General features: G+C 39.1%; 6 protein-coding genes across 7 annotated transcripts in view; 1 reads left to right on the top strand and 5 right to left on the bottom strand.

The window, feature by feature from the left end:
- Window positions 1–19448: 19448 nt before the first annotated feature.
- Window positions 19449–26493, bottom strand: LOC310952008 (acidic mammalian chitinase-like; the record flags this gene model as incomplete). The annotated part of the gene is made up of 8 exons (XM_083920495.1): window positions 19449–19546; window positions 23718–23850; window positions 24145–24327; window positions 24420–24543; window positions 24634–24758; window positions 24884–25049; window positions 25831–26029; window positions 26469–26493. 8 exons carry the CDS (start codon window positions 26491–26493, stop codon window positions 19449–19451), a joined length of 1053 nt encoding a protein of 350 aa, XP_083776621.1.
- A 7340-nt stretch (window positions 26494–33833) lies between these two features.
- On the bottom strand, window positions 33834–37946 carry LOC310952009 (acidic mammalian chitinase-like; the record flags this gene model as incomplete). Its single annotated transcript, XM_083920496.1, has 11 exons — window positions 33834–34108; window positions 35078–35210; window positions 35308–35424; window positions 35536–35718; window positions 36690–36813; window positions 36898–37022; window positions 37097–37262; window positions 37343–37399; window positions 37485–37689; window positions 37812–37838; window positions 37922–37946. 11 exons carry the CDS (start codon window positions 37944–37946, stop codon window positions 33834–33836), a joined length of 1437 nt encoding a protein of 478 aa, XP_083776622.1.
- A 2355-nt stretch (window positions 37947–40301) lies between these two features.
- On the bottom strand, window positions 40302–43783 carry LOC310951545 (acidic mammalian chitinase-like; the record flags this gene model as incomplete). The annotated part of the gene is made up of 11 exons (XM_083919825.1): window positions 40302–40591; window positions 40687–40819; window positions 41702–41818; window positions 41968–42150; window positions 42243–42366; window positions 42451–42575; window positions 42747–42912; window positions 43008–43064; window positions 43328–43532; window positions 43639–43668; window positions 43759–43783. 11 exons carry the CDS (start codon window positions 43781–43783, stop codon window positions 40302–40304), a joined length of 1455 nt encoding a protein of 484 aa, XP_083775951.1.
- Window positions 43784–47363: 3580 nt separating this feature from the next.
- Window positions 47364–57962, bottom strand: LOC310951366 (neurofascin-like). Its single transcript, XM_083919561.1, has 24 exons — window positions 57907–57962; window positions 56782–56903; window positions 56593–56698; window positions 56286–56476; window positions 54294–54416; window positions 53925–54143; window positions 53225–53336; window positions 52863–53050; window positions 52658–52789; window positions 52317–52460; window positions 52000–52111; window positions 51671–51834; window positions 51438–51585; window positions 51158–51282; window positions 50966–51067; window positions 50633–50830; window positions 50230–50300; window positions 49912–50134; window positions 49627–49742; window positions 48511–48721; window positions 48255–48377; window positions 47807–47980; window positions 47548–47679; window positions 47364–47462 (listed from the first exon to the last, which is right to left on the bottom strand). The coding sequence occupies exons 2-24, from the start codon at window positions 56855–56857 to the stop codon at window positions 47389–47391; spliced, it is 3264 nt and encodes a 1087-aa protein (XP_083775687.1). The 5' UTR covers window positions 56858–56903; window positions 57907–57962; the 3' UTR covers window positions 47364–47388.
- Window positions 57963–61358: 3396 nt separating this feature from the next.
- LOC310951461 (calcium-independent phospholipase A2-gamma-like) lies at window positions 61359–67994 on the bottom strand. Of its 2 annotated transcripts, none has more exons than XM_083919684.1 (9): window positions 67861–67994; window positions 65219–66713; window positions 64804–64956; window positions 64555–64712; window positions 64367–64461; window positions 64069–64240; window positions 63899–63956; window positions 63519–63713; window positions 61359–62826 (listed from the first exon to the last, which is right to left on the bottom strand). In XM_083919684.1, the coding sequence occupies exons 2-9, from the start codon at window positions 66653–66655 to the stop codon at window positions 62368–62370; spliced, it is 2727 nt and encodes a 908-aa protein (XP_083775810.1). In that variant the 5' UTR covers window positions 66656–66713; window positions 67861–67994; the 3' UTR covers window positions 61359–62367. The 2 variants fall into 2 exon arrangements, with proteins under 2 accessions (XP_083775810.1, XP_083775811.1); XM_083919685.1 differs by having other exon boundaries at window positions 65219–66662; window positions 67861–67891.
- Window positions 67995–70703: 2709 nt separating this feature from the next.
- Window positions 70704–71844, top strand: part of LOC310952223 (monocarboxylate transporter 2-like) — a 7017-nt gene continuing 5876 nt past the window's right edge. The window contains exon 1 of the mRNA XM_083920765.1: window positions 70704–70771. The gene's annotated coding sequence lies outside the window, so the exon portion shown is untranslated. The remainder of the gene's footprint in view (window positions 70772–71844) is intronic.

Genomic DNA, 71844 nt, shown 5'->3' on the forward strand with positions numbered 1-71844 from the left:
TGTGTTTCGAGGCATTTTAAATCACATAATATAATGATTATATGATTAATGATTCTGATAATTTTGATAGCCATCTGAAGGCTTTGACCACCAACATAATTCGGTACATCCTGGTGTTTTAGGTGTAAAAATGGAAAACTGAAAAGTTTTACTAGCCATGAGAGTTAGACATGTCACCCATACAATGATTTGAATTAGAATTAGATAGACTTTAAGGGGCATATGATTAATTATTTTAAAGTGAGTCTCCAAGTAAGCTTTGAATTACCCTCTGAAATAAGTTACATTTCTTTGAGATATAACTCATATCTACAAAATTAGCAGCAGGGCAACTCATGGACACAAAGCAGTGTTTAGAAACAGGTGTTTGCTAGTCTTAGGTATTTTACAGTCACAGATTACATTCAATAAGTATCAACAAAAAGTGACAAAAGCAGTATCAGTATCAAAACACTGTACACTGTCGTATGATAAATGGTAAATTTCAACTCTACAGGATTCATGATATTTTTTACTTACCTCTATCAGGTCAATGGGTAATGATTCAGTCTGTGATCAAACAGCATCTTTAATCATAGAAGAACACATTAGATTATTTTATCACACCACACAATCAAAACTTTGAATACAATACAAATATGTCATTTAAAGACAGAAAGGGGATCAGAATTTAGTAAAAAAAAGTAACAATACAGCTATCACATGTCGAAAGTATGGAGTAAAGAGTTGGAAGGACATGGTGCTCAGTCACTCACACATTCAAAATCACTTTTATCACAGATATATCACTGAAGGCATGAAGTGAATACAGAATATGAAGTTTACCTAGCAACTCAGTCAGTCAGATGAGCAGGTATAACAATACACATAGCAACAACTAAGAAATTAATGTAACTCTCTTTTACTAAAATAGGAGTAAAAATATACTTACAAAGATAATGGAGAAAGAAGCATATACTCTGTCTCTAGTGTGACTGATTCATGTGTGGCTATGTCGTTTTATATTGGATAAAAAGTTGACAGATCAGTTATATAGGGTGGAGTAAATAACTGCAGCGTTCCGAACAATTGGATAATGATAGACACAGGGACAATAGAACAAAGACACCTAGGCCAGGCCCTTTTTATTTTGAATTCATATTTTATTCACTGAAATAGCATGATACCACCATGTTCAAATGTCTATGTGTTAAGGAGGTTCTATCACTTACTGTATAAAGTTACTATGCTGAACAGATTCACATATAGAGAAGATATGATTAGGCAACATGTCTTCTTCCAGACTTCTCAAACTTTGTACATTGCAATTTCTTGGTCAATGAGACACCGCACACTGGTACATTTTGAGCCATTAATCCAGCAAGTTTAGGTTAATGTTAGCTGCATTGAAGTAAACAGGGGAAAACAGAAACCTGCTTCAGTTTCTGGCTAGTTACTCATATGTATGTGTAATCAACAAATATGCTCAAAATAACGTCATGCATAAGGTACGGTATGTGAAATTACAGAAAGTTTTAAAGACAATGTAACAATACATGCACTTAATAGAAATAAGGAACATCAGCATTGTCATGTAAGGCATGTCTAATTACGCACTGCCTAAAAATAAATCAAGGACAAACCCACGTGAAAGGTTTGCTTCAATGACAAAGTAGAATCATCAAAAGAGGCATGACCCAAAACAACCAAACAAGTAGCACACACCCAATTTGGTTAGAATTAAGCAATAGCTCACAACAGGCTGTGGTATGTTGTAATTATACCACATGTAAGGTGTGTTCGGCCCCAACGTGACAACCTTCTTAGCTGTGATATATTCACATCATAACATGGCCTGACTGAGTTAAAGTTTTTCATAAACACTCAGCAAATATGACAATATGAATGTTATAGACACATTCCAATTTCATTAGATTTGTAAATAATACAATTCACAATAAAACATGCCTTACTGGGCTGGCTTCCTTCACATACTGTGGTGGTTGCTATGGAAAGTGACCTACACTAGCAGCAAGCATTCACCAAAGTCACATAATAACACAAACAATCTGAAAGCCAGGATACAACAGTTCAAACAACAAACTGCTTGGTTATTGGTATACATTTTGAAATCAGAGCCTCTTTTCCAACTTTCTTTTTAGCTTAAGTAATGTTAGCAACTCATGCTTTATCTTTGAAACACACTCCAGTGAAAATGCAGTTGTAACATTACAATTACTAAAAAATTAGATATCTTTTTTTATTATTGCTAAAGCAGAGTGGGTCTGTCCACCAAAGGTCAAGGTCACTGTGACCTCACAAAACAGCTTTTTCACATTACTCATCCCTCACTTTTTAAGAGCCTGTTTGGCGATAAGCTGTTATTGCAAGCCACAGACACTTGGAATACTAAGAGGAGGTCATATGATCAATTACCACTGTTATAACTCACTCTTTGATAGATAGTAACTTAAAAGATGAAATCTAGATGAAAATCCTATGGATTATATATTTAAACAAGCTTTTCACATTTCAATCTTTTTATAATTAGTGTTGGTTTTTTAAAACTTCCTTATATATATGACTTGCATATTCTTAGATGTAGGCTATTGTAATAAACTACTATCATGCTATAAAGCTGTGAAAAGCTAAACAAATAATGAAAAACCCCCAAAAGAAAACAACTTTAAAATTCTTACATTTTACATTGTAAACAGTCACACTGGCATTGTAGTCAGTACAAGATGGCATTCAGGGATACATGATATGGAGGTGCATAGAGAAGAATTCATAAATGCTGACTGCCATTTGAAACAGTGTTTAATAGTATTTCTCAATTGCTTTATAGCCTCAGTCTACTCTGAAATTACTTTTTAAAAACAGTTAGCTCTTAGGTCTACACTGAGAAAAACTTGTTAAAATGGAACATTTTGTTGCCAAAGGCTCTTACTCCATCAAGACATTTAAAACATGCAAGAAAAAACAACCTTCAAACAACACAGCCTGTGGCCAAATCAATACATTTTCCCAATCAATCATTACACAATTTACTACAATGCACAAAATACAGGTAGAGATCTGAACTGGTTCATCCTTGCTTGTATTCTGTTACATGCCTGTGTATTTAAAAAAATACTGTAAAACCAAAATGATGGAGACTTTGAAATACAGTCAGAAAAAAACAAATTCATTGATACCATTATTTTCAAATACATTGGCAGTAAACAGATATACACTTAATATACTCAATACAGAAAAGAAAACAACTGAAACAGATTACAAAGGAATACTATATACTGCAGTGCAGTACTGTTAATACTGTATACTGTTGTTCATTACCAACAGGGCAATATGTGTTGGTTCACAATACTGCAACATTGACTTACGTACCTGTTGTCTCTGAGAAGTTGTGATCATGGAGGCAACAATGCTCCTACTCAAAACATGGTCAACTGTGTAGTTGTCTGCATTTCATCTGAAAAGTGTACTCTGTACTCGACACAAAGATGGTACCTTTATGGTTGGATACAGACTGATTGCAGATTGAGGGATTCTGGCTAGGAGTGTCATGTAGGTACACTAGTGATTTGTATGTATGCACTTGCAAGGGATCACTTCAGTTGTGCATTGGAGGGAATGATGAGGACAACCTGCATCCCAGATTCATAAAGCAGGAAAAAGCAATCGAGAAAAACTGTAAAGTCCCTGAAAATTATATTGTTGATCAAAAAGTATGCTCTGGCCCTTTGTGTGTCAGTCAATCAACAGATCTACTTCATACAAAAACGTGTGGGAATGTGTGTTACGGCTGTGAGGGTTATGTGTTTTATTTTTTCTGGTTGCTGTTTTCTTCTGTGCTCTTATTCGGGACGTAACAATGTGCAATTGTCTTAGTAACATAACACAAATAATTTCAGGTCTCTAGAGTAACTCCGTATGACATATCTTACAGGTTCAGTTGGGAAAAAATGCAGCAAGACAGACAACAGCAGATGATGTGAACTGAGGTGAACAGTTTGCACTCAATGCATGATGTTTGTGTGTATGTGTATGTGTGTGTGTGTGTGTATGTGCATGTGTGTGAGAGAGAGAATAAGTTAGTGTGTGAGAGAGTGAGAGTGAGAGAGAGAATAAAGAAAGAAAGGGAGCGCCGTAATCAAGAACAAAGCACTGAATCAAGGAAATATAGATCAGTGTTAATAGTAATCTAGGAAAAACCTCCTGATATCCTGAATTAGAGGATTCTCAGTTTTATTACAGAACACCATCTCATCTCATCTCATCTTCATCCGCTTATCCGGGGTCGGGTCGCGGGGGCAGCAGCTTTAGCAGGGGACCCCAAACTTCCCTTTCCCGGGCCACATTAACCAGCTCTAACTGGGGGATCCCGAGGCGTTCCCAGGCCAGTGTGGAGATATAATCTCTCCACCTAGTCCTGGGTCTTCCCCGAGGCCTCCTCCCAGCTGGACGTGCCTGGAACACCTCCCTAGGGAGGCGCCCAGGGTTCATCCTTACTAGATGCCCGAACCACCTCAACCGGCTCCTTTCAACGCTAAGGAGCAGCGGCTCTACTCCGAGTTCCTCACGGATGGCTGAGCTTCTCCCCCTATCTCTAAGGGAGACTCCAGCCACCCTCCTGAGAAAACTCATTTCGGCTGTTTAAATAAATGTCTAATTGGATTTCTACAAATTTTTCATACAACAGATCAGATATTCACCCAACACAGGGTGTTACAGAGTAAGAGTTAGGTAAAAAGAATGGAAAGTATGCGTCACTGACTTTAAGAAAGCCTTTGATTCTGTGACATGAGGGAATTTTCTACAGAGTCCTTCAGAGTGCCATCAGAGGAAAAACATATGATGTGATTTAGCTTATTTCTTTGTTGTTGGCAGTTTGAATTTACAGCTTTTGACAGTTTATCTTGTGTTGCATTATGCACAATGACGTAGTTTGTCAAAAATGTTATTTTCTCAAAATAAAATGATCATAGCCTAAATGAAAAAAAAAAAATTTTTTTTAGAGGAAACGTATTGTTTAGATTAATCAATGAATCGATAACATAGTGAAGTGATATAACAATAGTACTTAGTGGAAACCCTAAAGAGAAAATACATTTTCTAGATTTAATGAACCGATCTTTTCACACATGATTTGTCCTCAATGTCATTTTGTTATATAAAAAAAAATGTAATCAAAAATTGTATTGTGAACTCAGTATCCTGAATTTTATCAACTCGTGAGCTCAGTGCATGGTTACATCCCTAGCAGTTAAACAACCAGTAAATTGATCATAGCTTATGGTGAAAACAAGAGTTAAGTGCTGTTGCTTTAAAGTGAAATTCCAGTGTAAAATCATCCCAGGGTCTTTTTCTGCAATCCAGTCATCAAATGAGCCATTGAGACAATTTTTTTTGTGTAACAACTATTAACATAGATATCCCGGACAGCCGCTTGCAGCCAAATGCTCGGGGCATCAGGGTGAACGCATTAAAACAGCTTCTTCAACCACTAATACTACTCAAAATAACACCAAACCTCTACAGCAGCATGATAAGAGTGCTTACACATTAACCGAAGCACCAACAACGTAGTTAGTGAACCCGGCAGTTTTTAAAAGAGTGTTTTGGATTTACCTAGTTGCCCCGGTCGCATCTCCTCTCATCGTTAAGTCCATTTAAAGTCGATTACCAAATGCAATCTAAAAGGAAGGAGCCCATTGGTGCTTCAGTTAAAGTGTCAGAACTCTTATCATGCTGCTGCAGAGGTTTGGGGTTATTTTGAGCAGTATAAGTGGTTAAAAAAGCCGCTTTAATGCCTCTGAGCTAATCAATGTTAGCCGCATTCAACTGTTAGCGGATTTGCCCTGGGATGATTTTACACAGAAACATGTGGTAGTGTTTAGTTTAGTATTAGATTCAGTCCTTTTCAACTTATATAACTCCAATAAGCTACTAAATCAACACATAGTTGTTTGTGAAACAACTTACATGTACATAAGTAGTTTATATGTACATATATTTCCAAAAGGTCTCAAACAGGAACTCCTGCACAAAAATGTTCATGCCTCGGTTTTATAATTGGTTATCCTCTATCTTAAGGCGCACTCACACTGTTCATCCGTGCCCAAGCATGCTTCATGGCGAGTGCAACTGTACTGCGCCCAGGCACGGCACTTTCCTGCCGCGGCTCAGTTGAGAGAGGTGGACTTTAGTAAAGCACGGATGCACGTGTACGGACCCGAGCGTGCGCACATGTACAAGCACGAGCGTCCCTGCGATGGACATTTAAAAAAATGCGTTGAATGGTTTGCGGTGGTTTGATGCGGAGGTGGAGTGTTTGCTGCAGATTTGGTCAGATAAAACGTTCAAAAACAGTCAGACAAAACAAAATCCCAGAGGGGTGATGACTATAAGCAGTGGCGAACGTAGCCATTTGGGGGCTCCAGGCAAACAGAGATATGGGGGCCCCTGCTTCTGCTGGTCTAATGCACCTTATCGCATAATGAGATACTCAAACAAAAGTCACTATCCCTCTTTCATGCAACTGTTAATTATTTCATTACATTTTATTTCGTGGGTGATATGCACTACACAAAGAAATGACCATTATTTAAAGTAATGTAATATTTGACTGAATGTGTATGAACATATTTTTAAACCACTGAAAACAGGTTTCCAGCAAGTCACAGCAGGAATTGGACAGGACATGGTTGTCTGTCTTGTGTCACCTGCAGAGTGAGAATAGCATACTTTTTTTTCTTTAACAAACTTTATTTGAATTTAATTTAAAAAAAAAAATCAGTCATCACAGGTCATGAATATCATGAGGACATCATATAATATGATAGCAACAAATAAATAAGTACAAAACAAGTAAATAGAAAAAACAAAAAACAATCAAAAACAACAAAATAAACATGAAATTAAAAAAGCGGCAGCCATTTAATTCTGTGATAACAGGTGTGTAGGTAAATAGCTCAGAGTAGATATTAGCTATTGGGATGCCTTTCTTATTTATTAAAAATGTAAAAGACTCAAAGTACATAGTAATACAAAAAATAACAATAGTACATTAGTTCCTATCTTTACATTCAAAGTAGGTGATGCCGTTTTCTCCCTATGATTCTATGTGTTGTGCCAAAAAGAATCTAGTCCAGAATGTAATACAGAATAAACAAAACAATAGAAAAGATCAATTAAAGATTCTTGTGCTGTCTTACAAAAAGTACATTTGTCATCAACAGGCATGAAAGTATGTCTGTAGGATATATTTTATGCAATATTTTCAAGTCTAATTCTCTAACTTTGTTGGTGATACGGGTAAGGTCAAGACAGATGTCCGTCCTCCACAGAGCTGGGTCTGTCCAGGTTCCTGTCTGTTATAGGGAAGGTTTTCGTTGCCACCGTACTCTACAGAGGAATTGTTGGGTCTATGTTTATCATAAATAAGTCATAGAGTGTGGTCTTTACCTAGTTTGTAAAGTGTCCTGAGATAACTTTTGTTATGATTTGGCACTATAAATAAAATTGAATTGAATTGATACAAAAATGAAAAGGAACTAGCCACACCCTCTTCCAAATAATGCAGTATAATGAGAATGCCAGAAAATCTGCCACAAGGTGTTATTGTCTTTAAATTCAGAACGCATTTTCTAATGTGTTTATTTGTACATTTGCTGCTCATAACATCAGTGTCATTTATATAAAGAGAACATGTAAATCCAGGTGCCTCGTTTTGTTTTTTTCAAAACTTTTTATTAAGTCCAACATAACAAGAGAATAGCACACAACACAATAAGATTGGTTATGGTGACACGTATTACACTGACTGTTAACCTAATATGTCATCATTTACCTCTTCAGTCTCACTGTTTCTTCGCCTGTCTCGTCTTTCTAGGTTGTTCTCTTGCTTTCTTGTTTATGAATGCTTTTGTGTTCCCCTGTCCTATCTCTGAGCTTGTTTTTCTCCTCTCTCCGTTTGTCCTCATCTCTGAGCTGTCATCGGTGAGAGCGTCCGCTGTATCGTTACCCGTAGAGCACAAACAGTGTAGACCATAGACATATAAAGAGTAGACGCCGCATCGAACGTTGGGCCGCGAGAAATGCGGCCGCCATCTTGGACATGTCATTCTACCAGATAAGTTCTATGATTGACTAGTTGAGCCTATGAGTTGAGCAGCAGAAGGAACAAGATGCCAGAGCACTGTGCAGCGTATTCCTGCTCTAATCTAATATTACAATATTACAATTCATAATCAGTACGGTACAGTACAATTTTAAACAATTATACATAAATCCATGCATTTTTGAATGTTATAGTGAGTCCCTCAGGCTGTGGCAGGTAGATACATATTTAGCTGCCAGAGGAGCTGCTGTCCCTTACTTTATTATTATTATCTCGTCACAGTAGAGGCGTGGAGATTAGCCTCTGTGGGAATGTTAGTTAATTTACCCCCGGCCAGATGTGTGTGTGTGTGTGCGCGCGCGCGTGTGTGTGTGTGTGTGTGCATGCCTGTGTAGATATGAAAGGAGAAGCAGGGAGGAGAGGGGTTGTCGTACACGTGGCCTAGTGTAAATGGATTGCATATCCAGCAGTAGGTCAGCGGAGGATGTGCTGTGGTTTCATGAGAGGAAGACACTTCAGAGACAGTTAATCTCAGGTCACCTCAGATATTCTCAGTTTTGTTTTTTTAAATATTGAACATGACATTGAGATGAATTATGAGATAATTTTTCATGTCATGTCACTTTTTTTTTAAGTTTAGACTATCAAAGGAGAAGTGGCAGAATCTGATCAATATCCTTTGCTGTTAAACTGTTTCATCAAACAGGAGCAACATGATGTGGGCTTTATTATAAAGAATGAATCAGAGATTTAACATGTATTTCCACTCTGTGCCCGATATTCTCACAGCTGAACAAAATGTTCCACACATTTTTACTTGGTTCTCCACATCTCCACTTGAAAGCAGGACGAACGTCACATGTGTGTAAACCAGAACTGATGAGTCCAGGCTTTTTTAGTTCAGTTGTACCACAGAAGTTGAAACAGTCTGAAAAGAAAAAATCATACATTTATTTTACTAAGGAAAAATCTTAAATCGTTTGTATTATTAAAATGGATATTACTGAACTATGCCCCGCGTTTTTGTTTGCACATTAAATACAATTACTACATAATTAAAATATGTAATAAAGAAGACATTCACATAATTAGACCTTGCCTAAAAACAAAGGACACTACACAGTCATTTTAGACACTATACAAAGTACTCCTACAACATCACACTTACCAATGAGAGCTACACTCTCATTGGTAATTGTGCAAGAACAAAACAGTGTGAAAATGATCGATTTAACAAAATGTTGTATATATTTTTATAGCGCACACACTCGCTCAAATGTGGACCCTCCCTCTCCTCTCCACTACCACGACTATACGACTGGCAGAGCATGGGTCATTTCTGAATATTTATAAACATATAGGGTTCGGCTCTTGTTTTTGTTTTTTAGTGCTTTAAATGGAAGTGTGTCTATTTGACTTGTATTTAGATGTGTCCAAAATGTCATCTCTCTCTCTGACCTAATTGTATTGATACTCTTGATTTATATGTATTTTAATTTTCTGTGTGTGTGTGAGTGTGTGTGTGAGAGAGAGAGAAAGAGAGAGAGAGATTTATGTATTCATGTATGAAATACAGCCTATTAATACTCTATAAATGATTTCTATTGTTGTGTTTATATTTATAGTGTTTGTAAAACACCTATCATAGATCACATGTATCATATATCAGAATATTCTATTACTGTTAATCCCACTATGAATATTAAAATACGCCGAACCGTGTCCTGTCCTTACACTGAGTGGAGCGGGCGACCGGTCCAAGATGGCGGCCCCACCGCTCGTCAGCGCCAATAGGCCCAACGTTCGATGAGGCGTCTACTCTTTATATGTCTATGGTGTAGACGGCTGCTCTTGATCCGCAGACGGTCCCGCTGCCACCGCGGTTCCTGTAGAAAAGCTTGATAGCTTTGGCAGCTTTGATAAAAACTTCTGCCCCTCTTCTTATTTTTCTGTGAACAGCTTTCGTATATTCCCTCCATATCTGTCTCGTGTTATCTCCCCTCTCTCTCTTACCGCTATTTACTGTTTTGAATTTTACGCCGTGATCATTTCCGCAGACGTGCAGTGCGATGCGTAACATGGAATAGTCCATCTAGTGCAGACTGAAGTGGGGTGCACGGTTAGCGGAAAGACCGTCAAAACATGAGTAATTGATCAAATTAGACATCTCGACAATATTATTGTGAAGAGATTTTTTTTAATAAAAAACAATAAATATGGGAACAAATAATATAAAGTGGACATTTTGGGGGCCCCAAAAGGCGCCTTGTATGGGACCTGGAGCTCCAGGCACATGCCTGGTTTGCCTAATAGTACGGCCCGCCTCTGCGTACAGTACCTTGCTAAAGTATTCACCCCCCTTGGCTTTTTAACTGTTTTTTTTTTTTTTTACATTACAGCCTTTAGTTTGATGTTTTTCAAATTTGAATTGTATGTGATAGATCAGAACACAATAGTCTAAGTTGGTGAAGTGAAATGAGAAAAATATATACATAAAACAATTTTTTAGAAATAAAAAAACTGAAAATTGGCATATGCTTATTTATTCACCCCCTTTGCCATGAAGCCCATAAAAAGCTCTGGTGCAACCAAATACCTTCAGAAGTCACACAATTAGTGAAATGATGGCCACCTGTGTGCAATCTAAGTGTCATGATGTGTGCATATACATACACACCTTTTTTGAAATCTCCCAGAGGCTGCAACACCTATGCAAAAGGCACCACTAACCAAACACGCCATGAAGACCAAGGAACTCTTCAAAAAAGTAAGGGACAATGTTGTTGAGTAGTACAAGTCAGGGTTAGATTATAAGAAAATATTAAAATCTTTGATTATCCCCAGGAGCACCATCAAATCTATCATAACCAAATGGAAAGAACATGGCACAACAGCAAACCTGCGGCCGCCCACTGCAAACCGAGCAAGGAGGGCATTGATCATAGAGGCAGCACAGAGACCTAAGGTAACCCTGGAACCCCAAAATGGCACGTTTTGAGTTTTGAGAGACTCCCAAAATGTATGCAGGAAGGTGCTCTGGTCTGATAAAAAATTAAAAAAATTAATAAAATTGAACTTTTTGGCCATCAAAGAAAACGCTATGTCTGTCACAAACCCAACATATCGCATCACCCAAAGAACACCATCCAGCAGCTGGGACTGGGAAACTTGTCAGAGTTGAGGGAAAGTTGGATGGTGCTAAATGCAGGGATATTCACAAACACACTGCTAAGGCAACACTTGAGTGGTTTAAGGGGAAACATGTAAATGTGTTGGAATGGCCTAGTCAAAGTCCAGACCTCAAACTGATTGAAAATCTATGGTTAGACTGAAAGATTGCTGTTCACAAGCGCAAACCGTGCAACTTGAAGGAGCTGGAGCAGTTTTGCAAGGAAGAATAGGCAAAATTCCCAGTGGTAAGATGTATAAAGGTCATAGAGAAGTATCCAAAGCGACTTGGAGCTGTGATTGCCGGAAAAAGGTGGCTCTACAAAGTATTGATTTTAAGGAGTGAATGGTTATGCACATTTACTTTTTTCTGTCATTTTGTCCTATTTGTTGTTTGCTTTACAATAAATAAATCTTCAAAGTTGTCGGCATGTTCAGTAAATTAAATGATGCAAATCCTCAATCTATTTTAATTCTAGGATTGTATGGCAACAAAACATAAACGCCAAGGGCGGTGAATAGTTTTGCAAGGTACTGTATATAAACTTTATTTAACCAGGTTTGTCCCATTGAGATACAAGATCTCTTTTGCAAGGGAGACCTGGGGCCTGTTTCACAAAGCAGGTTTAGTGAAAACTCTGAGTATGTTAACCCTGAAATGAGGGAAACTCTGAGTTTTCCGTTTCAAAAAGGGAGGTAACTCAAACCAGAGACAGAGGGGTAACTCTAGCCTGTTTCACAAAGAGAGGTAACTTAACCTCTCGGTCAGTTACCATGGTAACATGCTCTCTGAAACTAACCTGGTCGGGACCAGGTTTTTCTCAGAAAACCGTGAGTTTCTCTCTGTCTCCGCCCTCTTTCAGCCACACACGGCGTTTGATTTCCTCATTCATACAGTCAGCGGGCGAGTTTTGGCGTAGAAAGATTAAAAATGTAACACAATGGAACAGCTACAATTTCAGATGCCAGCGTTAAAAACAAAGGCTCCAAAATATCTGGTCCTGGTGTTTTTTAAGGATCAGAGTCTTTAAGAGCTTTAGCAACCTCTGCTGTAGAAAAAGGTGTGAAATTAAAAGCCTGAACGTTACCAGGGGTCCTATCAACCAGTGGAGGGTCAGAGACCTTTTCACAAGGTGTGGGTTGTTTCGAAAGGTTTTTAGAGTTAAACAAGAACCCAGAGGAAATAAAATGTTTGTTAAAACAGTTTAGTATGTCTGTTCTCTCAGTTACTCTGCTGCCATCAATCAGCATACTGGAAGGAAGATGAACTGATTTAGAGGTAAACAACAGGGACTTAATTGCTTTCCAAAATTTCTTTGGATTTTTCAGACTTTCAGTAGTCGTGGACAAGTAAAATTCAGCCTTTGTATTTCGAAGAAGAGAGGTAAATTTATTTCTTAGTTGTCTAAAATAAAGCCAGTCAGTTTCTAAGCCTGATTTACGTGCCCTGGCCCATGTAGAATTTCGCTCATGCAGAACTTCTGCTAGTCTGGATGTAAACCATGGGTTATCATGACCTTTAATTCTGAATTTGCGCAGGGGGGCATGTTTGTTAATAATGTGACTGAACTTCCATGAAAGTAACTCCAAGCCAATTCAACATCATCAAAAAAAGCAATCCTTTCCCAGTCAAAATGATAAAGGTCATGCAGGAAAGCTTGTTCAACAAACATTCTTGCTGTATAATATATATATATATTAATATGGTTGAATACAAACCATATTGTATAAAAAATGGACGCAGCCCCTCCGCCAGGGCCCGTTCTCTCAACTTGATCCAATCATATTCGCCTCTGGGAGCCGCCATCTTGTCGGACTTTGACTCCTCCTCATTTCCTCTTACCAAAAAAAGGGCATTGATGTGACATTGGGGGGGAGGGAGATACGACGGTCCGCTAGAGGTTTACAGAATTAGCCACATTAGCTCCACCGCCCGGGAGCTAGGCTAACAGAACCAGTTACTAGATAAATGGGAGTGGGAGCCTCCTGTCTCTGGAAAACCAGCTCAGCGAGTCAAGTGCAGGCACTCCCGTATCTCTAGCAGAGATTACACCGGCTCCGGGAGAGAAGTGCAGGCAGCATTTATGATCTATGATCTAATCTGATATTCAACACAGTACCACGATCATAGACCATTAACCATCGACCCTCACAGCCCGACTCCTCGCGGTGCTCCAGATTAGCATCTAGTGTGTTTGTCATAGATAGCAGGCTGTATTGCAAGTCATGGTGCAAGTGCGACTATTTAATTAGCATAACAGAGCTAACATTAACACAGTGTGGACAGAGTTAGCATGCTAATCCTGACAACTAGCCTCTGGGGCAAAGTGATAGCCAGAGGCTAACTGTCACTCGTGCCCCTGATTATTCATATACTTTAACCTCCAATGAAATAAAAACTAGCCTGTTACAAAAATATTCAAATTCCTAAGTTTTTCATGGAGATATGACCTTAAAATACAGACTAGAATGTTTTTTTGGAAACAAGTCCTAAGTAGGTTTAATTATGCTGTAAAAAACGGCCTGTGGGGTCAATAAGAAACTACTCTATTGTGCAAACTACTCCTCCCACTCAGAGAACTGCAGTTTTTGGCACTTCGGTATTGGATCAGCCAGGAAGTCGCTGTGGTGGAGGCTTGGTATAAATGGGCCTGGGCTCGGGTGAAAAGGGAGGGGGGACAATTACTCTAAAGCACGGGGCATGGTACGAATGGACAGTGTGAGTGCGATCCAAATCTATTTAGTGTATAAAGCCCAGTTCAGACCTAAGATTCGTAACAAGATGAGTTGAAACTCTCAACTACTTGCAATATTCAGGTTTGCAATGTTCTGAAAGCTGCCAGTTCAGACCAGTGAGATGAGGCAAGACAGCATATCATCTCCATAGAAACAACTCTCTGTACTTCTGTTCTAACCTCCGAGTTTCGTAGCTGGATATAATTTGTAGCATTATAAAATATAAATGAGGAAAGAGATAGTGAGATACTTGCTTCAGCTGCCTTTCTAGTAGTGATGAGACGGCGAAAACATGGTTTTATTTCCCTGATTCACTGCTTTGTTCTCGATTCTCCCTCTCTCTCTCTCTCTCTCTCTCTCTCTCTCTCTCTCTCTCTCTCTCTCTCTCTCTCTCTCTCTCTCTCTCTCTCTCTTCTCTCTCTCTCTCTATCTCTCTCTCTCTCTCATTTTCAATACATTTCATAGGTATAATAAATAACGAAAACTAAATAATGAAATGAAAAAAATAATAATAATAAATAATGTGTGTGTGTGTGTGTGTGTGCTTGCTCTTGCTTGTGAAAAACAATATTGCTAAAGCAAAGCATCAAAATACAATACAAAGTCCAAATACTCAGACATGTTATATAATTATTATTATCACTCAGCCTCCTTTAACGTCATTAAAGCTAACCTTTAGTGTGGCTTTGCTCTTGATTTAATTAAATTAAATAAACAATTGCCTAATTAGATGTGCCCTAGTTAGTTTCTATTAACCATTTTCACTAAGTCTAGCCTTGTGTGTGTGTGTGTGTGTGTGTGTGTGTGTGTGCGTGTGCTTGTGCGTGTGCGTGTGCGTGTGCGTGTGCGTGTGCGTGTGCGTGAGAGAGTTTCGATCATACACTGTCATGGCATGTTAATATATACTGGGCAGCTAAATATGGTCCGTCTCTATTTTTAGTTTTAAGAGATCATTCAGCTCTTTGAACTCAGGATAACGGTGCTGAGCTTGTTAAAATAAAAATTTCTTATGTCATAACATTTTGTACATTGTAGGAGAAAGTGCATCTCTGTCTCAACCCCCCAACAATGACCACATATTCTGTTGTCTTTTGGCTGCCATGGTTTTTTTGCCTTCCTGTTTCTTTGCCAGTCTATGGTCACTGAGCCTGTACTTGGTCAGGATCTGTCTCTGCTTTCTATCTCTGATAGTACAGAGATATTCTACTAATTCATAAGATCTTTGGCCTTTAGTTGTTTATTCCCAATGGTCCAGATTCTTTACACCGTGATATACACTCAACAAATATATAAACGCAACACTTTTGTTTTTGCTCCCATTTTTCATGAGATGAAATTAAAGATCTAAAACTCATTCCAGATACACAATATTACCATTTCTCTCAAAAATTGTTCACAAATCTGTCTAAATGTGTGATAGTGAGCACTTCTGCTTTGCTGAGATTTTGAGTTTGCATAACCAAACAATTTCTGCACAAACTGTACAGAAACCATCTCAGGGAAGCTCAACTGCATGCTCGTCGTCCTCATCGGGGTCTTGACCTGACTCCAGCTCGTCGCCATAACAGACTTGATTGGGCAAATGCTCACATTCGATGGCGTCTGGCACGTTGGAGAGGTGTTCTCTTCACGGATGAATCTCGGTTTACATTGTTCAGGGCAGATGGCAGACAGCGTGTGTGGTGTCGTGTGGGTGAGCGCTTTGGTGATGTCAATGTTGTGGATTGAGTGGCCCATGGTGGTGGTGGGGTTATGTTATAGGCAGGCATCTGTTATGGACGAAGAACACAGGTGCATTTTATTGATGGCATTCTGAATGCACAGAGATATGGTGATGAGATCCTGAGGCCCATTGTTGTGCCATACATCCATGAACATCACCTCATGTTTCAGCAAGATAATGCACGGCCCCATGTTGCAAGGATCTGTACACAATTCTTGGAAGCTGAAAATGTCCCAGTTCTTGCATGGCCAGCATACTCACCGGACATGTCACCCATTGAGCATGTTTGGGATGCTCTCGACCGTCGTATAGGACAGCGTGTACCAGTTCCCACTAATATCCAGCAACTTCGCACAGCCATTGAAGAGGAGTGGACCAATATTCCACAGGTCACAATTGACAATCTGATAAACTCTATGCGAAGGAGATGTGTTGCACTGCATGAGGCGAACGGTGGTCACACCAGATACTGACTGGTTCTGAGTCCCCAGACCCCCAATAAAGTAAAAAAATGTACTGTACATTTCAGGGTGGCCTTTTATTGTGGACAGTCTAAGGCACACCTGTGCACTAATCATGATGTCAGATCAGCATCTGGATGTGGCACACCTGTGAGGTGGGATGGATTATCTCAGCAAAGCAGAAGTGCTCACTATCACACATTTAGACAGATTTGTGAACAATGAGAGAGAAATGGTAATATTGTGTATCTGGTATGAATTTTAGATCTTTAAGTCCATCTCATGAAAAATGGGAGCAAAAACAAAAGTGTTGCGTTTATATTTTTGTTGAGTGTAATTTGCTTTACTCTGACTGGTGTTTGGGGAGCAGTGTTGATGTGATACTGGTCAGACTGTGTCTGAGAGGGGGCAGTTAGCCTATGAATTAACTGACTCTTTTCTGGGCTCAGCTCTTGGGTTTGGAGGGCTTTGGAGTGGAGGGTGTCTCGGGGGCTGGTTTTCAGGTGGTTAAACAAGTTGAGTGTTCCCTTCTGAATCTTAATTATCAGTGGGTATCTGCCTAATTCTGCTCTGCATGCATTTGTTGGTGTTTTTCTGTGTATGAGTAAAATGTATCTGCAGAATTCTGCGTGTAAAGATTCTGTTCTGTTCGTCCCAACAAGTAAAGCTCTGATGACTGAATGGATCCCATACTTCACAAGCGTGAACGCAATGGGCTGGGTGACACTATTGAATATTGGAAGTGCTGCTCCATAGCTCTGCTGATGATGCTGTAACGGGTTGTTGGGCAGCAACTAAGGAGGGGGAACGTGGTCTCATCTGGTTTTGTTTCACAATGGTGAGGTGGTGGGCGTGTGGGGTCCAAGTTGAGCTGTTGTGTCTCCTCACAGCAGGGGGGTGATCAGGGGCTTGTGATGGACCAGAGGAGGTCTGTGATGGTCTCTGTAGAAGGTGGAAGGACTTTGTCCTAGCACCGTGTCTTTGAGGGTCTTTGCAAAGGGCAGGGGTTAAGCGTCCTCCTTCACTTTGGCTAACTGAACCAGGAGCACACAGTTTTCTTTTTTTAGTGTCTCTTCACTTCCTCTTAGTTCAGATATCAAGGCCTGGTGGTCTCTGCTGAGCTGTTGGAGCTCCTCTTGAAGCTGCTTTACAATCTTGTCTGGGGGGGGCAGAAATCCTGGCTCAGCTCTTTGAATTCAGCAAAGTCCAGCTCCAGTAGGGCCACACTCTCCTTCAGCTGGTTGGTGGAGCTGGCAGGTGAGGGAGGGGCAGAGATGGACAAGGTGGTGTGGTTTTTTGTTGGGCTGTCTTTGTCTTCACTGTCAGACGCGACATTTAGCTGTTGAATCAGGTGTTGTGTCTTACGCTCTAAAGCCCAGCTGCTGGCGATTTGACAAGCGGAGTCGCAATGACAATATCAGCCGGTTTGAGCCCAGGAGAGACTGTTTGTATGCTACTGAGAAATCCTATGATATGAATGTTACTGCCTTACCTTGTACGTCACCCAGCTGAATGCTGACTTATGGCTATATGTTCTGTATTAAAGCAAACTGCCCTTAGCTCTGGGTCTGTCTCTCTACGAACCTATGTTGGCGCGCATACCTTAGACCTTTTCTGCAGAAAATACTTTGAAAATAAAACAAGGAGAAAAGCCATCCTTGTCTGCTCTCATCTCTTTTTGTCTGACTTCTTCTATAACACCTTACAAGTCTCATATTGTAAATAAACATTAATTTACAAGTATTTTGTTAACCATTTAATAACTGATTAGCATTTACTCACATTGTTTCAACCATATTTCATCATAGAAGGCCAGCAGTCTCATAATGGGAGCAAATCTCTTCACGTGATTTTTTTTGTTACATTGCAGAGTAGTTTATTTAACAATGGAGTAGTTGGATTTAAGGTCAAGGAATATTTTTTAAACAAATTTCCCTCCTGTGTCTTCAAATTCATACCATTATTTCAATGGCTTTCTTTGGTAGCTTGTTTTCACACTATTTTTTTGTCATTTTTCTTAACACTTGATAGATGAAGAACAACCAACAAGGGACAGTCACACATTGAACAAAACCAGAACAAATGTACCAAAATGTATCAGGGAAACTTTTTTAATTGATTGTTGATTATTAGATTATAAAAGTAATAATTTGTAGTATATATTCAGATTAAGATAAATTGCACAAGGTGTGTATATATATATATATATATATATGCAACATCTATGTATTCATTTAAGGGCTGAATGCAATGATGAGTTAGATACACAACAATTACTCAATCACAACAATTACACATAATTAGCAGAGACAGAAAAATAATTGTCACACCCAGCTGGTTTGCATACACTTACATTTTTTTATTTAGTGTCATAAAGTTTGTGCAATGTATTTCACTGAGGAGAGGAGGAAGTATCTCATGGTTTTGGCATTTCAGTGGTGAAAGGGTGCCATCTGAAAGTATTAATGCTTTGATATACTATTGTATTTTTTAGATTTTTTTCTATTGTACATGTGTCAATAAGAAAACATATCACCATCTTATGGACAGTGACATTATTCATGCCCACATTCATTCACAGCACTGACATTGTTTCTTAAAGATCATATTTGATGGGCACCTTTCAAATGTGGGTATCTGACCGGTACAGTTGTAAAAAGTATGTCGGTCAGCAGGGTTGGGAAATAGCCCCTTGCTCTTTCCATTACAGAAGTTTCCAATATATCTATTAGATGTGGTAGTGGGTGTTGGGTTGTTTTTGTTGGGAGAGTCACAGCACTGACATTGTTTTGTGAAGACCATATTTGATGGGCACCTTTCAAATGTGGGTATCTGACCAGTACAGTTGTAAAAAGTATGTCGGTCAGCAGGGTTGGGAAATAGTCCCCTGCTCTTTCCATTGCAGAAGTTTCCATTATATCTAATAGATGTGGCAGTGGGTGTAGGAAGGGTTATTATTGTGGAAGTGGAGGCTGGAGTGGTTGTTGTTGTTTTGGTAATTAGGGCTGTGGAATGGGGCATTGTTCTGGTAGTAGTAGGGGGCAGTGTTGTGTTTGTGGTATGGGATAATTCTGTAGTTGTGGTAGGATGAGTTGTTGTGGTAGTGACTTTTGAAGTGGTTTTGGGAGTTGTTGAAGTGGGTTTTAGAGTGGTTGTTATAGAAGGTGGTGTTGTTGAGGTATGGGATAATTCTGTAATAGATGTGGTAATGCATGTTGGATTGTTTTTGTTGGGAGTGGTTATGAGAGTTGTTGAGCTATGGGATAATTCTGTGGTAGGCCGGGGTGTTGTGGTAGGGAATTTTGAAGTAGTAGTGGGGGTTGTTGTGGGAGTGTGTTTCAGAACGGTTGTAGTCTTAGGGGGTGTTGTTGAGGTATGGGACAATTTTATGGCTGTGCTATGTTGAGTTGTTGTGGTTGTAGTAGGAGTAGTTGTGGATGTGGTAGTAAGGGTTGTTGTGGGATGGTTACAGCAATTCAAGATTTGACTAAAGACCATATTTTCTGAGCAATGTTCAAGGAATGTAATCTGACCAGCACATTGGTAAAAGCTTTTTGGGTTATATGGGTTGGCATAGTTTCCATCCACCTTTCCTACACAAGGGTTTGTAGTATCTGTCAGAGTAGTTGTTGTAGGAAAGTCACAGCAATCGCAGTTTGGGTTAAAGACCAAATTTTCTTGGCAGGTTTGGATGAAGGTCATCTGACCAGCACATTGGTAAAAGCTTTTTGGGTCATCAGGGATGGGGTAGTTTCCATCCGTCTTTCCTACACAAGGGTTTGTAGTATCTGTCAGAGTGGTTGTTGTAGGAAAGTCACAGCAATCGCAGTTTGGGTTAAAGACCAAATTTTCTTGGCAGTTTTGGATGATGGTCATCTGACCAGTACATTGGTAAAAACGTTTTGAGTCATCAGGGTCGGGGTAGTTTCCATCCATCTTTCCTACGCAAGGGTTTGTAGTATCTGTTACAGTGGTTGATATCGCAAAGTCACAGCAATCACAGTTTGGGTTAAAGACCAAATTTCCTTGGCAATTTTGGATGATTGTCATCTGTCCAGTACATTGGTAAAAACCTTTTGGGTTATCAGGTATGGGGTAGTTTCCATCCATCTTTCCTACACAAGTGTTTGTAGTATCTGTCAGAGTAGTTGTTGTGGGAAAGTCACAGCAATCGCAGTTTGGGTTAAAGACCAAATTTTCTTGGCAGGTTTGGATGAAGGTCATCTGACCAGCACATTGGTAAAAGCTTTCTGGGTCATCAGGGTTGGGATAGTTTCCATCCATCTTTCCTACACAAGGGTTTGTAGTATCTATCACAGTGATTGTTGTAGGAAAGTCACAGCAATCGCAGTTTGGGTTAAAGACTAAATTTTGTTGGCAGGTTTGGATGAAGGTCATCTGACGAACACATTGGTAAAAGCTTTTTGGGTCATCAGGGATGGGGTAGTTTCCATCCGTCTTTCCTACACAAGGGTTTGTAGTATCTGTCAGAGTGGTTGTTGTAGGAAAGTCACAGCAATCGCAGTTTGGGTTAAAGACCAAATTTTCTTGGCAGTTTTGGATGATGGTCATCTGACCAGTACATTGGTAAAAATGTTTTGAGTCATCAGGGTCGGGGTAGTTTCCATCCATCTTTCCTACGCAAGGGTTTGTAGTATCTGTTACAGTGGTTGATATCGCAAAGTCACAGCAATCACAGTTTGGGTTAAAGACGAAATTTCCTTGGCAATTTTGGATGATTGTCATCTGTCCAGTACATTGGTAAAAACCTTTTGGGTCATCAGGTATGGGGTAGTTTCCATCCATCTTTCCTACACAAGTGTTTGTAGTATCTGTCAGAGTAGTTGTTGTGGGAAAGTCACAGCAATCGCAGTTTGGGTTAAAGACCAAATTTTCTTGGCAGGTTTGGATGAAGGTCATCTGACCAGCACATTGGTAAAAGCGTTTTGGGTCATCAGGTATGGGGTAGTTTCCATCCATCTTTCCTACACAAGTGTTTGTAGTATCTGTCAGAGAAGCTGTTGTAGGAAAGTCACAGCAATCGCAGTTTGGGTTAAAAACCAAATTTTCTTGGCAGGTTTGGATGATTGTCCTCTGACGAACACATTGGTAAAAGCTTTCTGGGTCATCAGGGTTGGGATAGTTTCCATCCATCTTTCCTACACAAGGGTTTGTAGTATCTATCACAGTGATTGTTGTAGGAAAGTCACAGCAATCGCAGTTTGGGTTAAAGACCAAATTTTCTTGGCAGGTTTGGATGAAGGTCATCTGACCAGCACATTGGTAAAAGCTTTTTGGGTCATCAGGGATGGGGTAGTTTCCATCCGTCTTTCCTACACAAGGGTTTGTAGTATCTGTCAGAGTGGTTGTTGTAGGAAAGTCACAGCAATCGCAGTTTGGGTTAAAGACCAAATTTTCTTGGCAGTTTTTGATGATGGTCATCTGACCAGTACATTGGTAAAAACGTTTTGAGTCATCAGGGTCGGGGTAGTTTCCATCCATCTTTCCTACGCAAGGGTTTGTAGTATCTGTTACAGTGGTTGCTATCGCAAAGTCACAGCAATCACAGTTTGGGTTAAAGACCAAATTTCCTTGGCAATTTTGGATGATTGTCATCTGTCCAGTACATTGGTAAAAACCTTTTGGGTCATCAGGTATGGGGTAGTTTCCATCCATCTTTCCTACACAAGTGTTTGTAGTATCTGTCAGAGTAGTTGTTGTAGGAAAGTCACAGCAATCGCAGTTTCGGTTAAAGACCAAATTTTCTTGACAGGTTTGGATGAAGGTCATCTGACCAGCACATTGGTAAAAGCTTTTTGGGTCATCAGGGTTGGGATAGTTTCCATCCATCTTTCCTACACAATGGTTTGTAGTATCTGTCAGAGTAGTTGTTGTAGGAAAGTCACAGCAATCGCAGTTTGGGTTAAAGACCAAATTTTCTTGGCAGTTTTGGATGATTGTCCTCTGACGAACACATTGGTAAAAGCTTTCTGGGTCATCAGGGTTGGGATAGTTTCCATCTATCTTTCCTACACAAGGGTTTGTAGTATCTATCACTGTGATTGTTGTAGGAAAGTCACAGCAATCGCAGTTTGGGTTAAAGACCAAATTTTCTTGACAGGTTTGGATGATTGTCCTCTGACCAACACATTGGTAAAAACTTTTTGGTTCATTAGGGTTGAGGTAGTTTCCATCGGTCTTTCCTACACAAGGGTTTGTAGTATCTGTCAGAGTAGTTGTTGTAGGAAAGTCACAGCAATCGCAGTTTGGGTTAAAGACCAAATTTTCTTGGCAGTTTTGGATGATTGTCATCTGACCAGTACATTGGTAAAAACGTTTTGGGTCATCAGGTATGGGGTAGTTTCCGTCCTTCTTTCCTACACAAGGATTTATAGTATCAGTCGGAGTGGTTGTTGTAGGAAAGTCACAGCAATCGCAGTTTGGGTTAAAGACCAAATTTTCTTGGCAGTTTTGGATGATGGTCATCTGACCAGCACATTGGTAAAAACGTTTTTGGTCATCAGGTATGGGGTAGTGTCCATCCATTTTTCCTACACAAGGGTTTGTGGTATCTGTCAGAGTTGTTGTTGTAGGAAAGTCACAGCAATCGCAGTTTGGGTTAAAGACCAAATTTTCCTGGCAGTTCTGGATGATTGTTATCTGACCAGTACATTGGTAAAAACGTTTTGGGTCATCAGGTATGGGGTAGTTTCCGTCCATCTTTCCTACACAAGGGTTTGTATTATCTGTCAGAGTGGGTGTTGTAGGGAAGTCACAGCATTTACTCTTTTGGTTAAAGACCAAATTTTCTTGGCAGTTTTGGATGATTGTCATCTGACCAACACATTGGTAAAAACTTTTTGGGTCATCAGGGATGTGGTATTTTCCATCAACCTTTCCTTCACAGGGGTTTGTAGTATCTGTCAGAGTGGTTGTTGTAGGAAAGTCACAGCAATTGCAGTTTGGGTGAAAGACCAAATTTTCTTGGCAGTTCTGGATGATTTTCATATGACCAGTACATTGGTAAAAACTTTTTGGGTCATCAGGGTTGGGGTAGTTTCCATCGGTCTTTCCTACACAAGTGTTGGTAGTATCTGTCAAAGTGGTTGTTGTAGGATCATCACAGCAGACACAGTTCAGGTTAAAGACTAGATTCCCTGTGCAGTTCTGGATGATTCCAATCTGACCAGTACACTGGTAAAAACCTTTTGGGTTATAAGGGTTTGGGTATTTCCCATCAATCTTTCCTTTACAGGGGTTTCCGCCATGTGTTTCAGTTATTGTTGGAGTTTCATTTGCAGCCATAACACCAGGAAACTCTGAAACAATTAAATCATCATATCAGATAGTTTGTCATGTACTCTTTAAGCTACTGACAATTCTTTGTACAAAGTGCACACAAAGACTTGACGTAATACTTTTTAATACAATCAATACTATATTTTTCCATTAAAGCTGATGCCATTCAATAAAATTTACTCTAAACATGGCAGGATAGGACATACAGTGTTTGCATTTTGGATACCTGAATCCAAGAGGGTATGTAGGTGGTTGATGAAAGGGAAGTTTCCCTGTTTACAGAACTGTCCACTATAGTCATCTAGATCCAGAGACCAGACAAAGACTCCTCCAAAGTTGTTAGTTTTTAGGTAATTGACCTAACAAGATGAGGAACAAAATACAGTACATCATTTGTGTAACCTTTTGTTCAGGAATTACTACATATACTGTACATGAAATAAATAGATGAATACCTTAATATCAATGCTCTCTTTGTTGTCAAATCCAACCCATTGATTTTCTATGGCGGCATATGGAACTTTCTGATCATTACTCAGCTGGATTGTTGCATTTTCAAGATAAAGACAAGTCTGAAAAGAAGGATAGTGAAAGTGCTTAGCCTATTATTAGTTTATTTTACTGAATGATATTTTCACAGCTTTCAGTTTTACCTCATAATAGGCCAAGAATCCTTCTTCACCAGTGAAGTGTCCTTCTGCACCAGGACCATTGGCTGGTGCTCCAACATCACTGGATGTAGAGGAGAGATTAAAAGTTTGTGCATATGCGCCAAAGCCCATGTTTAGCTTTTGTGTAGGTGCTCCCTGGTCTCGCCAGTACCGCATGGCATAGTCCTTGAATTTGAAAAAAAAATCACTATTGTGATTAGAAGACATTTCTGCTTAGAAATGTGTTTGGGCTGTTGAATATGAATCCCTGTACTTACAGTGTTAGAGTAGATATTATTTCCACTGTCTTGAGATCCCTGGAATAGTGGGCTGTGATGTCCTGTGACACTTTCCCAGGGGTTGTGAAAGTCAAATGTCAGCACATTAATGAAATCCAGGTGTCTGATAAAGTCCAGGGGAAATCAAGTTCACCAAAACATGACGACAGGAAATCATGTGTATAATGTTTAGAATTACAAAAAATAGATTTACATTGAAATCTGTGCAACTTCATAACTGGCATCAATGGTTTCTTTTTCAGCAGAGACACTAGCAGTGATAATTAATCTGTCACAATTAGCTGTTGCTGCCTCGGCCACAAAGGCCTCTTTGAACTCCTGTAACACAGAAAGGCATGGATAAGTGTCAGTTAAGTTTACAATCTTATATTTTCAAACATGGTGTTTACAGTATGGCATAAGTCTTACATTGTCTTCCCCAGAATAAAAAATTAGTATCTGACCTTGCACAGAAGTGTGTATTTGTGCTTGTCCTGTGGTTGGCTCCCAGGTCCTCCAGGATTCCTCCAGTCAAGGTTTAGCCCATCAAACCCATTTGCTCTCAGTAATTTGATAGCAGACTGGATGAACCTTGTTCTCTTTCGTTGTGCAGAAACCATTTTACGGAATCTGGTAAACATTTGAACAAAACAGTGCTCTCAAGAGGACACGCCATATAATGCATTTAAGTACTCTGTTTCGCACTATCACCAAGAGTAACTCAAAGCATGAGATCATGTATGTCAAGAAAATCCCAAAAGTTTCCCTATTGGCCTGAAATGTACGATTTGGTTGTTATCAGTTTGCATAGGATTGAATGCGTACACCCAATAAAATTACATTTTAAATCATATATCACCATGCAACTTCCCCAGTTGATTGCTCTCATTAAGACAAATATTTTTTGTATAACAAGTTTTCTTAAATGTAATGTTTAAATTTGCTAACCAGGCCTTATGAAATATGTGCTTACATGCATCCATTTCCATAATAGAAATGTGAACATTGGATAAAGCCAGGTTACAAATTCTTGTCTAATTTTTTGACAGATTAGGGTCAAGGATTTTTACAGAGGGGATTTAGGATGTCTGTTTTCATCAGTCCATGAATCAGAAAATACAGAGAGAAAAACAGACTTCTAATAAATCTATTTTCACCATGCACGTCACATGCTGTGTCAAGCTCCAAAAACATATATGGGGAACACTTCATGGTCAGGAAATTACTAACATGTTGAACTGCAATTTACACTTACTTTTGTGTATTGAAGGTCAAGCCACCAACCGCCAGAAGGGTTTTGAGCAATGGATTTCTGTGTAAAAAGTTTAGTAAAGATTTTTTTTTTTGCACGGCATTCAGAAACTATCCAGACCACTTTACTTTTCTTTTTTTTTTAGGTTTAAGCACTGACCTGGTTTTGAGTCCATTAAAGTCCTGATAGTTTTGTTTGTCCGTTGCACAGCTTGGAACCAGGTTGTATTTGTAGTTAATGTCAGAAAAGGCATAGATCAGATGGGTACACTGGTTTGGATCGATATCTGAAACCTTGAAATTCCTATCCTCTGCGCTATCTTTGCTGTTATAGTAACACACCAGCCTGGAGGAAGAGGCTGAAACATTGAAAAAAAATCATGATGTTTTAATAAATTATTGAAGACATCAGTTATATTAATGATCCTTGTTTGTATCCAAGATCTTTGTTTACCAACAATAGTTGAGTATCTGCAAGTAAGACTGTCGCTCATGAATTATGCACGTTATAAACTTACCCAAGCTGCTGATGATCAAACAGAGACCTTCAAAGTGACAGACTGGTTAGTATGGGGTTAAAAACAGTTTCAGTCTGTTTATATGCAAAATATAAAACCCCACAGGTTTTCCCACTCTATTTAACTTATCTGTGGCATAACAGATAGGTTCGGTTTTATTTGTCCAGGTAAATTACTTACATCAGAGGTGAATGGAATTTATCTTGCATTTAAAGAAATACAATTTGGTGATTTGAGTAAACTTTTTTATAGAAATATTTACTTGACCAGTGTGCCTTACCTGCAATAAGAATGTGTTTGCACATGCTGCCACTTTGTGGATGAGCAGAAATAGAAAAGGTGTTTCAATAGGCAGCTGTAAAAAAAACCACACCAAAATTTTAAAGACAAATCCGGACTCTATTAAATTGTTACCTCAAGAATGCAGAAATCTTGAATAAATTCTAGTTCAGTACCCAAACTCTTTATGCTGTCAGTCAGGTCATTTCTTTAATATAATGTAGATCTGTATGTCAGGGTTCAAAATTGAAAACTCATAAGTTGTACATGCCACGTGCCAAATTATTTGGATTTCAACCCTTTTCCCCAAAAAGTTGGGACACTGTCAAATATAAATACACTGAAAAAAACTTGTAGGATTAACTTCATAAAATCCTTGTAACAATTTGCACTCAATTTTTTCAAGTAAATTTTACTGCTGGATATCAAATACAAGCCACTCAACAATATCAAGTGTATTGTACTTGCCTCTAAATGTAACATTTGTGAGGAAATGAAGTAAATGCTACTAAACTCTGTTCAACTTATAATTTCTATTAATCTAAATTAATTAAGTAAAGTCTATATCATTTTTCATAGAAAGGAAATAGCTGTTAAGTATATTTTAGTGCTTTTATTTAATTTGTTTTGTTTAAGCACTTACTTGTATCAATTTATATCAACCTAAACACAACCTAACAGACTCTTTTGTTTCACACTGTAATGATACTTGAGATTTTTTATCATTCATCACAACCAGCGCATCAGTGCCAATCTGCACACAGGCGCCTTTTATTGCTTTAAAATAGCATGCGCTGCATATGTCCTCCCTATCTCATGTAGTCTGGTTAACAAGAGTTAGCAAGACGAAGAGTCTTCCTGAAGTAAAGGTGTGGGTAGGGGTTTATCTTTCTGTGAAAGACTGCACTGACAAATAGTTCAGCAATTTAAAAACAATGTTTCTCAATTGTAAAAATTTAAATTAAAATTGCAAAAATTTGGAGATTTAATCATCTACAGTAGATCATATCAATAAAAGATTCACAGAATCTGAAAACTAAGTGGAGATTTGTGAAATCTACGTTTTCGAATGTCACAGTATGCAACAGAAAATATATTAGCGTCATGTGTGCATCCTATATGTACAGTTTGGATGGCTACTGATCATTATGGATGCTATTATGAGAGAGAGAGAGAGAGAGAGAGAGAGAGAGTGATTATAATAGCGGATTTTGGATAGTATCATTAGCATCACACCAAAAACCATTTTCTGCGTGCTGAGTTTGTTGCTGGATCCACAAATGCAAATTAAAACATTACCATACAAAGATTGAACTGTGTAGCCTGGAGGACACCGCCCTCCAGGCTATGGCGGAGGGGGACCATACGGCTTAATATTAAGGTACAGTTCAAATGCCAACATCTGTGTTAGTATAGGAGTGCATTAGTGCACCGGGCATGACTAACCTGGTGTGAAGGCCCGATTAATGCTGAACAATACATACAGGTTTTGGAGAAATATGCCAAGTAGACAGCATATTTTTCAAGGAAGGCCTTGGTTATTTCAGCAAGACAATGCCAAACCACATTGTGGACGTATTACAACAGCATGGCTATGTAAAATAGTGTGGGTGCTAAACTGGTCTGCCTGTTGTCCCGACATGTCACTCAAAAGGTTTGGTGCATTATGAAATATATTAAATAGACAAAGGAGACCCCACATGGTTGAGCAACAGAAATCGAACTCAAGCAAGAATGGGAAAACACCACTTTCAAAATGACAGCAAATGGTTTTTAAAAAGCATTAGCATCAGGGTAAACCATGGACACAAAGCAGGGTTTAGAAACAAGTGTTTGCTTGGCTTGTGATGGTAAATTTAACAGTTTATGGGCACAGTTAACATTCATTAACTATCAGCAAATGGCGACAAAAGCAAGCAGTATTGTAAGTGGCTACAGAATGTTAAAATTATATTATTAAGAGATGGGTCACTGTCCTATCATGTACATTTAGACGCTCTCTACTGGATTTATGATATTTTTATTTACCTTTATCAGGTCAATGGATAATGATTCAATCTGTGATCAAACAGCATCTGGAATAATTGAAGAACATATCAGATGTTATTACAAGACACAACACTTTAAATGATTAATAAAAATGTTATTTCAAAACAGAAAATATAGGTGCAGAATTTAGGGCCAAATGTAACAATAAAGTTATCAAATGGCAAAAGTATTGGGAGTGGGAATGACATGGCCAACAGCCACCCTTACATCACTCTCACTCAGTATCACTCTTAACAGATATATCACTGAAGGTATGAATTGAACACAGAATGAGAAGTTCACCTAGCAAGTGAGTCAGAGAGATGAGCAGGAATAACAATATACAGTGCATTGCAACAAGTAAGACATTAATTCAAATCTTGTGTGGAGTGCAGAGTAAAATAGATACTTACAAATACAATGGTGAAAGAAGTATACCGTCTCTCTGCTGTAACTGGTGACAGAAGTGTGGCTGTGCTGTTTTAAATTGATTATATAGCTGACAGGACAGTTGATTTGGGAGGGGTTAATTGCTGCAGTGTTGAGACGTTACAATTAGATATGGATACAAACTTGAACAATAGAACAAAGACACCTAATGCTAGGAGCTTTTGATTTAATTAAAATTGGTCTCCTTCCGGATTTAAACTGCATGGGGACATTGCAATTTCAGTTAGCATCTTTGATCTTTATTATCTGGCATAATAAATAAAAAGGCTATGTATCTATTTATTCACTAATAAGTGCATACGGATGTAACAATGTGGTCATAATATCAAATTATTTTATTTACAAAACATCATTTTGAGAGCTATCTGGATACATCTCAGGTAGGTTTAACTTTCTATTTATTCTTGGGTTGTGGCATTAGCTCAGCAGGACATTTTTTTTAGATTTGTCGAATATATTTGATTGAACTGATTGTTGTTCCATTAATATTTGCTATGTTAGGAGATCCAGCTATTGTTTAGTAGTTTTTTTTCTTGGTGATAGAGCAAAAGGCTGTTTATTCATCTGTGGTTCCAGATGCTAATAGAATTTCTTCCAGTTATCAACAAATATATTTTCAAGAACATCATATGTAAGGTATATTAGGCAAAAAAATAATTAATTATTTAAGCCTATGCCTTTGCTGATTTAATTCAGCATTTTGTTAGGGTAAGGGGTTCCGTTTAGGGTCAGGGTCAGTGTTAGGGTCTACATAAGCCTATTTGCAGAGGAATTCTGCACTACTTGTGGAAAAAATAACAAAGCGGGGAACATAGGAACTTTTTTGGGAAAAGCGGGGAACATAGATCTCCTTCTAGATCTAATCAAGCAAATTGCAATTTCATGGTCTCCCTCTTTAAACCCTACCATCAGGACACACAATGCCTTTAGCATATTTTGAGCAATATATTCTTATCATCAGGTTCATGTGATTATGCACAAATATGTGCATATGACATCTTTGACCTGACCCATCTCCCTACGTGGAGTTCAGTGGTCTTATGCTACGCCACCCAATTTTCCTCTTAGCTCCAGATGCAATTTGAGTAGTTATATATACACACACACACACACACACACACACACACACACACACACACACACAGAACAAGGCTAGACTTAGTGCAAATGGTTAATAGAAACTAACTAAGGCACATCTAATTAGGCAATGGTTTATTTAATTTAATTAAATCAAGAGCAAAGCCAACGGTTAGCTTTATTGACGTTGAAGGAGGCACATCCTGAAAAAAATCATAAACAATCAAGCAAATGGCACACACACCCAAATCATTTAGTAACACTTTCCTTAGAACTAGTTTTTGTTAACCTATTGACAAACAGCATTGTTGACAAGCATTAACTTGCATTCAGGGCTAAACCATGTGGTATCAGATCAGTGCCTAGACTTGGGTAGTCACCAATACGATATTCCTGATACTGGTATCGGTATTGGAACAACTCTAATAGGGAGAAACTTGAGTTTTAAAGTAATGCTTTAAAGAACAAGTTGATCAGATGGGATTGTACATTTCCACCACTCCACAGCTGGTACTTGATGTGCCACTCGAAGCTTTGGCGCCAGGGTGTGCCTATGCCACTCAAAGGGCACTCAAAGGGAACCTGACACACCCAAAAAAACTGATTAGTTATAAACTAAGGGTATTATGGACTAATTATAGTAATTGTTCATTTAAAATTAGCTAAAAATTGTTTTCTTTAACAAACAACATCCACCGTCACGCAGAGCCTGCCTGCCAAGTGTATAAAAACAAAAAAAAACTGTAAGCACAAAGGATTTATTTACAATTATTCATCATTATAACTATTATTATATTCACATTCAAGATAATGATTCAAAATCAGCAGGGGGAGACACAACAGCTGTCATGTCCCTTCTGTCTGTGAGGGAAATGGAATTAAAGCCAAAACTCCGCTCCTACACACCCCGCCGTACTAATTTCACAATTTCACATTTCAAAAGCCCACTTGCTTAGCTGTGGTGCCTACAGAAGTCTTATGCCAAAATATTTAGACACCACTTGCCAGCATATAGTGCATCTTACGGTATATATGGGTTATAACATTAGTGATAACAATTTAGTGTTCCTTAGAGAACAAAAAGTTCCTGCAGACCTGTGGCCTTTTCTCCTCTAATAAAGGGGTTCAAAAAGCTGATCAAGAGAGAGTTGAATTGGGCTGCTTTTTCCCTTCATAACAGCGGATTTTCAAACATCCCATTTACACATGCACGTTTATTTATTTATTTATTTCTTTTCTGCTTTTAATACAATTTAGCTCCACATTATGACTTATAAATGAGTGTTTCATTATTATTTGGTTGGATTTTAGATTGTCTGGTGGACTGAGGAAAATAACTATGTCTGATATGTTGATGTACTGTACACTAATGACTAGTACACACATTCTGAAGTTTGCTATGACTCTGTCATAGTGAGCCTGTTACAGTTACTAGCAAGTGTGTTCCGAATCAGATTCATATTTAGTTAGTCTCGTGCTTTTGACACTCTGTCTTACAGATTTGGTGCTTCATTATGTGTTTTACTGCCTATGGCCTATTTGTGATGCTGGAGATGTCAACGGCTGCATCTTATGATTTTGGTTCAAATGACTATGAAAAATACTTTAATGTTAAAAAAATCATAACAGGAATGTCAGATAATCAAATTTAGACGATTAAATATTATAGATTATTGTAATTATATTTTAGATTTTTTTGTAATATATTTTTACTAATGATTATATATTTTCCTTTCCTGAATTTAAGTTCCTCTTAGTATTACAGTAATAGTGCTGACACTGCCTGTTGGACCAATTTATTTATTGTTTGTATTTTGTGCTGTTTAGTTTAGATTTCTGTTTAGTGAGTAGTTAGTTTTGATTTTTCTCGATCAATTTATTTGATTTAATCATGATTAGAATTCTATTAGCATTCCGGTTTATTATTTGTTTAGTTTAAATGTTTTTTGTTTATTATTTGTGTTGTGTTTCTTTCAGTCACGTTAGAGGGGCACCTGAAATTATATATGTAGGCTGTTGGCAAGGGACCAGCATGCACCTGGGCGGGCAAATGTTTTTTTTACCAGAGCGGGAGAAGCACAAGAATTTTCTTAGTTAGCTTGCTTGTTGGTTAAAAAAAACACTTTTTTCTGTTGAAACTGAACATTCGTTTGGACAATATGCGGACAATATTCGCGTAAACCACAATCCATGGTGCAACAGTGGCCCTATGATTTATATGATTTGAGGTTTGATTTGAAACTTTTATTTGTTTTTGTTTTTAAAAAGCAGCTTCTACACTGCCCATATATAGTGTTTTGGGAACATAACCAAAAAAACAAAAAAAAAAAACATTTATGGAACTTGGCACACTTTAAAGGGTGTTTGAAGTTGAGCAAGTGAGTGGCTGAGTTATTCAACAGAAGCAATACCAGGAAGAGTCACAAGTCATTACGCTGACTGGGTGTGATTGACAGCACATCTTTGCTAATTAAGATGCAATTTGTGTGTTTCCACACCTCCACCCTGTCATTAAATGGGCATCTAGGACGTCAGAGCAACTTCACAACACGCACTGTTGTCATGTAAGCAAAAGCATGTGAGATGACTAAACTCATTTCGTCGTGGCAGGTAACATTCTAATGAGGGCAGAGCAATTAAGGTTACTCCTCCAAGGACTGCCGTGTCACTGACTGTAATTAACTGTGGTACTAACTGTGCATAGGTGTGACAGACCATGCAGTCAAATTTGGAAAAAAATCTTATATGTATACCACACCCATATGTAGGCACTGATGAGCTAGACAGTGTTCTCAGGTGCCACCAGCTGGAAGAGGAAGGATCCATCTTTGGTTATTAATTTAAGACACCATCAGTCTGCGCTAAACTATAGGCATACTGTCTTTCTATTGGGGACTGACTCTCACTGTCATATAACCTATTATAAGTGGCTTCCACATATTTGTCTTAGCCCATAGTACATGTAAACACACCACTCTTTAAGAATCATGTATAACTAACAAGGTCAACAGGTCAAAATTCAAAACTGAGATGCAAATGACACGATATGTATAAAATGTCCTGACTTTAAATTGTTTGCATATAATATAAGTGACTGCATTAAGGTAAGATATCTTAGTCTTTTTATTACTAAACAAGAAGAAGAAGAAGAAGAAGAAAAAGATGTCCTTTATTAGTCCCCGCAATGGGGAAATTAGATTTTTTTTCACTCTATTATTATTATTCAGGTAACACACACACTGGCCCGAAATACACACACATGCACAAACAAGACCTATATACATGCAACTAATGGAGAAATGTTATAGCAGGGGGGCTGCCCCGAGCAGTTGGGGGTTCGGTGCCTTGCTCAACAGCACCTGGGCAGTGCCCAGAAGATGAACTGGCACCTCTCCGGCCACCAGTCCACACTCCATTCATGATCCACACAGGGACTGAGCTACTGCCGCCCCCAAATGACAGATATTTATAGGCGATCACAATAACAGATGTACACCACTCTACTGCTCACTTGTGGTCATACTAAAGAAAATTAAGCTTACACAGATTACAAGTACCTATATTTTGTAGTGCAAGTGAAATATTTGTGGCTTCAGGAATCAAAACTTAAAAAGCTGTTCTAATAAATCTCATGTAAAACTGTTTTTATTTATTTTTTATTTTTAGTTATCCTCATGCTTTCAACGCTGTGTTTTACAGATTTGATGCTACATTGCTTCATTATGTTGATTAATCATTCCTTGTTTGCTACTTATGGTCAGCTAAGGAACTCACTGTGTGTGTTGTCATAGGCAATCTAATAAGGAAGGTTTTAGGGCCAGTTGCAGCATTTGCAGCTATCTTGAAAGACCAAATTTTCTGGGCAGTTTTGGATCCAGGTGATGCCATTGGCACAACTGTAATAAGTACCCGGGGCATCAGGTCTGGCATAAATCCCACCAGTCTTTTTAGCACAGAAGTTGTCTGGGATTTTGTATGAAGTAGTTGGTCTGGGTCTGGGAGGAGGTGTGGTGTGAGGGTTGTCTCTGTTTGTTGAGGGAGTTCCTTGAACTGGATTGGTTTCTGTAGTGGGAAGGGGAGGGAGATCTGTAGAAAAAAACAGTCAATGATCAGTATTCTGTAAAGTCAAAGTTCACAGAAGTCATTTGGTGTCAATTAATGTGGAAAAAAATATTTATAAGAAAATGTGATGCTTCACCTGTCAAGTGGATGACAAATGCAATTAACTCATGAACATGGATTTTAACTATTTATACTCAAGGTTTGTGTGCATACTACAAGTCTTAGATCTTTTTCACTGTAGAAATAAGGATTGCGGTAAGTCTATACATTGATATGATAACATCGATTTTAAAACTAGAATGTGTAATTTAAATGACCAGGGTATACAATAATGTATCACTTCTCTCTTCATCAAATAGAATGTCAAAATGTTTACTGTCTTGATTCTGTGTACAGCTCAAGAGGGCGATCTATCCTGGAAAATACAACTCACAAAATGTTTCACTTAGGTGCAAATGAGATAAGTTTAAGTTACATTATTTTTCGAAACTAATTTTCCACTCCTGCCTTTTTAAGGGTTTCTGTGCAATATATGAAGAGCTCTTTTCCAAAATGAGATAAAAGCCATATTTAAAAACAATGAGTTTGTCACACCACTTTGCTGTATACAGAACCTTTTCACTGCTTCATCAATGTTTTATGCCAAATCTCTATGTTTCCTTGTTTATTAAAATGGTCTCAAGATGCAGTTCCTTTCCAAACCGCGACCAGCGCCAAACCTATTTTTAGCCTAAATGCGATAGGTCCTCTCGACCAATCAGAATTCAGTGAGCGTTCCAATGCGATCCAACATGGCGGCGCTCTGAAGTGGGAGAGTTTTTTGTTTGGTCCGTCCGTTCAACATGTTCAGACTGAGCCATAAACCATTTTGACAAGATAAACTGAATATTAACCAAATGTGTGGGTGTAGGTAAAAAATGTAATTTTCCTGAAAACTATTAAAATGGATTTATAGCGTTTTGGAAAAGAGCTCCTCATATACTTTCTACTTACCTGGGACTACAAGAGAGCGGAGATAGCTGATGAGAGGGTAGTTTCCCTGTCCACAGAACTGTCCATTAAAATCATCCAGATCCAGTGCCCAGACAAAAGCTCCTCCAAATCTGTTGTCCTTTAAGTAACGGACCTGAATAAATAATTAAATAAACACTTAATAACTATGTATGCACTTGATTATATTCTGATAAGTGGCAAAATAAATGAGCAACATGTTTATACACTACCTTAGTCTCAAAGCTTTCTTTGTTGTCATATCCAACCCACTCATTTTGTTTGACTGCATATGGGACTTTCTGGTCCTCAATCAGCTGGACATTGGCCCCTTGAAGAAAGGTGCAAACCTGAAACGTTATAAAAGATACACATTTTAAATGTATCAAAGCTCTCAGTTGCTCATAGTTACTAACAAAACATAGGCAGACGTAAATTAAATGAGTTGTTGCCAGATTTACCTCATAATAGGACCAGAAGCCGGCCTCCCTTGTAAAAACACCAGCAGCAGCGGGACCACTGGCTGGTGCTCCAACCTGACTGGATTGAGTAGAAAGTTGAAATGTTCTCCCGTATGTAGCAAAGCCCATATTTAGTTTTTCTACAGGTGTTCCCTTGTCCCGCCAATATCTCATGGAAAAGTCCTGGAATGTAAATTAAGAGAAAGAGAGACAAAAGTCAAGTTTCCAAGCACATTTTGTGCAAATATTTAACTTAATTTGGAGAAATCTGCAAGAGAAAATGCAAATAAATGCGTATTTCCATCTTCTACTTAGTATATTAGGAGGTTGTCTAAACAAACAATTGGTGGCAGAGTCACCATTAAACCATTGCAGAGGGTTGCAACAGGGAGATGACAGTATTAAAAGACAACCAGCCAACTCTAAAACAAAGGAAAAGCAGATGGAAATATGGTGTTTAAGTTGTATTCATATAGCCTATGAAAAACAGTGTGTTGCAATTTTTTTCTCTTCAGTGGAGATTTAAGTCACATGCTTTATGTCAATCTTAATTAATTAATTAATTAATTTAAAGTATTCTTCCATTTATTATTGCCCTAAGCGTTTAATCTCAGCCAAGCTTAAAGGGATAGTTTGTATATTTTGAAGTGGGGTTGTTAGAGGAACCTATCCATAGTCAGTATATTACCTACAGTAGATGGCGGTTGGCACACCCCTAGTTTGGAGAAAGAGGCAGAGGACAGGCCCTGAAGCTGAGCAATGTACTACTGTGGATGGGAGCAGCAGCTAAACATATTTTAGCCACCTAAAAAAGGCCCAACCAAGAAAAATCAGTTGTGTATGCTATATTTAGATTTTTTTCACTGCTTTACCTTGCCATCAGGCAGCCTTGTTTAAGTTTACACACTGGGTAACTGAAGCTGAGCTATGCTCTCGCCAAAGCAACCAGACTCCATTGACATAAACATTCAACAGTTATTTTACCTTGCAGAACACAGGAGTTGCTGGTCTACAACTGCCTTGATCAGTTAATATGTGTTAATTTGTGTTATTGTGTGACTTTGGGATTTTAGGCTAGAAACTAACAAAAGCTTTGGCAATATTTCAACGTTTTTTTCGGCATTTCCAGACGTTTTTTTATTTATTGTACTCACAGTATTTAAGTAAACATGTTCTCCAGTTTCTTGGGATCCTTTGTATAAGGGGCTGTTATGTCCTGTCACACTCTCCCAGGTGCCATGGAAGTCATACGTCATCACATTAATGAAGTCCAGATACCTGATGAAATGCATATGAGAGCAATTTTGCCAGAACATGATAGCTACTCATAGGGATAATGTGTGGAGTAACATTTTGGTATACTTTGCCATCTCTGCAATTTCATAACCAGCATCAATGGTTCCTTTGCCAGCAGCCACAGCAGCAGAGACCATTAATCTGGGCCGGCCAGTTGCTGTGCCCTCAGCCTGATAGGCCTCGAGGAGTTCCTGTACACGAACATTTATTGTAAAGTCACTTTGTAGTCCATGTTGAATATCAGTACTAAAATTTTGGATCTGACCTTGCATAACACTGTGAATTTCTGCTTGTCCTCCAGAGGACTTCCTCTTGCAGCGGGGTATTCCCAGTCCAAATCAAGTCCATCAAAACTATATTGTCTCAGTAGTTTGATAGTGGACTGAATAAATGTATTTCTTTTGGCTTGAGTTGACACAATAGCTGTGAATCTGGGTAGAATTTTTGGGAGAGAAAAATGCTTTCAAGACAACATAAAAACATTGATCTTTATCGAATATGAATATCTTACTTTTGTGTTCCAAAGTTCCAGCCTCCGACTGCCAACAGTGTTTTAAGATTTGGATTCCTGTGGGAATATACAAATTTGGCTGCCCTTAATCACTACTGTGCATAACATTACAGAGATCATACTAGCAACATTTTGGACTGACCTCTGTTTGAGTCCGTTAAAGGATTTATAGAGTTCATCATCATTCCACTCTATGGTAACCAACTCACTTGCCTCGTTAATACCAGCAAAGGCATAAATCAGGTGGGTACACAGGTTTGGATCAATGTTTAGAGGCATAAACTTTCCATTGCCAGGTCGGTATTGGGACCAGTTAGTGAAATAACACACCAGTCTGGAGGATGACACTATTCATCGAAGAACAGAAAAGATTTTCATTAGTCTTTGAGGAATAATCACTGACAAGACTTTTTTTCAGTTGCTACTGGGATTGTTCAATTTGAATAAGTGCTATAACTCATGAACTCACCCAAACTGCCAAGGGAAAGACAGATACCTTTAAAAGTCCAGATTTAGTAAGTAGTTATTAGTTAAAACATGTTTTTTGGAAACAATTTCCTGCTTTTCATTGTGCCTTACCTGCAATTAGAATTAGCCTGCTCATGGTGGTTGTGCTTGGATGAGCTCTTTTTATATCAAAGAAAGAGAGAGCGCTCAGTAGCTCTCTTTAGCTGATGAAAAATACCCAAACCAGGATAATAATTAACCAGGAACAAATGGTACGTCCAAAAGTTTAGGACACCAAGCGTTTGCATCATCAAGTTAAACAACAGAAGCTGGTAAAAGACTGTTGAATCATACAGGAATTTGACCCTTGTATCTAACCAGTCCAACTGCAGATATAGATAATGTTGTTTTATTTATTTTATTCTATTCCAATGGAATTAACAGAATTCTTCATTCATGAAAATAAAAATTGCAATTTACGTCAGTCAAACTTATTGTCACTGAAATGTCTGGATATTCCGACATTTATATTAATCATGCATCTCATGCTTTGACTTGCATCAATTTGACAAAACCTTCAAAACCTTCAGAATTGTAGTACTTCAACATTCTCTCAAAACATCACAGACATTGTTTTGTTTTTTGTCTTTTACATTTTCTAATGTTACCAGAATTCAGGTCAGATGATTGCACAGCACACTCTTGTGCTTCTTTGGACTTTAGATAAACCAGGCATAGCCTCTGTGTTGTTATGTTCATGGTTCTGCTAGAGAGTGAATCCTCCTCTTTCAAACTTAAGGCCAACTTTAGAGGGACATACAAGCAAATAGTGTGCTTCAATGTATACTGTAGAAAGTATATTAATATACAGCAGTAACACGGTCTCATCAACAAATTGTTTTCCACATGGCATGGTAAGCCATAATCCTTAATCAAATCAAATCAACCTTTATTTATATGGTGCTTTTCATACAGAAAAGTATCGCAAAGTGCCTTACAGAGATGTACAGAAAAAGAGAAACATCAAATAAAATCAGGAGAAGAAAGTTAAAAGAACCCAACCCTCCCACCCCCACAGTCATGCACAAATACATACACAAATATGTATACGTTCATACACACATTCACACATACACACACAGCCACGCTGACACACAGGCACACACACTCACACCTACACAAACACTAGCTGTCACTACAGAGACATGGCCGGGCAGCGAGACCTGAGGTACAGAGGAGGCTAGAGGAAGCTACATTTGGGGGGCAAACCACACTGGGTGAGATCCCAGTCCAAGGTCACAGGGAGCACCGCCACAGAGACCGGCCCAACCCGGGCAGACAGGAGGCTCCGCACCAAGGTGCAGAGCCCTCTAGTCGCCTGGGCCTGAACTGTCCACGGGACAGCACCCCCCGCGGCCAGACCAGAGACAACTCCCAAACTGGCAGGCCCCCTGAGGAAACACTGGAGATTAAAAACTGTTGCCTAAAACAGTAAAGGGTTAAAATATGGAGGCTAAAACCGAGGGACTAAAACATAAAAGCATAGAGGCTAAAAACATTAACTAGAACATAAAAGCATAAGAGCATAAGACATGAGAGGCCATAAAAAAAAAAGCATAAAGGCTAAAACACAGAGATATAAACAGTGAAAAAGGATAAAAAGTGCTCTGATTGGCACTGCCTAAAAGAAATCAGAAAGAGAGATTTTAATTAAAAGCCTGGTTAAAAATTGTGTCTTAAGCCTTTTTTTAAAAACCTCAGCAGTCTCCGCGACCCTGAGGCTCTCCGGCAAGCTGTTCCACAGTCGGGGCCCATAACAACTGAAAGCCGCCTCCCCGGGCTTTTTTGAACTTACCTGTGGTATGGTTAAAAGGCCGGTAAAAGCAAATCAGATAGGTAAGAAGGCCCAAGACCGTTAAGACACTTAAACTAAAAACTAGATCAAGAACTTTAAAATCAATCCTGAAACACACGGGGAGCCAATGCAGCGACTTTAAAACTGCTGTTATGGCCTCCTGCCCTCTGGTCCTTGTCAGCACTCGTGCAGCTGAGTTTTGTAATAATTGTAGATTCGAAATGCTCTTTTTGGGAAGGCCAGAGAGCAGGGCATTACAGTAGTCTATACGACAAGAGATAAAAGCATGCATCAGCACCTCCGTGCTGGCCTGAGAGAGAAACGGGCGGACTCTGGTTATGTTCCTAAGATGGTAAAAACCTATTTTTGTTATATTTTTTGATGTGTGGAATAAAACTGAACTCAGAGTCAAAAATCACACCCAGATTTTTTACAGATTGTGATAATTTAAAATTCGTATTCATCTAATTCATATTAATATGCCGTGCATGAGTAGAGTAAGTTAAATTTGTGCAATCTTATCTTATTTTTAAGAAGTCACCATTTTTATCCTGTTTTATTAATTTGGATAGTCTATAAAAAATATCAGTTCTTTAAATGAAATGAAACATATTAGAAATAAAATACATTATTTTGTTTAATGAGGAAGGCATTTATTTAAGGCCAATCACAGCAGTTGCATCTTTCACTAAAAACTAGATTAGCTGGACACAGCTGGAGGTGTGTGTTTCCGTGGAAGCACTGATAAAAGGAGCCACGGTTATTATCATTTCTGTAGAGGCCGTCAGTCTTTCCAGCACAGAAACCACTTCCAGAAACAACTGTAGTGGTAGTTTGGGCCACGGTAGTCGTAGGAGTGGTGGCAGTAGTGCTGTTGCAGGCTATGCCGGGATGGCTCGTAGTGATCACTGGTGGATGTGTGGTTACAGGAGGTGGAAGAGGAGATTCTAGTGAATTGAAAAATGTAAATTCAAGAGATTATGGAAGGTTTAACCCAAGAAATGATAAAACATGTAAAGTGTTGAGCTCTGATTTATGTTACCTGAATCCAGAAGAGAGCGCAGATAACTAATGAGGGGATAGTTTCCCTGGCCACAGAACTGTCCATTAAAGTCATCCAGATCTAGTGCCCAGACGAAGGCTCCTCCAAATTTGTTATCTTTCACATACTGTGCCTATGAAATATAAGTGAGTGCATTTTAGTTTAGACTGTTAGTTTTGTTATTTCAATACATATTACCTGTCCAAGTGTAACACATTGTTTTATTCACATTCCAAGACCTTTCTAAAGGTGAATGAAATTGAAAAATGGTTTTGTTTTTGTTCCACAAAGGAAGAAGTGTCTGATCACGAATAAATCCAAGAAACCCAAACATGAGTAGGAAATATAGAGGCTGTTAGTTGGGTCCAAGTCCATTTGGGGTAAAGTTTGCATTCAAAGAGAAAAATATTTTAGTTACAATCCAGTTGAAGGTAAATATGATTTGATTTACCCCACATTAACATTTCAAACTAAAAGAGATAGTTGTGAAGCTCTGTCAAATAAACATCATAATCCAATAACAAAATGAATGTAATGCATGTAGATGTATCCATATCAAACCATGGTTTATCATATTGCAGTGCTGGAGTATGGTCTAGAAATGTCAAACTACTCTGATTTTGTGTTATCTAGCTCTGCTCTCATTGGTCCAGTCTGAGAGGAGATTCATTCATTCATGCAGGTCGCACACAGCCATCTGAGTGATTAATGTGTTTGTGTATATATATATGCTTTGTGGTGTGAACATTAGAAATTCTGTCAATGCAAAAAATGTGGGGGAAAAAAACCTCTCATCAACAGAAAGATTCAAGACCTGATGTGATGTTTGCCCAAATATAAAGTATCAAGTTAGAGTGCCACCTTCTGCTCAATGTAAGGTATTAAAAATTGTTAGTGGTGCCTGTGCAGCTTCATTGTGATCAGCTGTATCAGCTGTAGTAGTAATACGCTTTCATTTTATTCATATTATCTCCTCTAACTAATTGACGTGGGTGGATGATATGTTATTTATTACCTTGATTTCAAAGCTCTTCTTGTTATCAAACCCAACCCATTCATTTCCTTTAACAGCATAGGGCACCATTTGCTCATCAATCCATTGGAGACTGCTTCCTTGGAGGAAAGTGCAAATCTATAGAAATGTAAGGAAATAAAACTTTAAAAAACTCTCAACATAGTTTGTGATGTCTTAATTTGAAGCTCTGTTGGGATTGTATTTATTAAATCTGAACTGAATTCAATTTAGTTATGTATAAGTGTCAGTGTTGAACCTTCACTGACCTCATAGTAGGACCAAAACCCAGCTTCAAGGGTGTAGGGCCCAGCAGATGCTGGTCCGTTGGCTGGTGCTCCAACACCATTAGCTGCTGATGATGTGCGAAATGTGCGTCCATACGTAGTAAAACCAGCTATGAGCTTATCAAGAGGAGCTCCTTGGTCTCTCCAGTATTTCATAGCAAAGTCCTGTGAGAATAAAATCAAATAAAATATTACAAAGACAAGTTAGTTATCCAGCTTCTTGGGTCCTGATGATAATTGTTGAGGATCCTACTCACCAGATTGTAGTAGATGTAATCGCCCTGATCAGAAGAGCTGCGGTACAGAGGGCTGTTGTGACCAGTGAAAGGGTCCCATGCTCCGTGAAAGTCATAGGTCATGACATTGATAAAGTCAAGGAACCTGTTAAACAAGCATGTAGGCATAAAATAAAAAAAAAATACTTTTTACAGCTTTAAGCAAAATGACCATGTCACAGGAACTCACTTTGAGACGTCAGCAATCTCATATCCATTGTCAATGTTCCCCTTCCCAGCAGCCACTGCAGCTGTGAGCAGCAGTCGTGGCTTTTTGGTCTCGGCTGCTTCTTTTTCAAAGGCGGCAAGTAATTCCTAATCACAAGAGGTAAACAGCTGACCATAATCACGTGCACCATGTGAGAATATTTAGTTAATATTTAATATTAAGTCCCGTTCCTGTATTATTCAAATGACAATGTATTGGTGTGGCATCCTGTGGGATTTTGTCATGCTGCAGACTAGGTGGAAATTTTACAAACTGACCTGACAGAGCACTGTGAACCTCTTCTTGTCCTCTGGTGGGCTTCCTCTTGCTCCAGGATACTCCCAGTCCAGGTCCAGTCCGTCAAATCCATACAGTCTCAAAAATCTTATAGAAGACTGAATGAATCTCTGGCGGTTAGCAGGGGATGAAGCCATGATGGTAAATCTGTAGACATGTAAAACAACTTATAGCTACACAGTTGATGATGTTCTCATTAATATATGAGATCATGTAATTTAACAACCTCATGATGAACTTACTGTCTAGTTCCAAAGTTCCACCCACCAACAGCCAGTAGAGTCTTGAGCTGGGGGTTTCTGTGCAGGATTTGTGCAAAAACATGGATGGAGTTGAAAGTTGGATCCTCAACTCATACCACAATGTTTTATAGCTCATTACAAGTAAAAGACCCACACTGAAAATGTTCTTCAATAGCCTAGTCTTTTCTCTTATACATCATATATTTAAATCAATAATAAAACTGCTTACAGTTGTTTTCGTCATCTCATATTTCACTCATGCTCAGTTTTGTATATTTATTATTTTAGATGGGTCAATACTGCTGGCAGGAACAACTCACCTATTCTTCAGTTCATTAAAGGATTTATAGAGAACATCATCATTCCACTCATATGGCCCCAGCTCATTAGAGGGATTGACTATGGAAAAGGCGTAGATCAGGTGAGTGCAGAGGTGAGGGTCTACATTGGTAGGCAGGTATCTGCCAGCACCTGATCTGTACTGGGACCAGTTGGTGAAGTAGCACACCAGTTTGGTTGAGGACACTGTTTGAGAGGAAGGAAATGAACAGAATTAATTTTCTATTCTACATCATGGTGATTAAGAAGACAATGCCACTGTAACATAAAAAGTTAAATAATAAATACATACCCATCTGGAGACACATCAAAAGGGACAGACCTTAAAAACAGTATTTACATTTAATCTATTAACATTTTGCACAGGATCACTGCCTCTGAATGATTTAACAACTAAAAGAGTGTAACTTACCAGCCAAGATTACTACTCGAGCCATGTTGTGTTAGCTGAGCCTTTTTCCCTGAGCTGCAACGATAATTTATTTAGTTTTTATCATTAATCTTTATACGATTGCAGTATAGCTTTTATAAACTGTAACCAGTTACTGACAATGAAAACCTCTGTGTGCTAATGACTTACCTGTTGGCTGGTGATTTGCTCGGTGTGCCTGTGGTCCACCTGGGAGTCCTTTTTATAGATAAGACAGGGACAAAGGCTGCATGACAGTGAGGTGTAACGGATTATTCTACAATGAGCTGTCAGAAGATGACATGAAGATGATAACTGTTTTTATTGCCAGATTAATCTGGATCAAAGCACATGAGCTTATGTTAACTTGCCTCTGTAAAGCCACTCAGATCAGGACAGCTGAACAATTCATGCAGATAAGATGACCTTGATAACCATATGGAACGATGCAATGTATTTGATATTACTTCAAGATTAAAAAGGTTTCCATGACAACCAAAACAATTATAAGCATGGTCTTTTTTTTGTCTTTGACTTGTGTTGAACTCGCCTTGGGCTCAGCCACTGTTGGCCTACTGTAGGGCTAAGACTATTTTTAATTTCTAATTTTTTCCAATTAAATGATCGTCTATTAAATGTCAAATACTTTGACAAATTTTATTTCAAAAAGAGTTTTCTTGCATGTTTTGTTCTAAGCCTTTAATGTTATTGTTTGCCTGTCTTGACCTCCTTGATAACAGAAAAGCCTTGTATGTTTATAATACTACATTTTTGTCATTCACTCCTGTAATCAGTGGGGTGCAATAGTAAAAACTCAGGGACTACGGTATCATCAGAGGCCTGATAAATGTCAGAGCTTGTGAGATAAGATGTCCTTTTTCCATTAAGCTCTATGATCCTTTGATGATGTAACTATTAGTTATCTTGTATGGCAGCAAAAAGGCCAGAGTTCAAGAAGATAGAAATATGTTTTAAGTTTTGGTTTCTGCTGTTTGAAAGACCAACTGCTGCAGCAACAGTCAAATGAGCAATTGAAGTGATACTTTACAATTATTTGCTTTCTTCTGAGAATGAGAGTTAGATGAGAAAGTCAGTACCACTCACATCTGCATGGGAAATGTAAAGCTAAGCATTATACAGCCAGCTAGTTGGCACAACAGGACCAGCAGAGATTACAGGAATTTACTGGTCTTGACCATAGTCCGGACCATGTTACTACCACTAAAGCAGTGACTTGTCATTATTACACTAAACAAAGGAGCTTTAAAATAGTAATTACTGAACTTTAGAGGTGTTGGTGGGTGTTTTTTTTATTTATTTTTTTACCGTTGGACAGAGCCAGGTTAGGGGATTCCCCCAGTTTATGCTAAGTTTAGCTGTCTGCTGCTGGTAGCTACATAAGCTTACATGAGAGTTGTATTGATGCAATAGAATTATATTCAAAGAATAATAAACCACTGCTTTAAATTTAAGAACCATACTGTAGCAGTTGAATTCAGCATTCAAAGTTATATCAAACATGCTAGAAATAAATATTTCCTCTTTATTTACATTTCAGACATAATAACTGTGGTAATACACAGATGATGTTAAGGGTCAAATAAACTAAAGTCGTTACATCAATATTAATTAATGATATCCATCTCCATAATGAGTGAAATGGGGAGAGTTAAGGCAATTTCTGATTTTAGAGCTGATTTATGGCTGCTTGCTGATTCCCCAAATGGTTTGACCTTAGAGATATTTTATTATCCCTTACCTTTCACTCACAACACTTTTATACTCTCACATTGCACCATAAACACTAGTGTACAGTATAAAACAAAGAGTATGCAATCTAAGTTCAGGGAGTACATTGTGGCTCCCTTGATCACCAAAGTATGGCAACCCTTATTTCAAATAGCCAACACGCAAAACAAACACAAATCTCATTATTGAAATTAGCTGAAAAAATGCAATAACTGTAGTTAAGTTGGTGCTTGCAACTACTTTTATCAACATGATAAACTGATCCACTTCTGTAGCCTATTATGTGCAGTCTGTCTTTCCATTGTAAGGATAACTGAACATGTACTCATGCGTTTGCACGCGCACAAACATGCAGCATTTTTATTTGCAGGAAATGCAATATGAAACAAAAAGTGAAGCTTGTTTTTCATCGGATGAATAAGCATCAGCCTGAACATTGTCCCAAATATTTCACTTTCAGTGTGGGAAAGTTGTGTGTGTTTGGCAGCACCTCAGGCTCCAGCTGTTCCCTCCTGCAGACAAACCTCAAGCACCACAAGTTCTTAAATCCAGGTGGAGGCTATAAGCACGGTAAAGTCACATGGCAAAAGAAAGGCAGTTTGACTTTTGCATTTTACGCCAGGGAGTAGATGGCATTCATTGGAGAGTGGACCTCCAGACTTCCACCAAAGTCCAACTCCCTGACATCTCTCCTGGTTCCTGTGTACTGGCCGATGAAAGAGCCGTCCTCGTTGAATGGTATCTCGCCTCCTTCACCATAGTCCACCAGACTGTCGTCACTGTCTGATGGCTTTATCATTGCTTCCATAGACAACTGGCCTCTTTGAAGCCCTCTCTCCTCCTCTCTACAAAGTTGTGCAAAAAAATGCAAACTTGATATTAGAAGTGCATTATGTCAGCACTAAAGAGAGAAAAACTGTACGATACAATTCATTGTGATGTATAAATATATTTAATATGTACATGTACATACCGCCGGGGGTAAGGTAATGTGGAGACACGTGTTATCCTAAAATATGATGAGAGTTTGTATAATAATAATTATTTTATCACAATCATCCACTCATAAAATGCGTGTAACAGTTGCAGTATTCTGTTATGAATATACTATTTATAGCTCCAAACTAACAGTGCAGGATTGTAAGTTTAAATGTCAATTGTGTCAAGGTGTCAATATTTAGTGTTTTCATACCTTTCAAGAGACCTTGAGTGGTTCAGTAGGAAAAGAACATGGTTGAGGTGTGAGAAGGGAATAAAGGTGTAAATAGAACAAGTAAAGTAAAAAAAAACAACAGAAAATCATGGAAGTACGATCAAAGAGTGATCATAAATAAGGTCATAATTACGTAACAAGATTTGATTTGTATCTGTGCAGCATCATAATAAAATTGAACCACAATTAATGGCAGTCTGTGGAATTTGAGACCACTAGAGTCACTGTGGAGCAATATGGGTCTTTATTTTGTTTGTATTTTTCATATGATAAACATTCCCGACTCCAATGCCCTCATCCTGATGTTCCTCTGATCCGCGGTGCAATACGCCACAAAAGGCAGTGAAAACAAACAAAGTAAAATTTAAAAAAATATTTAAAAGAATTGACTTGTTAACGAGATAACTCCAAACCGAAAGTGAATGCACAGCTACAAAGCAAATGGATATAAATGCATGGTTGTTATAGTTTTCAATAATGATAGTGCTGTGCAGTGTTATGGGAAACATTATATACTCAGTATTATTACCATGCCATTTTATAAATAATGTTACATGCTGCAACACAGCTCTGAAACCTGAAATAGGTTTTTTAAAACAGTGAAGACTGATCACAGTAAGATAAGTTAAAATCCAGATTTTCTCTGTGTCCTTATTTTCCACCAGTTGTGCTTACCTGTAGTCAAATGATCCCTCCTGATCTTTGTCATCCACTGGTTCCAATGAAATGTCTTTTTTGTCCCTTACTGAAATTAAAACAGGCTACACTGTGATACCAGATACAGTATAACGCTTTTAGACGACATAGATAATGAGGAATCACTGCTGTACCTGGGTATTTCCCCCCTCGGCTCCTCTTAATGAAGCAGACTATGAGTAGGATGAGCACGATGAGAGCCACGGCACACATGATCCCGATAAACCAGCCCTGAGTGGTGATGTCCACCTGGTCCTGAGCATACGCTGACACACACAATCATGTGCACACACATAAGTATGCACATCATCAAAGTCACCATCCACTCAGCACTTCAAAGTGTTTATTTAGTAGACCACCAGTTGATGCATGCATGGGGTAACAGTAAATTACTTTCAGTGGTGTAGTGTGGTGACTCCTCTGTGTGCCACTCCCCTATCCCGATCCGAGTTCGTGCCGCCACAGAGAATCTGTATCGAGTGTAGCGGTCGAATCGCCGGACTGAGAAACTTGTTATATTTGGAGTGAACTCCTCCACTCGTAGCTCCTCTCCCCTTGTGGCATTCACTGTGGAGAAAGTGGCAAATCCAGGGTGTTAGGAGGACTCTTGATGGCAGTAGTGCACACAACTGAGCTATTAAGTAGCTTACCTGCTGGTAGAGTGCCTACACAAGTGTTCATTAGCCTCTCCAGAACATACTTCAGTGGTATTTTGGTCTACAAGTGCATATTTAAGTGAGCTCTTATGTGCTACCGGTTTGTGGACTCGTGGAAATCTTTGTCAGATTTAGTGAAAAAAATTAAAAAAAAATGTTTTTTTTCAGATGTTGGATGGGCATACCTGTCTGGTACTTGAGGGAATATCCAGTAATGATACCGTTGGGTTCTGCTGGCAGGTCCCAGTCAACATAAATACTGTCCAGATGTCGCTGTTGGATCCTGAAGGATCTGGGAGCAGATGGTACTACACAGTAGGAGATACATATAGGACACATATAAGCTTTGGAAACAAACATTCATTTGTGGTTTTCTTGTGCTTGGCAGAAGACATAAATGTTCTCTTGTCGCTTGGATGATAAATTAGTGACATTTCTTACCTCCCTCAGGCGTTGAGAAGTGTATATTATTACTAGGTGGCCCTTCATATCGATTGTTTGCCACCACTATATACATCTTATAGTTGCTATAGGGGATCAGCCCAGTGAGGACCCCAGAGGGCTCTGGATCGTTGTCTGGAAATGCTTTAGACTTCATCCCTCTATTGACCCTTAACCACCTCAGCTGGCTGCTGTCTCTCCAGTAGTAAGCCTGAAGGATGAGAACCACCCAGGATTTTGATCATGCTGCAGTAACTGGATTGTTATTTTTTAGGAAAAATGTTATCAAGAAAAAGTTGAATTCTTGCATTCTTGTCATACAAACTGTTTTTGCACGTTTATAATATTTCAATGTTGTTGTCAGCATTGAGTTTATTAGAGTTGTCATGTTTTGATCAAGGAGTTTCATCTGGCATCCAATTACCAATAACACCTTACAACCAAAGGCTGTAACTAAAGAAGAGGAGCCTAATCTCAAACACTTGAGCCAATTATCTAAGCAATAATGATTAAACACACATACAAGCACACACACACACGCACGCACGCACGCACTCATACACACACACACACACACACACACACAAAACATCCTTTAAATAAAAAGATATATCCTGTACGTCAAAATTAATGTAAAAAAAATAACAGGGAAAGAAGATACAGAAGAGTAATTTTTATAAAAGATTGAATGGGACCTACACCAAAACAACATATGGCCAATATTTTTTAGATACTAATAATGGACACAAATAATAGTGGAAACAATTGGTTAAGTGCATATCAAGTAAATTACCTGACAGAGCAATACATGAGGCCAATCTTATATTTTATAGTAACTTTTTCTCTCTCTTCATTTGTATTGGTTACTGTTTGATCTGCCTCTAATTAAAGCTTCCTCTTTGTCACTGCTTGTAATCATGTAATCACTTATTTTGATATTGCCCATCTTATTTATTTGAAATCAAATTTTTCTTGAAACTTTCATTCGTATTTGCATGGATTTTGACACATCTTTGTTTGTCTCATTTGATGATTTTTTTTTCTTGTATTGATATTATAGTTGGAATATAAATATATACGAATAAACATTCAATATTGCATTCACAATAAACACACCTTATATTCTTTGAGTTCTCCCATCATAGAGCCCCGTGTCACTGAGTCCCAGTGCAAAGTCACCTGAGTGCTCTCAATGTCAGACACTCTCAGGTTCAGGGGTGCAGTTAAAGGACCTGAGGAAAACAGAGATGTCTTTGTCTTTGCTCATCAGTTAATGGGTGCCATTAACCACGCAGAAGCAGAGATGATGAAATGAGGGTGCCATTCAAATAAACAAAACTTCACTTTCCTTCTTTGTTTTACTCATCTTTATATAATAATGCAGACGATTTAGGTACTTACGGTCTTCCCCAGAGTAACCAATGACAACAGGAGACTCTGGACCCAGGCCAAAGTCATTGACAGCCTGGACTTTGATTTCATAAGGAGTGAAGGTATCTGCATCATATATGTAGTATTTCAGCCATTTAGTTGTTGCATTCTTCCACTCCTCTCGGGATTCTCTCCTTCTCCACCACACCAGATACTTCAGATGGGGCCCGTTCCACTCCCTGTAGGTCAGAGGCTGAAAGCGACCAGCATTGTTTGATTACATTGTGATAGAAATAAAAAAAATTTCAACAGTTAAGCTAAGTAAAGTGTTACAGATGGGTTCATTACCTCCCAGCTGATCTCCATGTTATTCCTCCATGTACCCACACCTTTTACATTCCTTGGGATGACATCTGGGGCTGGGCAGAAAAAACAAATAGATAGTTCAGGATTTTGAGAATTATGCATATTCGCTTTCTTGCTAAGAGTTAGATAAGAATCACACCATGGTAGAATACTTTAAAAACTAAAACTGGAGCCATGTAAGCTGTTTCCAGTCGTTATGCTATGCTAAGCTAACCATCTGCTGGCTTCATATTTAACATAGAGAAATGAGAATGGTATCAATCTATCACTCTTTGCAGGAAAACAAATTAACATTTTTTCCCAAAATTTGCTACACAAAAGGCTGTTTGCTAGCTTACAGTCTGTCTTTGACAACAAATATGTATTTCAGGAACATCAAACCCACGTGCACCACTGCTTTGGAAGCGCGTAGATGGACGACTTGGTCGACTCATTCCGATTTCATTGATAGCAATGACCCGAAACTCGTAGTAGGTGAAAGGTGTAAGATGCAGAATGACAGAGTTGAGGTTTCCTGGGTACGTTGAGAGATTTCTCCACTTCCCAGGCAACCAGTCATCATCATCATATTGCACCAAGTACTCTGTAAAATAGTAATAAATGGACAAATATAGCCAAAAATTAGAATCAGAATCAGAAATACTTTTATAATCCCAGGGGGAATATGGTACATGCAACATACTAACAAAAGGTTTTAACTTTTGTGAACGGCTCTTACCTATTATAGGGTTGTGGTTGCTGTCTCCAGGGACCCAACTGAGTCTGACACTGCGTTCATATGGATCTGACAACTCCAAATTAGTGGGAGGATCTGGACGGTCTACACACAAATGTACATGAACGATTAAAAAGCCATACATTAAAATGTTGTATGGTTGATGAAATGCCATTGATTGTAAACATGTCATACCCATCACCATTAGACGTGCTGACGCAGACTTTTGGTCCAGTTCACTCTTGATGACACAGGTATAATTGCCCTCATCGCCTCTGTTTACATTAGTGATGACCAAATTTGATTCATCCAGGGAGAATCTGAGGAAGTGAGTAAAACTGATGACATCAAGATGTGCATTGGTTCCCACTAAAACAAAAACTAAACTACTTTTTTAAAATAGTGCATATTTATAGTGTATATGTATTTCTGTTATATATGTATTTCTGTAGAATCCATCCCTAAAAAGATGTACCTCCAGCCAAGAGTGACTTGTCTTTTTTCTTTCATCCAGGTGGTTGTGACAGGAGTAGTGGCATCCGCTTTCACACCACACTCAAAGCGCACATCGCTTCCACGGATGACCTTCATACTCTGTGGTCTTGTGACAATTAAAGTGGGCTCTGAGAAAAGTGGATGACAACACATGACAGATCACACAAAAGTATAAAGCAAAAGATTTTTAGTATTAAACAACAGGACCCTCACCTTTGACGTCTATTCGGACTTGAACCTCATCTCTTCCTGCGATGTTGCTGACTATACACAGGTAAGTTCCCTGATCCTCTATCTGTATGCGTTTCATCTCAAGAGTCCCGTTACTGTGTGTCTTAAAACGATTTCCTTCTAGATTTCCTTGTCCATATCTGGACCTGTGTGAGCAGATCCATAAACGCACACAAACACACACACACACACACACACACACACACACACACACACACACACACACACACACACACACACACTGTGAACTTATGTCTGAATACACTCAAACTCTTTGAGTGTCTTTAAAGTGTCAAACAGTATGTTCTCACCATCGCAATTCAGGCACTGGAGAACCAAAGTACCGGCAGTGTAAGAGGGCACGACTGCCCTCTATCACCTTCACAAGTTCATTCCTCGGCCCGAGAATGCGTGGCGTTGCATCTAGAGAAACAGTGATAATTAATAATTATACTTACTATACTAACTTTTGCACATGCACACAGTTGTACAGCTAAAACATATATTATTATAATATAAATGTTTTATTTTATTTTATTGCTGATCCCTTGGCAAACTCCTTAAAATCTTCCACAGTTTATGGCTGATCGAAAAGCAATAATTTTACACTATAAGAGGGGTAACTTACGTAGCACATTGACAAAAGCATTGGCCATTAAGTACCCATATTCATTGGAAGCATTGCACTGGTAGACAGCATTGTTTTCAGCGGTCACACTGCGTAAAGTCAGTGTATCTCCTGACACCTGTCTGTTAGGCTGTGGTGTAGCAGCTAGAGAAAGAAAAATACAAAAAAGTTTGTTAGATTTACTTCATCTTAAGGACTTTTTAATTTTTGAATTGAATTTTGCAGACAAGTACACAAGAAAAAGGATAATAGTTGTACAGTGTGTCTGCTTAAAAGTGAAAATACAAAGACATAGTTTGGTTTACTCTTACAGCTAGAAGGCATGCACCCCAAAAACATACTTTCAATTGGTTCCCCGTTGATAAACCAGCGTATTGTGGGACGAGGAGCCCCATCAGAACGACACACCAAGCGTCCATTTTCCTCCGGGGCCAAAACCAAATCAATGGGTTTCTCCAGCCAGAAAGGAGCCGCTGTCAAATACAAGTATTTTAGTGGTTTCAACATTATTGTGTAGTAAGAAAAGTTTGTTAAACTGTGTCTCACCTTTGACCCTGACGGTTATTGTGTGTTCAATGTATCCAATCTTATTGGTAGCAGCGCAAGTGTATTCACCCACATCATCAAAAGACGCCTTTGGGATTTGAATCATCTTGTTGAAGTTCTTTACTTTCATGCGTGGAGTCACCACAAGGTCATCTCCATCCTTGGTCCATGTAATATGAGGAGTTGGCCTTGATGATGACAAACAAGGCTTTACACAGGACGACTTTCATGAAATCAAAGTCAAAATTATACTGAACAGAAAACATGTGTACACATAACTTGTTAAAACTGTAACATTGACTAATCTATTAGAAATAGGCCTACAGTTACAGTTCATCTTACGATCTTGAGATGGCACTCACACTCCTGCAGCAATACACTCGAGGAGCAGTTCTTCCCCTTGCAGGACCATTATGGAGCTGGATGAGCCTGTGGGAGCCAGCCAGGTGGGGGCAGCCTCGGCCACTGTACGAGCTGCAGAGGAACCACCCGGAACACACCGGTCACATAAGCTACAATCATTTTCACAGCACACACTTACCACAATTAGTAAGTTTAGTTGGAGCAAATTACTCTATTAAGGGGATACTCGGAAATAAAAAAAAGGCCCAGTTTGTAAATATGATAAACAGCAAGGAGTAAAAAGAACATTAGAAATGATTGTCATAAGTGTTTCAGTTTGGTTAGAAAAAGTAAAGTTAGTATAGATGAACAGAACAGATACAGATTGTGTGGATTTTTTTTTGTTTTATTTTAAAACTAATCAAATAACTTCCAATGTGTGTTTGCTTGGAATGCTGATGCTTATTAGTTTTACTGGTCTCTTGTAACTACCACAAAGTAAGAATTAGAAACTGTTTCACCTGACACACAACAGGCCAAAGACTGAGATACCTATCAAACCCCTACAGTATATTTGTTTCCTTTATATCTATTGTGTCCGACAATGTTTTTTTGGTCAGGTCCATGATTACCAATGTAGTATGCCATGAAGTGTAAACCCCTGAGAATGTGTCTAAAATGGCTAAAACCCAATTCATTTAAAGACAATATCATTCTCACTTGTAAGCACTTTAACAACCACAGGCATCTTCTGCTGGATGACATTCTTGTAGGGGAAACGGGCATTACAACAGTAATCAGCAGCAGAGTCGTTGAACAGTACGTTAGAGAAGTACAGATCTCCATTTACTCCCATGGATACCCTGCGGTCCGGCCGTACAGGTTGCATGGTGGGGAAAGCTGTCTGAATTGGCCAGTTGAAAGGTCTTGCATAGGAGCCTGAAATGAAATGTGGTGTTAAAAAATAAAGTCAGTTCACAGGAGATGTATTTCATTGCTAGAATTCTTGAAAGTGAGGTCGTTACACTGCCTCGTGTTGAGGCTTATTTATCCAAACATTTAGAGCTGTAACTCTGGAGAGAGACTTACAGCTGGACATCCAGTAGGTTTCAGGTTTTGGTGGGCCTGGTGGCGGGTCACAGGAAAGGACCAGAGGCAAGCCAGCGCTGACCACCACAGGCTCCAGCACCTCCCTCGGCCACACGGGAGCTCCTACACAAACACAGAAGATTTATATATTTTTTTTATTTAGCCTTTATTTAACCATGTTAGTCCCATTGAGATCAGAGAACCTGGACTCTAGAGTTTTCACCAGATCTTTAAAATCAGTCAAGGGTACAAGGTTTTGAAGATGTAGTTCAATTTGAATGTTGTTCCAAGCAACAGGTGCTGAAAACCTAAATGCTTTCTTTCCCAACTCTGTTCTTACCTTTGGAACAACCAGTTGCAGAATGTCCATTAACCGGAGTTTGTAACCTCCATGTTTCCAAATTAAAAGTGAAGATAAATAAAGAGGAATTTTATCCAGAATTGCCTTATAGATGAACATATACCAGTGACTGAGGCGACGTGCATATGACGATTACCAGCTTACTTTATTGTAGAGGACAGAGTGAGAGAACCACAATTTGGTATACATCTAAGTGCCCTATGAAATACACTATCCAACATGTGAAGACAAGAAGCAGATGCATTTACATGCAGCAGATCTCCGTGGTCTATAACATGTATAAAGGTCAATTCCGCCAGTTTCAGCTTTTTAACAAGATACTGAATATGCTCCTTAAAAGACAAGTGGTCATCAATTAAAAATCCTAAATATTTAAAAAATAGTAGAAGTATATACAGTATGTGAGGAGCAAAGTCATGTTTTGCTGTTTAATGACAGTAACATTAAATAAATCCAAACAGCAACTTTCTAATTACAAGGGTGACACAGTGGAGTTTATATGTTCTCCCCGTGTCTGCGTGGGTTTTCTCCGGGTTCTCCGGCTTCCTACCACAATCAAAAGGTAAAATTGATAACTCTAAATTGCCTGTAGGTGTGAATGGATGTCTGTCTCTGTTCATCTGTATGTGCCCTGCAAAGGATTGGCGTCCTGTCCAGGGTGTACCCTGCCTCGCACCTGATGTCTCCAGCTCGGCTCCAGCCCCTCTATACGCGATGAAGATGAATGAATGAATGAATGCTAAACAACTGCCATATATTCTGTAAGTATATTATCTTAATTGGCCATGTCTGGTGATACTCATGAAGAGACCAAAACAAGCAATTAAATTGATTCTACTTACACAAATTGCCAGTAGCTTAAGCTTGACATAATTTATTGCTCTGTGCCATAGAGCTCCATTGTTGTCCAAAGACTATTAAAAACACATCAGTAAGCCTCACTGATGCACTGGGAAACATGCTACTTCATTATAATTAACATGAGCACTGTAATTTATCTTGAGTCAGGCCCAACTAAACCGCTCTCCTAATGCTGTTTTGCTGCCACTAGCATCAAATCTGCTATTTACTTTGAGTAGTGTTTGCTCACAACTAAAATAATTTAATAAAAAAAAAAAAAGAAGATATTTATTGTGACACGTCTCTAAAGATTTACGTCTTCGGTAGGAACAAATGAGCTTGGGGCCCAGTGCTGGAGGGAAGACTAATACATTGTTGGGTTTGGTTTCCTCATGGGATTAATTACCAATATAAAACAAATAGAATGTAGGTAGGCTTATCCTTCAAATTTCAACGACTATTTGGTATTCCTGGAATTAATCTACTTGCATTTTAAGATAAAGACTAATGCAGTTGAATTATCATACAAATTCTAACGAAAGTGTAGGTCATAAACAAAAAAAAATCATAAATTGCACAAGTCAACATTAATGCACTGCAGATACACGTCATATTGTATAGAACATGTGAAAACTGCTACTCAGATCTTGAGGGTTTAAAGGAAAAAGGTTTGTTGGCGGCATTTCATTACAACATGCAGTATGTCACTGCACATACTGAGGTCAGTGTGCATCTCAGTGGTGCATTAGTGAAACAAATAGTTGATTCTCTAGTCCCATTACTGATCTTACTGTATAGTCGTAGTCTGATCTTGTTAGAGTACGCAGATCCATACTCATTGGAGGCAATGCACTGATACTCTGCCTCATACTGTTCTGGATTGTTCCAGGCGTAGATGTCCAGCGTCCCTGAGCGCCTGCGCATCGATGCTTGAGGGTCACGTGCCACGTTGAAATACTTCCCATTACGCCTCCATGAGAAACTTCATGAAAGTGTGAAGGAAGACAGAAAATACCGTGAGGTGGTTGCAGACAATAATGTAATAAAATAAGACAATAAGACAATAAAAACTGTTCACTGGGTTATATCAGCTCTTACATGGGATGAGGGTTTCCTTTGGCTTCACATTCTATGATCATTGTGTCTTTGGGGTCAACAATATGATCTTTCATCGACTGCTTTATGATGGTTGGGGGCTGCCTGACTGCAAGAAGACAAATTATAAACTTATATTGTCAGAAAATACAAATCACAAGTTGCAACATGCTTGTTGAGTTACTGACTCACTTTCCAGAGGAATGTCGAGAGCCCAAACACTCTGCCATAAAAGCAGCAGCAGCGCTGGTTTGACCAGTGTCCCCATCTTTATAGAGCATGGAACCAAGCAACTCTTTTCTCCACCAGTTCTCCTGTTGGATAAAGAAAAATAGAAGATAACTACTGTATAGTACATTCATGTCATGTAGATCAAATCCATAGCAAATTACTGTATGTTATTATATATTTTATGTCCCACTGAGATTACAAAACCTCTTTTCCGAGGAAACCCTGTCCAAGATAACAGCAGTACAAAGTAGTTTCAAACAAACACAAAAACATTCATCAACAACATCTTAGTACAGATTTCACTAATGCTTTGCAAATCATCTGCAATGCAGAAATGGACATCTCACAGTGACAGAAAAAGCGTTACCACAATGTAAAGAATTAGGCATTAGTTAGTTAGTATAAGTCCCTCGTTCAAAATGAGTAAAAGAACATTTATATTATTAACTAATATACGGAATATAATAGAAAAATGTTGCCTGTGAGGGTTGATTTACTATTCATTAATAAGAATGAGTTGATTATAACTGATGCACTTAACGTGTAAGCAGACTTTTTTCTTTCTTTTACAGTTGTAGGTGCTCAAGGTGGTGCTAGTTTTAACTGCTTAATATGCAATTTGATTTAATCCAATTGTTCCCAACCTAGGGGTCAGGCCCCCTCTAAAGGGCCACAAGATAAATCTGAAGTTTTTCTTTTTGTTTGTTTCTTTAATAAAACATTGTGTGCCAAACAGATGTTTAAATGAAACCACCTTACAAGTTTAGAGTGGAAACCACTGAATCTGTGAACAACTTAAAGATTACTGACACATCTGACACAGGGTAAGGGGCCAAAAAGGTTGGGAACAACTGGTACCATATGTAATAATGTATTAAGTTTGACATGATTTCTAATGTTTTTAATATGAAAAGTAACTAAAGCCGTAAGGTTTATGCTGTGTGTGGAGTAAAAAGTCAAATTAAGACTCAAAGTGTTTTACTAGATGATTCTCTTTAAATATTTTCATCACGTTATTGCAGTAAAATATGTAATGAACCACGAGTCATGTTAGTATGATCAGAACAAACGGTTGTCAGCACCTACCTCCCTCATGTAAAGTCAAATCTGGGCTCTCTCCTCCCCATCACAGTGGCTTCCCCAGTGCACCGATATTTCCAATGACTTTTCGCCACAAAATTATTCTTGTTTTTGCAGCATACCAATTAAAGCGTCAGTCCTTCAAATATCAGGTCAAGAACCCTAGAGGAGTTGATACACTTCAGTAATGGAGTTTCTGTCTGTCACTGCTACTTACACTCCGCCCACACATCTCATGAATAATGAATGAGCGCCATACACAACCAACTCCTCACCCACGTCACTTCACTGTTCTGACCAGGCTCTCGTGATTATGAACAATTTATCTCAATCAAACACTGTCAGAGTTTGTTCACACAATAAGCAAAGTTCTCAAGAAATCAAATAAGTGATTGGATTTGTTACACCAGCAGTTATACAGTTTTATATGAGTTTGACTGAGAAAAAGATGCATATTTTTATTTCACAGAGCAACAACAATTTGCATTCTTGTTCTGATGACATCAAAATGTGGGCTTCATTGTTGACTGCTGAGAACTGGGGAAACACTGAAAGCAATGTTTGTTTCCCTCGTATGAATTTTACATGTGGCAGATCTCAAGTCACGAGTCCTGCGCAATAGCCCTAACAAAGGATGAAAATCTATTTTTTTTCAAAGAAATAACAACTTTACCATTTCAACTGCTGACCCTCTGTTATATGAAATAATATATCTTAGACTCCATCCACAAAACTCCTGCTTCTTCATTTTCACCCCATTTTTCATAATACCATTTTGAAGTTATCCTTTGTTTCGCAAGACATTTTTTGCTACACTCAGCCATTCACATATCCTCAGAGGAAGAAAAGGTCATTACCAAGAGAAAATCTAACAGGGTTAAGCAGCAGTTTTCTTTAATGGAAACAGCGCCAAAGTCCCAGGAGAAGCTGTACTTGTGTTAAACAAAAGCCATCTGACGGCAGAGTCCTGACCTGTGTAGGCTTTCAGGCATCTGACTAGGCTAAACAATGGTGGTGGGTAGGGAGATCATTTCAGGTGGCTCTACCTCCAGATGAAAATAAGTTAAGATTTGTCTAATAATAAAGTTACTCATCATAGGAGATGTTACATCTTTTCATACATATTTGGAAAGAGTATCAGACCACTTGTGACGTAAACCATTAAGACTCTCACAGCTCTGTAACTGACGCTCTGCATCCTTTGGCCCTGAGCCCCTCCTCTGTGATCGCGACTGAAACAACCTGACTTGCCCCACACAGAAAACAAAAGCAGAAGTAGTATGTTGAGCTTCTTGGCTCTCTGAATGGGCTTTTTCCCCCCATACATGGGACTGAAGCAGGCCTGGCAGTGAGCAGTGATCAGTGCCATGCACCAGATTGCACAGTGAAGAGGCAGAGAGGCAAACAGAGCCAGCTCAGTGACGACAACAAGGTCTCTATGCTCGTGGGTCTCCTTTGGCACGTGTGCCCAGGGCTCGGGTAAAAGCAGATGGCATGTGGGAGGGAATGTTCTTCCACACAAGCGTCCTGTTCAGACTCAGCACACCTTTCATTTGCACTTTGACGTCATGGCATCAAGGAGAACACAAGAAGAGGCCAGAGAGAAACTCTAGGACATTGCTACATTGAGACATCACCACTGTGCCTTGATTCCCTCACAAACTTGAACACTGTTCGATAATGGAAGCCTAAACTACCACAGCAAAATATTTTCTCAAGAGCATCCTGACACAAGACTAAGAGTTAACAGCCATGTCAGCAGCTCTGTGAGGCTGCACTTAAGCACAACTTTACCATGTAACTTTAGTTTGTTGGAATATTAACATTTGCCAATTAGCACTTAACACAAAGTGCAGCTGAGGCTGATCGGAATTGTCATGAGTTGTGTAGGTATTTAGTTTATCCAAAGATTAAATAAATAGACATTTTAATATATTTTTTACAGGAAATGTTCAGGGATCAACAGCGTTATTACAATTGACCCTGAGGGGAAAATGAATGTCTGAACAAAAGTTAAATTCAGCCTACTGTAAAGTTGATGAGACATAAAACCACAAATATCTTGCCCAGGATAAGTAAAGGGTTCACCAAAGTCCATTGAATGTATCTTCTGAGGACCATTAATGTCTGTAAATAGCTGTTAAAAAGCATATTTCAGTCTGGATCAATCAGACTGACATTGCCTTTCATAAACTTTGTTACATTCTTAACATTATATTAGTAGCTCATAAAGTCAAATGAACATTCGTCCCTGAAACATTGCCACATAAAAAGTGATTCAAATTCCTTCCAGTAATCTCGATTGTAGGTGTGAAAGCTAAACAACCTTGTGTTTACACTCGTAAATCTGCTGATGCAGTTGTAGACCCATCCCACTTCTCAACTCAGACAATGACATCATTAAAACCAAGACTTCCTTGAAGATAGCCATCTTGAACGACAGCAGTAAGAACTAGAGCGCCCCTTCGCGTGGGAATACACTCTGTGATACTCTAAAATGCCTTAATGTATTCCAAAACTGTGTACTTTAAATGCAAAAACATATATAAAGAACTAGCTAAACAAAATACAAAGTGGTGGAAGTTAGGGGTCCTACCTTTGAACGTAGTTTTAGTGGTTGCTCTCTCCTTTTCCCCTTGTTGCAGTGAAAGCGAACCCCTACTTTCTTCTCATCTTCTGTCACAGATTCACAACATGATCGCCACAGTGAGCTTCACCTTTTCCAGCAGCATCTGGTTTTTGTGTCATTTGTCAATCCATCAGCTTAAAGCAGGGGACAGGCGAGAAAACAGAAGCTCATGTGGCTCCAAGCCTGTGTCACACACACCTGGCGAACAGGGCCCAAGAGCCTATTATAATAAATCCATTGTATGTAACGTCACATCGACAGTGATGGAGTCAACACAAGTGACATGTAATGCACTAGTTGGTGGATTAGATTTAGATGTAATCCAGCTCCTAACTAGCAAAGATTAACAGCAGATTGCTTAAGAGATCAAATATTATGTTTGTATGTGTCATGTGTGCTGTTGATTTGCAGTGGGTTAGATGGGGTGGAGGGGTAGCTTACTGACCTTGTATCTTCACTCTGGCTGGCACGAAACACACACACTCTCTCACACAAAGCGTTTCTGTCTGGAACAAAGTAAGGCTATTGTGGACAGGGAGGGCAAAGCTTCCATGCACATGTGGGGGTTCAACGCCTCACATTCATGTGATTGGATGGCTTCTCCTTCATTGATAAAGTCTAACACCATTTGACCAGGGTTTTTTTTTCTTGGTTTTACAAAAAGCGGTGGTTGCTCTATGTGTTCAGTACAGGGGGAAAAGTGTGTAATGACAAGGTAAAGAAAGAGTCTTCATTAATATGAAATTTATTCAAAACAAATACTCACATTTGAAACATTACACAATAGCACAATACTACAGTACTTCCTTTGTCACATGAATGTATGATTTATAGCTTATGTTAAATTTAACAACACTGAGAAGTGCAACATTTATTGCAATAATCAGATAGTGAATTATGTCACATATGCATGTTACACAAAGCTTCTTTAATAAAGTGCACGAAAGTGCTTATTTCATGATTGTGCATGTTTGTTCCGTTTGTGTTTGTTATCAAAGTCAGGCAGGTTGATAACATCATATTGATTTGGCATAAAGTGCATGTAGGATATAACATGGATTGGAAAAGACAAACATGTTATGCCTTGATTTATTAAATGAAGCTTAGCATCCACTACCTGGTTTCTTTGTTCTCTTGAAGTAGTTTTATATTGACTGTAAAAGTTTAGTATTGTTCAACCTACTTTAAAGCTGATGCAGAACTCACTTCCATTGTGGAGGTTTTCATTTTATCGCATATTTTGGCAAGGGGGCAAGCTTCCACAACTGATGCAGAGAATTGTGGTCACATGTAGAGTCTTGAGATTTTAATAAGACTGACAATGACAGCCTGAACCAACAGTGCATCTACACACCCTGCATAGCGAAAGCAGCACGTAAGCACAACAGCAGCTGCAGATTGAGTCCTCTGTCTGTTTTGCATAGGATGTGTTCAGACACAGTACTGACTGTAGGACAACCCTGTTTCAACAACGTTTAGAGCGTTCAGAGCCCAACAGACTTGAGTAATAAGAATATGACTTGGGTCTCATGTATGCACATGAAATGTGTAGCCATGCTATAAAATTCACTTGAATTGGGTATAGGTCTATCTTATGCATCCAGAAGCATTTTGGTCTGCACCTGATTGATAACTCCCCTTGGAAATCAAAAATGAACTGAGTGGTTCCAGACTGAACTGCAAGTGTGAATTAGTCTGGCGATGCCGGGCTACCACGATGATAGCATGGCTAAGGGTTACCACTGAGCTGAGGCGACACCCTTTACATCTCAACAACATATGTGCTTCTGTGCAGGGCATATACATCTTTGTGTAGACATACCTCATACTGTACCTATTCACACCCATCTCTGCTTCATCTCCCAGGCCCTCTCACTTATCCAGTCTTTAGTTCTGCTAGCAGCTGAGCGCTCCGCACCAAGCACCAGACAGAGCCTGGCCAGTTTGGGCCTGTTTCTCTCCAGGTAGTTCTGGGTGTCTCTCTGCAGCTGGTCCAGGGCCCATGGCCGGCTCTCATCCAGGGACACCACAGCACTCAACATGGGGTTGAAGCGGAAGTACACGTCTGGAGACAGCAGCTCGTCCAAAAGGGTGTGGACTCCTTCAGTGTCAGTAGCACTGCTGATCAGGTTGCTGATTTTTGCCCTCAGACTGGTGGAGGTGGCAGGTCCCCTCTTAGCGTTGTCATAGCGACCGGTGCCAAGGGACAGCACACACTGGAAGGGCTGGTTGGGCCACAATAGACGGCTCTCATGGACAGCCAAGGCACAGGGATTGTTCAGGATAATTCCTCCATCCTACGAAGAAACAGAAATGAATCTAAACTTGTATGGGACAAGGATTTTGTTCAATTCTAACCCACTAAATGTTGTGTTTGACCTGAAACACAGAACCCTTTTTAACATCCTCGCTTCACTAAGTTAACTTAAAGATTGACTGAACTCAACAGCTTTATTAATGACTGAAAATGTCTTAGGGAGGTGCGGAGGAGGACAGACAAGGGGGGTGGTTATGTATTTTGTTTTCTGGAGGGAGGAATGTTTAAATGTTCAGGGAGAGCAGGCAAGGTTATTTTTACTCTCTCATCCCAGATCTTACTTTTACATCACAAACATTGCTTTTGCTTGCTTGTCTGTATTGCCATATGCAGAGCACAAAAACCCTGTCGTCACTTTAATAACTTTTGTCTGTGTGAAAATCATTGCACTATTGCAAATAGTTGGGTTACACCATCTTAAATTATTTATGCACTTTAAGCTATTAGTCAAGGGCCAAAGAAAAAATGCACTGATGCTAGGGATGCCCTTGTTTTTTTCTCATGAAGTGAAAAGTTTCAGCTCCCTCCCCAGTTTAAATATTTTTGCACAGTCCCTTATCACTCATTAAACACATTTCTTTTCTGCCTTTAGTAGCATCATTTTGAGTCTTTCATAAAAAAACCTGAACTGAAAATCCCCTGAAAAAGGTAGAAAGAACAGCAGTTTCCTACCTGGTGAATGTCACTTTGTAGGGTGAACTCCTGGAAGTATCCTGGAGCAGCTGATGATGCTCGCACTGCCTGCCACATCTGGGAGAGTGAGCCTCCTGCGTAGCGACTGAGAGAGCCTGGTTTGTGGTTGTAATTGCGGAAGACGAAGGCCTTTGGACTGGTACCCCAGTTTACTACTGCACTGACTGCTGAAACCTGAGCAGATACCAATAATACCCTGTGAAAGCCTTGCCTGAAATGGTGCTAAGTGTATTATGTAGGGATTTACTGTACTTTACTGCAGCTGTAGCCTTATCAAACTAACATCATTGTATGAGTGTTGTGATGACTGATTTTGTAAAACTTCAAAAAATCAACTACAATGGTATTTGCCATCTTACCTTGGGACTCAATTCATCTCTGGCTGTTTTAATAAGTACTCTATTTCCCAGCTTTTCTCTAAACAGGATAAAAACAGACAATATTGCTGGCTTATAAACATGTTGAGAATTGACTACATTAACTTATATATTTTCAACTTATATAGTGTTAGAATCTGATCTGTGAATACCGTAGTATTGTCTCCCAGGTCTCAGTGTTATAGTAAGAGTGATTCCAGCCCATCTTCACTGTGCCAACCAACGGGTTCTGTCGAAACACTTCAGAGCCAAAACGACGATACATGTCAGCACACTCCTCCAGAGAAAAATGGGCCGGTCCCAGCATGAAGGCTAGAACGGCACCTTTAATACACACGTGCAGAGACACAGAAGTGAGACATGTGATAAATTCAGACTGACAAGTATTGAGATATTCCTGAGAATAAATTATATTTAAATTTAGTGACTCTGAGTTCTGTTGTTTGTCACCTGTGCTCACTCCACAAATGTAGTCAAACAGCTGGTGGATCTTCCTGCCCGTCTCAGCTTCCAGTAGCTTTAATACCTGCAAAGGCACTACACCTCTGCAAAACAAAATATTGAATATAATGAATATTAAATGAAGAAGTATAAACATATTATGAGGAGTTGACTATAAAAGCAATTGTTACAGTTACCTTGTGCCACCACCATCAATTGAGAGCACTCTAATGCCACGACCTTTGACTGGATCCACATAGCCGATTAGAGCCAAGCTTTCTCTTAAGGCACTCTGAAGCACCTGGTTATCTCTGCAAGTCCGTCGCTTTCTCAACAATGTGACCGCAGTTTTCTCCTGAAAACAGAAACATCTTTAACAATTCACTGAGTTCAAATCAGTTTGTGGATTGTTTGGAAATGTGACGTTCACCAGACCTGCAACAGACCTGCCACATTACAGCTTTACATGATGGGTAACGGATAAGGTGTTCATTGAGTGCCTCCACGCATGCAGTCAGTGCCTCTGGAGATGAAGCCTGTGACAGAGTGCCAATCAACCGACGTGTCATTTCCTCTGTATGCCTCCGACTTAAGACAAGCTGAGAACATACAACCAGAAATGACATTAGAAACATTGGCATAACAGTTTGATGTGTTTTAGCTTCTGTAACAGTATCAGCAATGCTTCACCTTTTGAATAGCAATGATTTACAATGTTAAAGAATGACATTAAACACGATGACAGATGGAGGCTCATGCTATAACTGTACCGCCTCCTAGACGAACAATCAATTTCTTTTTCTATTTTAATCCCATATTATTGATCAGCGTAACATCAATAAACATGTAACCTGAACTCACCTTTTTATTCAGTATTGCCTCTGTTGAAGTCATGGCAGTTTTGGGCTTACCAGTCTGGGTCAAGTTGCCCAGTTTTAGATAGGAACCCAGCAAGTCAGGTATGGTGCTAGTGGGGTGGCGAAGGCAGTCCATGAAGGATACAGTCTTCAGTCTCTCAGAGGTAGCCGATCCAGGGTCCAACTCTGTTAGGTGATTTGTATCAATGTCCTCATTCAATTGACTTTGACCCTTGAAATACTGATTGATGTGACCAGCCATTTGGAAAAAGTTCTCCCCAAAGGTAGTGGTATTATGGCTGCTGTGGAAAAGGTCTCCAGTTTCATGGATGACAGGTTCATCTTGCTTCAGAGTCATGGGTCCTTGAGTTTGTGAGGCAGATTGTCTTGAAAAGAGTTTTTTGTGAGTGCTATTAGAAAGTTGTTCACTCCTATTCTGAGCGTGGTCAACTTCTTCTGTAACCTTTGCACCAAAGTATTTATTGATGTGTCCTGCAAAGTGGAGGTAGCTCTCCTCCCAGCTGCTGGAGATATTGTTAGGTTCCACTGTTGCCTGATCGGCAGCACTTGATTTTACTTGAGACATTTCAGTTTCTTTAGACTTTATGATGTAAGTGTTTTGCATTTGTCTCTTCTTCAGCCTCCTGTTTGTCCCTCTGGTAGAAGACATGGTTTCTAAATTCTCCTGCATTTGAACTTGAGCAGATCCACGAGAGAAGACTGAGTTAATGTGATTAGCAACATAACTATAGCTCTCACCGAATGTTGTTGCCAAAGAGCTGATGTGAAATAGTTGTAATCTAGAGTTATCCTGTGTTGACAGACTTGTTTCTGAGCTCTCCGGTTTTTCCTTGCTTTTCAAGGTCTGTGTTGTGTCTATGCCCTCAGATATATTTCGCTCCCTTGCTGCCCGTTGACTTTGACTACGTCTCTGTGAACTGCCAAGATATTCTGGAGTTGTGACAACAAGGCTGGCATTTTTGGTAAGAGCTACAACATCCTTTCTCTTGAAATAAATGTTAATGTGTCTGGACAATTTACTAAATGATTCACCAAGGCTTCCTCCCAGTGAACGCAAAAGAAAATTGTTCTGAGCCTCAAAGATCCCAATTGGAGCTTCAGGTTTGAAAGTATTCCTATTGGAGGATGAGTAAAAACGCACACCCTCAAGATGTTTCAGTTCTTTGGTAAAATCTCTGAGGATGCGGTTGGTAGAGCATGTATCACTGGGGTTGAAATTTTTAAAGGTAGCTTTTCTTTTAAATCTGGATGGATGAGGAGTTGACAGTGATGAATATCTTTGGAGGTCCAGGCCGATTGGTGCTTTAGCCAGACAAGGATACTTTCTGAGAAGGCTCATTAGGTTCCTAATTTTGCAGTATGATCTTAAAGTCTTGTTCACAGAACTTGAATACAGGTTTGAGCTGAGGTAGCGACCCATATTTGACCTGAGATGGTGAAAAGCAATCAATCAAAGTCCAAATGTTGCTCTTAAGAATCTAGAAACATACACAAAACAACCACATTAGTTAAAGAGTCAAGATCCATTCTAGGTGCTCTGTGAGACTGTATTTTGGCACGGTAATACTCTGACCTAAATGCTAACATCCACATGCTAACAAGCCCAGAACAAAATTGAAGCAGGTTGATGTTTAGCAGGTATGTATGTTTATGTATGTAAACGTGAAAACATTTGCTTACCCACACTAAAAGTACAACTGAAGCAGATGGGAATGTATTTTTTGCAGGTATATGGTCATAAACTAAAGCACTGGACAATTTGAAATTTTGACCGAGGGCCAGATGAAAAATCAGGGGATCAAAGTAATCACAATGTCTGTACAACATTTAACACAATCAAGCATTCCATTATGCATTATCCATGTTGGAAGGAAAAGTTGAGGAATCACCAGGATACATCTGGAAACCATGAATGTCAACATGGTAAGCCAATTCATCTAGTAGACCGGTAAAGATCAGTAAATTAGTGAATATGTTGGCCTGCTGGTGCGCTGTAGAAAAAGTTACGGGTTCACCAAAGTCATTACAATAAATCCTCTGCAGAAAACTACATGCAAAATATACTTACATTACTCTATTCATTTCTACAAAACATACATTTAAAAACCCCTCACAACAGATAAAATCAAAAAGTGTCCATACAACAGGGTGGCATCTCCTTTTTTCACACCAGAGGCCCATTGTCACTCTAAGCGAAGAGTGTGCGCTTTTCAGGGTGAGCTGATTGTGTACAAACACTATGTACCACAATAACCTTGCACTTCCACTGTCTGCCCTCATAAATGTAACATGACTCCTCAGTGCAAATATGCCATGCCCTGTAAATACCTAACTACCTTCTGCCAATAGATCTGTCTGCAATGTGACAACACAAACAGCTTTGCCTGTAGTTACTGGAATAGCTTCAGCAAATACAAGTGTACTTAATTACAATGCAAGCTAAACATTCATTTACACTTTCTGTGGTACCTTCACAAAGAGAAAGGCAAACAGCTTGGCTATGCGGTAGCAACACCTACTACGGTTGTTTTCCTCTTAAGTGGGGAAAGGTCATGAACCAAAGTAGCTTATAGCTATATAACCTTGACAAGAAGTGTCAGATAAAAGCATTCACTGGAGATTTACCTGAAACAAAATCTAGTTCTTCGGTCTTCACATTTCCTCATCAACCAAGTCTCTGTTATTTGAAATTCCAGTACACCGCTTTTGACAAACTCTTAAAACCACTATACTTCTGTGTTTTGATACTTAATTCAACCCTTCCCACGTGCAGTTCTTTAATCTTATTGGCTGAGCAAGGCTCAGGGGCGGACATGCATGACCAATGACTTGTAGGACCGCTCAGGCTTAAAGTCATGTGTTGACTGCCAGACTGGACAAGTCTAAAATTAGGGAGGGGGCGACAACTCAAGGGTCACACACACACACCCACACACCCACACACACACACACACTACTCCCCCCAAAACAACAACCAACCTTCTTAGAAACGGTGCACAGGACACAACATGTGATACACAACCATAACAAAGTCTGTAGAACTACATGACACTAACTACTTTAATTACCCAGTACAGATTGAGTAATTACAAGGTAAAAACAGGTCTAAGACATATACTGTAACAAAATACTGTAAAACTATAGTTTTAGGTATTTTATAGTTGACGCTATGACTTTTTTTGTAAATATGTAAATGATAATCTAAATTATTGCATTCTATAAGAAAACTATTACCCCATTGTTCCTTTTTGTTACCAAAGGAAACGTAAGTGTAAAATGTTACCCTGCAATTATTCAATAGGTGCTCAATTTAAGAAAAAAACAACACTATTTTATAAATAGTATTAGCCTATAATGTCATCTAAAGGTTTACCAGAAATGTATTTCAGACATTTAGATTGCTGAATCAAAAATGTGTCTGTCGTATATCAGTCTATTTTGTCTACACGACTGCACTACAGCCACAGCTTATGTGACCTTTAACAAGCACAAGCTGTTCTGCATTGCAATGTATTATTGATGAAACGGGTTCCTGTGAGATTGAAAAGTTTTGAATGTCTGCCTGTCCTCCAGCAGAATGGACATGATATTTTTAAAATTTGAAAGTCATTTTTGTCAGTTTTTGTTTTTGAGTTTCCCGTTGTGACAAACACCAGTCATTTCTGATAAATATGTTACAAGCCAGATTTAAATGAACAGGTCAGTCATGCTATGGAAAATAATCATGACTGCCATATTACACAATTCCTGAAGGACAATTTCACTCATGTCTGATTATTTTAGACTTAGAATGACATCTAGTGGCAGCTTCCTGACAGTTTGGTTCTGCATCAGCTTTTGAATGAACCTCGATCTGAGACGCTCGGTGCCACAGGAAATTGACAGCATTTCGCTTCAGCGATTTACTCTGTTCTGTATATTTGTCATAGTATGACAGTTTTGTAGTACACTATTACTCTGTCATGTGCAGTAATGCTTTTCTCTGCATCATCCTGTTTGTTATGGTTAAGAGTTACACAGCTAGGAGATCTGAGAGTTTTACCTTGTAACATCTCTGTTACGGTCTTCTTTTTTCAGGTACCTTTTAGTAGATGTTTGATCACTTTAACATATGTTTATGTACGTATGTTTAATCAAACCTACATTCTTACAAGTACAGAATTCTGCATCAAATGATGAACATACACATTTAAGGCAGCAAATATTTCCCTTCACAGCAAAGCACAGTCGTTAAACCTTTCCAGACAGGTTTATGATAAACTGATGGTTAAACAGAACAAACAACATGATATTCACCCAGTTCTTCTTCACGATCAATTTACTTATTAAACATACTTTATTTTTTCTGTAGTCACGAATCAATGTGTTTTCTTTTCACAGCGTCCTTTGGTGCACTCCTCTCCACGGCCTGTCCACTTTAAGCGATTCCTGGCAAAGATGGCATAGGACTTGTCCATGAATGGTCTCACAGGTGACCACATCATCAGGCGACCCAACCAGCCCAGGCCCACTGCGCTGTACATGACTGCAAATGCTGGAACCCCACGGTGAACCTGCCAATACGAAAGGAGGTTAGCCGACTGGCATAATACTACAGAATACTACATTTAGGCTTATCTAGTAAAGCCAGAGGAATGCAAGTTCACCTGATCTTTCTCATCAATTACATGCATTTCCTCCATGGCCATCTCATAGCTGACATCCTTGTATTTATCTCCGTCATAACCTGGCAGGGAGATATCAATAAAATCTACTCTCCCAGGCTGATTTCTCTGCAGAAACTGGAGGAACCGAATTTCTGTCACACATATGGGACAGAGTCCATCATACAGCACCTGAAACAGAGCAGGGAATAGATAATCATAACAACACCTTTATTTAAAAAAGCACTTTTACAAACAAGTTCAAAACTTGTACAAATAAAGAATACATAAGCAAACATTGAATTAACTATTCTGATAAATATATATAACCTAATAATAAAATAAATTAATCATAATAATAATGAATGATTTTAAAACAAAGATTGGCTGTCAATGTGTTCGTATTATACTCATCAAATGAAAACATTCACAAGACAAGTTAATGAAAAAAAGGTCAATTATAATACCTTTCGAAACAAGTTTTTGTTTCAAAAGGTATTACCCAAGCAAAATAATCATTATTCATACAAACTTATTAATGTTTATTTGGAAGACAACTGCAAATAACTTATAGTTACAGTTATATACTAACTATACTAACTCAAAGTTATACAGATGATTATTTTTCTTGATGTACCCTCAGTACATTATTACATATTTAGCTCTGAACACTAACGCACTTATATTAACGACGGGACTGTCACTCCTGGTATTTGAAGCCAGGTGGAAAATATCCGATGACCCCTAACGTAAGTTGTATGACATTGATGACAGTGGTTCTCAGTCGCAACTTTTGCTGCTCAGCTGAAGTATCGCGGGGCAGGACGCGCTGCGGCAGCTACTGACCCCGGTGGTCCACATTCATTTGAAGGGGACAAGCTTCGGATACTGAGGTGACGTTTGCTTCAAAGTTAAAGTTAACTGTTGAAACTTGTTTGTACCCGGGCGTAAAGGGCCAGCTGTCGTCTGTCTTCTCGCTAACTGTTAGCAGCTAACTTTCTGAAAATGCGACAACACAGCACGTTAAATTAACTCTTCACAAAAGTTCAAATTAACACTTGAAGATGAGAGAGGGAGCACGCGGCTGGTCAGAGCTGAAGCGCCACACTTGACGTTACCACTGTAGTTTGCGATAACAAAACAGTTACAATGCACTCTCTTCACTACTTCTCCTCTTATATATTAACCAAGGGGTGGTGGTCTTTCTCCACTTTAGAGAGTGGTGGTCTTTCTGTAGCAGACATCTTCGCCCGAACGTACCAACCCATGGTACCAACCTATGGTACCAACCCAGCACCCGGACTTGGCAGCGCACGTTTACCCTTCATTTAACGGTCTATTCTGACGCTAACGTGTGGCTAACGGAGGACATTTCACCTCACGTTAATTGGCTACAGTGTTAAAGACTAAAAGACTGCCTAAAAGCAATGTGAATCAACGTTATGATACAGTTCACAGAGAAAATACCGTCACCTGATGCGAGACTGTCTCACTTGAAAAGTGAAAAACCAAAGTAAATTTAACAATACTAACACTAAAGGCTTTAAACCCGTTTACAGTAGGCTGTAAACAGACAAGCCTCAGGGTTGTGTGTTTTTCATGTTTGCGGCGTCTTCAACTACCAGTCCATTGGCCATTTAAGTAAAACAGTAACTACAGTAACCGTACACACACAGACTGACGCTTACCTTGACACCTGCAGACTCAGAGGTAAAGGTCCGATGTTGATGTCTGCAGAGGGCAGATGCCCCTTTTGTTGCCGTCGTTGAGTTTACACACCTGGGAAATCTGGCCAAACACGAGACCAAACCTACTCTCATTTGGGAAAACATTTGCAAAAACACTTCTGGACGCACCACAAAGGCAAACTTGCGTAGTTAATAGGCAACTGACTGACTAGCTGCACGCCGTACAGCGCCCGACTGGTGTAGCAAACCAAAATGTCACCAGCCAACGAGTGTTACAC

This window comes from Echiichthys vipera (genome assembly GCF_963691815.1).
Source record: "Echiichthys vipera genome assembly, chromosome: 9".
Lineage (NCBI taxonomy): Eukaryota > Metazoa > Chordata > Actinopteri > Perciformes > Trachinidae > Echiichthys > Echiichthys vipera.

What these genes read in the sequence shown, in the direction of transcription:
- LOC310951366 (XM_083919561.1), bottom strand. Translation starts at nt 56,857, where the DNA reads ATGGGGACACTGGTCAAACCAGCGCTGCTGCTGCTTTTATGGCAGAGT. An exon ending in ACATGGAGATCAGCTGGGAG is followed by an intron (nt 50,135 to 50,229) that starts GTAATGAACCCA and finishes GGTCGCTTTCAG; the next exon opens with CCTCTGACCTACAGGGAGTG. An exon ending in GAGAACTCAAAGAATATAAG is followed by an intron (nt 48,722 to 49,626) that starts GTGTGTTTATTG and finishes CTCATCCTTCAG; the next exon opens with GCTTACTACTGGAGAGACAG.
- LOC310951461 (XM_083919684.1), bottom strand. Translation starts at nt 66,655, where the DNA reads ATGGGTCGCTACCTCAGCTCAAACCTGTATTCAAGTTCTGTGAACAAG. An exon ending in GTAAAGCTGTAATGTGGCAG is followed by an intron (nt 64,713 to 64,803) that starts GTCTGTTGCAGG and finishes TTCTGTTTTCAG; the next exon opens with GAGAAAACTGCGGTCACATT. An exon ending in ACCTGGGAGACAATACTACG is followed by an intron (nt 63,957 to 64,068) that starts GTATTCACAGAT and finishes TATCCTGTTTAG; the next exon opens with AGAAAAGCTGGGAAATAGAG.